Here is a 72,089-nt window from a genome sequence, read left to right as displayed (position 1 = left end):
TTAAGATGTAAGAAGTGGCTCATTGTTCTAAATTATGACCCTGGTAGAGAATGAGGTTTAAAGTATGACAGATTTTGAATGGCCACAGCTTCATAATGCTTTGGAAAGAGTGCATGCAGACAGCTCTCCGTTTCCTCTGAGCTGTACACTGTCACAATATGGAAATGAATTTTGACTTTATGACCACAAAGAAAGGCAAGAACTCTTTGGAGTAATTAAAATATTACACATGAAAATTGTATTTTACTGACATGTTTAGAGGTTCTGAATGTTGTCAAGTAATATAATAATAATCAAAATCCTTAAATACAACTTGCATAAACCATGACTACTATAAAAAGCTTTTGAGAAGCTGTCATTTAGTTTTAATACAGAAATTTATGAAATATCTTAAAATATATGTTAAAATCATTTTTGTCATATATTTCTTTTTCCTTACTTCTTTAAGAATCATTTCTTGTCTGGGACTCACTTTTGTATTTAAATCTGTGTCTTCAAATAAATTAGATCAAATATCTATGACAAAGAATTAATTATAATTTAAAATAAAAAATGCAAGAAAAAATGCATTTAAAATACATTCTTACATGCTATTTAATTTTTTTCAATAACCAATACAAAATCATAAATATTATTTTAAATATTTTAAGATTAGACACTTTCATAAAATTCAATCTTCATAACTGATTTATGGCTATGAGGTGCATGCTACTTCATTTTTTATTTGATATGAATCTCATTAAGAAGTAATTGTCAGTGCACCATGTTTCTAGATTCTGTGGCTTATCTAATACAGTAACCATTTGAAGAAATTGGTAAAATGAAGAACAATGCTTTTTTAACATATATCACTTTTTTCTGAATTTAAATTAGACTCATCCTATTGAAATAGAAGCCCAGAAAGATTTTAAAGATGTGATAGTTATAATTGGTGGCATTAATTGGGAATGACCATGAAGAGACTCTCAATGAGGGATTGTGGACATGTACTTGGTGCATGAGCAAGTCTGTGGATGACAGTCTTCATTATTATAACTTATGTGGGGTGGGAAAACCCAGCCATGTGTTAGTGACATGATTCCCTTGTTTTGAGTAGCTAAAAGAAGTGAACATGAACTGAAAGTCAGGAAGTATGCAAGCATTCATTCTGTTTTTGCTCTTTATTTGTGGCTGTAATGACCCATTTATTGTAAGTTCAATAACTTTCCGACAAAATAGACTTCATGCCATAAAAATATTATCAATTTTCTACAATGTCCTGGAATGAAAGATTGCACAAACCTGTAAAGACCTTTAATCTTGGCATTCAGAAGATACCAGTAAAAGGGTGGCTAGGAGTTTGAAGGCAATGTGACCTACTTAGTGACTTCTGGGATAAGCAGCTCTAGATAGTAAGACCTTATCTCAAGATGAAAAAGTAAAGAAATAAAGAAAAAGGAAAGGAAAAAGTAAAGAAATAAAGGAAAAAATCATAAAAAGGAAGAGAAAATAAATGAGAAAAGAAAGATTGTTTTTTATGGTTAATTTAAGTAAGAATACAAATATATATAATATATCCATTGACTTATGGGGGTGTAGTTATTTAAACAAACACCAGAGACAATGACACAACTTTTAAAATTACCTCCATGTGTAACAACATAATCAACTGAGTTATTAATTCCTTGAGGAGAACATAACTACTTATGTAATATTTATGTATATGCTGTATTCTATCTCACTGAAGTTTCTACCAATGTACATAAAATCAGCCTTGAATCATAACTATTTTGTTAGTTTGACATAAATCTTCCTCGCATTCCTATCATGCTACAACATGGTATTTGAGCTAAATTAAATCAGTCTAAATAGGGCCAGTCAGTCATATAAACTTCTGAATAAACCATTCATCTCTCCTTTGAAATAAAAATTAATACTTTTACTTTTGCTGGATGTTTGTTTTCATTGAAACAATTTTAACTTTTTTCTAGTGTTGCTATCTTTGTAATGCCATATTAAAATGCTCTTGGTTCCTTCCTTGGTATCCCTGCTCAGATGATTCAGATGAGACATTGTATATATAATAGAAAATAGGAAGAGCTCATTCCATGGGAAGTAGGACACTATCCTGAGAGTGGAACATAGGAAGAGAGACCTTTGTGTCATCATACATCTTGAAATATCTAACAAATTCTTTTCTGAAGCAGGAATCCTGAAGGATCGTCCTCTCACCTTTAAGCAAGTTCAACAGTCATTTTTCTGTCGGTCCTACTTGTCCAGTTCATTAAGCAGTCCAGGCAAGACCAATTTCTTGTCCAAATGGCTAACCAACTGCATAAGGAGCCTCTTTGATGCTAACCTTCCTCTTGAAGTAATTGGTGCTGCCAGGAGCAGATGTTTCTCATTGTGATGAAAAGTTCTAAATTCTTAAGCACTTTAAATGCCATATTCTGTAATTTTGAAAGGTTTGAAGAATCCCTATCCATCTGAAATACATATCTGCCCATCTAGAAAATCTAACTAACATGACTACAAGCTTGACTATTACAGGATGACTCTCTATTAACCTATATTTCTTAAATATAGATTTCAATTTTAAATGAGGTTCATAAACACAATACCTTAATCAAGAGCAGGAATACATATACATAGTATAATAAAATTGACCTTAAATTTGTATCAACAAACCAAGATCCATACCAATGCAAAGTATCCATCTCTATATAATATCCCCTTTTAAGATTAGAAAAAAAGAATATTCTTGTCTAACATATTCCCTGTTTTATTCAAGTAAATTTAAGGGTAGTAGGACCTCCAGATATAGGGAACAAAGCCTTTGTTCTTCCTTTGTGAATTTTCAAAATGCTGATGATAAAATTAAAGCATCTTTAATGCCTTTAGGCCTACTGTTATTGGTTAGCTACAGGGTAGCTTGTGGTGTAGTACCCAGGAATAGAGTCCTCTTATTTGTACAGTAAACAAATTGAATTCTACAATCAGTGCAACAAAAAGTACAATAGTAAAGAGAACTATTTTTATTTTATATTTGCTATATCAAAATACTCATGTGAATATGTTTTTAATTGTCTTATATTAAAATTGATTTATGTTTCTATTTTATGGGTATGATGTTTCCTCTCTATGTACTTCTGTGTTACATATGTCTGCAGTGTCCTTAGAAGCCAGAGGAAAATGATGGAGATCCTTGAATTGGGGATAGAGAAAGTGAGCTATCACTGTGTACTGTGAATCAAACCTGGGTTCTTTAGTAGGAGCAGCTAGTGATCTTAATTGCTGAATCACATCTCCAGCCCTTTTTCATGGTGTTTTAAAAATAAAGACATTATCAGAAAAATCAATATAAACCTACAATTATAACTCACATATTCACTTGCTGAAAATATTTTACACTTCACTGTTTTAGTACTCAGAAAAAAAGTTAGAAACCTAGATTCCCCCAACTTTAACTAATTGATTTTCTTACATTTAAAAAATAATCAAGGCCGGGCGGTGGTGGCGCACGCCTTTAATCCCAGCACTCAGGAGGCAGAGGCAGGCGGATCTCTGTGAGTTCGAGACCAGCCTGGTCTACAGAGCTAGTTCCAGGACAGGCTCCAAAGCCACAGAGAAACCCTGTCTCGAAAAACCAAAAACAAAAAAACAAAAAAAAAAATCAAGAAATTCTTCAGTAAATGAAACATTTAGTGTATGCCAAGTTTAGCAGAATGTAGATAGTATTATATCACATTATGGATGACAGACAATAAATAAGAAAATTACTGGAAAGCAGTTAAAAGAGGAATCTCGGAATTCATATATATATATATATATATATATATATGTGTGTGTGTGTGTGTGTGTGTGTGTGTGTGTGTGTGTGAATTATATATATAATATATATATATATAAATTCTATACCAAGATGACTTACATAACATGCTTCAAACTCACTCCAAATCATAATAATAAAATTCTAAATAATCACGTCAAAAAATAAAGTTCTGTTAAATACCACAATTACTATTTTGTAAAATATATGCATAGAATAATTCTAGCAAATGTTAAATATTTATATTGCTGTTTATAGAAAAGTAAAGAATATAATAATTTAATTATAAGCTTATTGATATAAGTGAAGGCTTTATTTACCTGAAGATAAAATGTAACTTTCACATAACTTTGTTTATATCTATACCTATCTATTTGTCTACCTATATATATATATTATTTATAATACATCACATACTGTATACATATATACATTTATAAAACGTGCACCTATATAATAGAAATATATCTTTTTATTTAAAAATACAGAATAATATCATTAGCACTTGGATCTTAATACTAAATTAGCAAGTACTGAATATGTAGGGTGTCTTCTTATATCTCAGACTAATATGAATGGCAAAAGCGAGACATTGATGTTGTTCTAGTATTTATTATGTCTAAGAAATCTGTTGAAAGTTAACTGATTCATTATTTTGTATTTATTTTTATAAGACTTGAATAAAATCTACTATAAGTAAAAGACATAATTTTTATTGTAGACATATTTGGGAATACTTTAATTACAAGCAGTTATTTTTAATGTGATGTCTGTATAAATATAGTTAGAACCAATTACTGGAGTCTATTATTGTGAATGATAAATTTATAGTTATCAGAAGCCCATATCAAGAGTGTCTTCTTTGTAGTCATGAAAAATGAAAATTTAATAAGAACTAAATCCTCCTTCACTTTTAAACATTAAATCAAAAGAATTATGTGAGTGATTACAAGAGTCAGATTTCAGAGAGCATGTTTACATCAAAATAATTTATCTATGATTTCAAAAGGCACTAAAGAACTACAGCTGGTGGTATTTAGAGATAGAACAGATATGCTATGAGTCCTTGTTACATTTACATGGTTTTTCTAGAGAAATCATAGGGTTTATGATATTAGGTATAGTGTTGGTTGGGAGTTAGAAAATGTGTGTAGGTTTCTTTGTTCACGTGGTTTGATTTTGAGATAGAAATAAAGAGTGAGGCTATAGATGTGAGCAGTTTATACCTGTCAAAAAGCACTGCAGAAGCCAAGACAGAGAAAGCATAAGTTTGAAGTGAGTTGGACTACAAAATATCTTAACAACTACACAACAAATTACAAAATAAAATATAGAAAGAGAAGAAAGAAATTAATGCATGAATTATCTTTGTTATAGAATTAAATTTCTTTTTGGAGTTTATAAACTTTTAAAAGAAAATGATGATGCAAGAATAGTCAATATAGCAATAACTATGCTTTATATTTTGTTTTGGTATTTTCCAGAAGAGCAATAACTGGTCAAGTTTTTGTGTGTGTTTATGTATATGAGTGTGAGTGAATGTTAAGCCAATCCCAGCTCTAGACCAGCTACTCAGTGGAGAGGATCAACAACTCTGGTCCATAATGTGTTCACAGAGGCTGTTTGTTTGTTTCCGGGCTGCCCAGACCTGATATAATCACATAGAAACTATATTAATTATAATAGTGTTTGTCCAATAGTTTAAGAGTATTTTCAGTTATCTCGTACATCTTAAATTAAGCTGGGTCTATTATTTTCTATTTTACCACGAGGCTCGTGGTTTACCAGTACTTCCAGCATCTTTTTCTTTGGAAGCTACAAGGTGTCTCTACTCTTTCTCTACATTTCTGTTTGGATTTCCCACCAGGCTTTACTTTGTTAATCTATTGGCTGAAAGTAACTTCTTTATTAACCAAAGGCAATAAAACATATTCACAGCATACATCACCTCCCACATCAATAATGTACTGCGTAGTATATTTATACTGATTTGTGGTATTTGATAAGTATATATTTCAATAGGTGAATCTTTAATTATATGATCATTTTATTATATGATCATTGTTGGGACCAATTGAGTCCTGGCCTTCAGCTGTTCTTCCCTGCCTACAGCCTTCTAAATGAAGTGACTTAAAAGCTATGCTTTGCCTAGAGGATCAGAGGATGGGATTTTCACCTGTTGGCCATTGACTGCAGGGTATTTAAGCCTCCATGGTGCTATTAAAGAAAGGCTTTGGGTACCAGTGTTTGAAGGTCTGGGTGTCGATCTGTCTCTGCGTGTGTATTCTCAACCTCCAGCCCCTTGCCCAAAGCTCGGAAACTGTGTTCTAGCACCTAGATCGCAGACGGTGGGCGCATTGCAGAAAGACCATAACCTCATCATGGGTGTAGACCATCTGTATATATACAGAAAATATAATATAGTCAGTGAAAATCTCAGTTCTCATCTTCATTAAGTGGGTAAGAAAGTTTATTCCAGAGCCATTTAAGTGACAAAGGCACAGGAGCACAGACATAGTTTATCTCAAATTCCATGTTTCAGATTGAAAATTAGTTCCTGGAGGTTATCATCCACAGAACAAAGAAATCCATAAATCAAGGCATGTTTGTAATGCATTGGCGAGTCCACTTGAGCGGAAGCTGCAGTAAAATATGGAAAGCTTTTTATAGGCTTCGAATACTATTGGGTGACAGTGTAGCTTTTGGTTTGATGGAAGTTAATAGTCTAAAAAGTAACAGATTTCAAAAGACTTTTAGTATATTCATTGTTGTGCTGAGGTGAGTAAGGAATAGCTGTTGTCAGGGATGTGTTGGGGGCAGGGCTAAAACCATTCTAAGATAGCTAGTGATTGGACCTGCCCCATTTCAAACTCCACACAGTACTGCAGTTTTATTTAGTACATCAGATTTTGAAGACATCTTAATGCTTCCAAATATAAAATTCCTATTACATCTCAAGTCTCTTTTTATTTTTTCTCTTTTACTCCTAGTTTTATTTGGGCATACTGTGATGTGGGAGTGATTTCTTATTAATAAAGAAACTGCCTAGACCCATATGATAGGCCAACCCTTAGGTAGGCGGAGAAAACAGAACAGAAGGCTGGGAAAAAGGAGCTGAATCAGGGAGTCGCCATGATTCTCCCACTCCAGGCAGACGCAGGTTAAGTTCATTCCTGGTAAGCCAGCTCGTGGGCTACACAGATTAATAGAAATGGGTTAGATCGATATGTAAGAGCTAGCCAATAAGAAACTGAAACTAATGGGTCAGGCAGTGTTTAAAAGAATACAGTTTCCATGTAATTATTTCGGGGCATAAGCTAGCCATGTGGGCGACCGGGTGCCTGGGACGCAGCCCCACTGCTCATACTACAACAGTACTGAAAACATCATTATCAACTTTTTTTCAACATTTATGAAATTTAAAAAGGAATTTTTATATAACATTCATATATGACCATTCTTTGTATCTCATAGATTATATTATTAAATATATAAATCTCTGTGAATTTCCTGTCAGTGATCAATATGAAACCATTATTATTATTTAAATAACATGAGTAGAAAATACTTTGAGCTAATCATTAGGGGTGTGACCTTTGTTTCTCCTTTCTTTATATTTTCTCTTATATAGGATAAACACATAAGATTTAGATATATGGTAGAATAAGAGAAAGGTTAACCAAGATATACTTATAACCAGAAATCAGAGAGTGAGTAATACTTATGAACAGCACTTTTTAATTAATTCAATCCATGACACCAGTCCATAGAAAACGTTATGTTTATGAGGATGCACAACACAATCTTAAAAATCTATATAATCACTCACAGACATGTCTAGAGACATGATACTTTGGTAATTTGAATGCTGTTAAGTTGATAATCAAAATACCTCATTTCTGATTTTCAGATGCAAAGAAAGTAAAAATGACAATTATTCCTAGAGATTTTATTCCCAGTTTAAAGAGTTCCATAAGGACTTCCTTCAATTTTCTGTGAATGATGCATTGATATATTGATTGTGTTACTGAAATAATTATCTTCTAATAACTCCACATTTGCCATTGCATCTCATGTTTAAATTCTTCAATAAGAAGTACTTTAACTTCATAACTCTGAAAATTGATGCCCCACTATTTGAAAACAAATTTGCATATTCTTAATTTTACCATTCTCCCTAGGTTTGAATCCTAAGCCTTGGCTTTTTCTGTTTATATGCACCTACTTAGCAATTTTCAATTCCCATGAATTAAATAATGCCTATAAGCTGAACATACTGAAGTTTATTGGCTATAATAAAGATTTTCTCAAATTCCAAAGGATTAGAATGTATCTCAATCGAACTCTCTAATTGGTATCTGAAAGTAAGGAGTAAAATTTAAGTAGAGTTCATCTCCAAATCCTATGTCAGTACTTTTTCCATTATAGATTTCAGAGCTTAAGTAAGGTCAATCCAAACTCCCAGTTGCTCAATGCCAAATAATTTGAACCATTGTTCAGTCAAGATGCAATATGAAAATACATCAAAGCAATTCAAGCTGCAACACATTGCTTTTCTGTGTGTGTTGGACATCATTTTTCAGTTTCCCTTTCAAGGTCAACAATGTCATTGTACTTGCTGTTTTCAAATGAGCCCCGAAAAAAATAATATCTGGCACTATTTCTCTAATGTCATCTTCTTTGTAAAGAACGCCACTGTTCACTATCCTATATACACAGAGATTTATTGACCTTGGAATATTGTAAGCTTCTCTCAGCTGGGTACCTTTACATCTATTTTATATAATACTCTCTGAATAATAACTAATTGTACGAGATTTTAACATTAGCTCAAATGTCAACATCTAACTGAGTCCTTGGTTACTGACTTATCTATTCAAAATGCTTCCTCTCTGTTTTCCATCCCCATTTTGCTTTTGCTTTATGAGTTATTTTTCCTAAAGTCATATTCACCTTCCGGTATTCTATAGAATTTAGTTCTCCATTAGACATATTACTTGTTTTAATGATTATTAAACTAGAGTCTCACTAGGTAGTTGATGCTGACATTGAAATCTCTATCTTCTTTCACAGCCTCCAAAGTGTGAGGATTTCAGTAATATTCTTATGTGCTTTTATTCCTCCTTTTAAAATGTCAACTCTTCCAGACATGAAATAAATATAACCAGGTGTCTTTACTACTAAAAAAATTGTTGATGAAATTGATGGAGTTTATATTAAAGGGAAAAGTGGAAAGGGAATTTGATGATAGTCATCTTCACTATAGAATTTCTTATTTCTTACTGCTAAATTTACATTTCTTCTCTAATGTTATGTACAGTTCATCAAGACAAGACAGGTTAAAGTTATTACTATATCTGAGGAGTCTTTTGAAAGTAGTGCATTTATGATTATGTATCTGCTAGTAAATTTTACTCTGCTAATAATTTTAAAGTGCACAATTATGCATATGAATAGTGATGATTTTGATATCCTTATATAAATATTTCTCAAGTGAGTAATTTTCATTCAGCAATAATAAATTGTGGTTTTAGGGGTGTGCTTTCATAAAACATTTATAAAACATTCTGGAGAGTCTAACATCATTCAAAACATGGTATTATCAATTGAATAGTTATTACAATTTTACTATTTTCAATTACTTCTAGTACTATATATGCTTCATTCAAGAATTAAATTTCATTTCTATATTTTGATAACACATTTCTCTTTGTTTATATTATTTTGATTTTGAGTCTTTACATCTTAGTGTATGACAGAGTTTACTTTCATGGAAAATCTCCTTGGTTCTTCAAGACAGGTTTCCTCTGTACATTTGGAGCTTGTTGTGAAATTTGCTCTGTAGGACAGTAGGACAGGCTGGCCTCTAACTCACAGAAATCCACCTGTCTCTGCTCCTGAGTGCTGGGATTAAGGAAGGTGCCACCACTGCCTGGCTGATTACTTATTTTGTCATTCCTATACACCATTACACACAAAGATAATTGTATACACCAAAGCAGAAATAAATGAAAATGCATTTTAAAATCTATTTAATTAATTAATGAGTACTTCAAATGAAAATATTACTATATGATTTTATAGTATTTTTATATCAGTGATATCTAGATAAAATTTATTTTCTAAAATCCTCAGTTATTTGAATAATTATTTCCATTCATTTACAATAACAGAAATAAAAATGTTTCTGGAGACTTCTTTATATTAATGTCTAAACATACTGAAAATATAATCAAAGAAACCATCCTTATTTACAATAATTTAAATGATTAAACAAATACCACCATAAAATACGTAGGGATAAGCCTGGTGGTGGTGGCTCACACCTTTAATCCCAGCACTTGGGAGGCAGAGGCAGGTGGATCTCTTAGAGTTCGAGGCCAGCCTGGTCTACAAAAGCTAGTTCCAGGAGAGGAACCAAAAAGCTACGGAGAAACCCTGTCTCGAAAAATCAAAAAAAAAAAAAAATATGTAGGGATAAACCATCAAAATAGGTGAAAGAGCTGTACAATTGAAGTTTTACAATAGTGGAAAGACAAATGTAACAACACATATAAAAAAAGAAGGTCATTTCAAATTCCATACTCACATTTTAGAAACAATAATACTAAGAGTGGCTGTATCACAGAAAGAAATATACTGATTAAGAGCTTGTTGTATGTTCTCTGAAACTACTACAAGAAATTATAATAATATATTTAAGAAAAGTTTAGGCCGGGCGGTGGTGGCGCACGCCTTTAATCCCAGCACTCGGGAGGCAGAGGCAGGCGGATCTCTGTGAGTTCGAGGCCAGCCTGGTCTACAAGAGCTAGTTCCAGGACAGGAACCAAAAGCTACAGAGAAACCCTGTCTCGAAAAAAAATCAAAAAAAAAAAAAAGTTTAGGACATTTTGAAAATGACAGTAATATTCAGATTCATGCACACACAAATAAATGCAACAAAAACAGAACAGAGACTTTTGGATGATAGAAGACCTAGAGTAGTATTATTAAGATACATCAATTAGTGTGATCTCAATAAAATACATGATATACTTAAAGAATGATAACCTTACAGACCCCTCACTTTGTATCTTTGTAAAAAATTGAAAGTAATGATCATGAGAATGGCACATTGTGGTCAACTGCTTGATTAGCTGGTGCTCCATTACCCTCCAGCCTTTCTGTGCATGCAGCATCAGACCCATTAACTCAGTCAGTGTTCAATTATAGATATCATTTTCTTTTCTCTCAGTTGACTTTCTGTATCTTCCAGCATCTTGATTTTTTTCAACTTCCCTTTTACTTCTTGCTGGATTTCCACAGCACTATGCTTCTTTCCTTATTCTGAGGACAGTTTCTTCTTAGTTTTTCTGACTTGTCAAGTTGTTTGAATTGCACACATATTCTGGCATGTTATTTAGAGGCTTTAAGAAGGGTTTAGAAAATTATCCGTATTAGCTTCTGGTAACTTCCACATCTTTCCTACAAAAATTCTTGTCTCTTTACAAATTTAATAGTAAAACTCAAAATAAAAACTTTAGCAGTGAACTTTATGACTAAACATAATTGATTTTCCTGAAAATATCACCAGTTAACAGATTTGGCTTTCCCTTAATGAAAAAGATAGCAGAAATAATTGCTTTTCTGTTTATTTACACATCATTCTTAGATAAAACTGATTAAAATTTATTATGAATTTTTGTGTGTTCATCAAACTAACCTTAAAATATATTAAATAGAGATGAATGGACGATAAGAAGATGGATCACTGAGTAAACATGCTTTCTGTACAAGTTTGAGATTTTAATTAAAATTTGCATAACCCACATAAAAGAGCCAGTCATATAGTACAGGTATTTGTAATCATAACTACAGAGAGATCTAAGACACAAATTCAAGGGCAAGCACATTAAAAAAAAAACCACAAAAATCAACCAAGAAAACAAAGTACAAATATGTCACAAAATGGGAGAATAAAAGACCGACTCCCAAATTTGTTTCACTTTTATATATCTCTACCCACTCATTTATATACATAAATTTGGGCATCTACACATATGTAACACTTGAAAATATATACAAACACATATCCATGCAAACACAAAATAATGTACATTGATATGAATCTTTCTAAATATACAAGCTGTGATAACAATCTATCTTCTGTGTACCTAGCATCTATCCTTAACATAGTCATCAACCAGTGGAATATATTTTAAGTTGTGTTACATATTTGATAACATAAATATCAAGAAATACTGTTCATAATAAACCTCTGGATATATTTTCAACTTCACACAGATAGATATAGATGATAGATATATAATAGGTAGTTAAATAGAAAGATGATAGATAGATAGATGATAGATAGATAGATAGATAGATAGATAGATAGATAGATAGATAAATGGATATATGGACAGACAGATGGACAGACATGCAGACAGGCAGACAGATAGATAGAGATATGGTAGACAGAACAATCAATCATCTACCAAGTATAAAAAAAATTAAGCTATACATCACTGTTTCTGTTTAAATTCATGTTCATGATGCAAATTTATCTATTATAATGGTGAGTTCAATAGGAAATGGATGGTGAGACATTGTAAAAAGATAAACACTGAAATTGCTTTGAATATTATTTGTTTTATGCAACTAATCTATAAAAACATTTTATATATATTTCTCTGGGATGTTGCTTTATGCATTGCCAGAAATTTTCTTTTCTAAAGTTATTCACCTCCTTGTTATTTTGAAGCCCTTGGCACTCTAAAGTCACTCTAATCACAGAACTATCCAATTTACTTGCAATAACACTAAATTTATCTGCTAACTATGAGAATGATAAAGAACTTAACTAACTTAACTGAAACCTTTAATAAAAGTCATAAACATAAAGACTTTTGAAGCTATATTTCATAATGTGGGATTCCCCTTTGTATGCTGTGAATACCATTGGTTAATAAAGAAACTGTTTTTGCCTGATAGGGTAGAACCAAGAGCTATGCAGGAAAAACTAAACTGAATTCTGGGGGAAAGAAGAGCAGATTACAGAGAAGCCATGAAGCAGCTGCCAGAGACAGTCACATCGGAAACTTACCTGTAGGCCACAAGCCTCATGGTAAAATATAAAATACAGGAAATGGTTTTATTATAGATGTAAGAGCTAGCTAGCAATACACTTAAGTGATTGGCCAAGCAGTGATTTAAATAATATAGTTTCTGTGTGATCATTTTTGAAGTCTGGGTGGCTGGGAAAATGAACAAACAGCCTCATACCACTTCACATATGCAAAAATTTACAAATGAGTCATCATTAAGTGATTCTACAATCTATCTAAGAACCTTTAACATTGGGGTAATGTCTGATTTTGACTTAATTTTTGCATAAAGATTTACCTTATAATGCAGAATCATATAACTTGTATGATATGTCTTAGTATTCTCTGTATTTCCATCTTCAAATGTTTAAATTCCAGGACTTACATCCTCCACACCTGCCATGTAAGAACAGTTTTAAAAAGTGATATCCAATGAAAATAACAATGAAATACAGCAATTAGTAGATGGAAACTACAATAAAATACCAAATGTTTACTATATATAAAGAAACTGTTTTTGCCTGATAGGGTAGAACCAAGAGCTATGCAGGGAAAACTAAACTGAATTCTGAATAGCTTTAGTGGTATTCTAAAGTTGCTTCTAAGATGAAACAACCGTTTGAGAACTTGATACTAAGGATTCTCTCAAGTAAAATTAAAACTCAATTTTAAAATATACTTCACCTAACCATATATCCACAAAAATTACTCTATTCTGTCAATAATTGTTTCCCCGGGCTTCATTCAGCATTAATATCTATGCTTTTTTAACCAATGTTTCTTAAGCTTATCTTATTGGACAACTAACACTTGACATTTTGAATCTTTGGTGGTACATAAACAGAAGTAAAAATCATATTAAGAACTCCTATATAAAAAGTTATATGAACAATTATTACCCCAAGTAAATAAATACAAAGCTTGCAGTTGCCTTTGTAGCTGCAACTTTTATATGACAAAAGTTTGAAATTTAATAAAAATCAGAAACACTTTTAAGATTCAGACATATAAAAATAGTGTGTGTACATACAAGACACAAGCATATGCACATAGAAATATATTTGTTTTTATATCCACTGTATGTTTATGAATTTTGATTCTATGATTACATGACTGGATGAGTGAGCAGTGTGATAATGACTTGATGGAACTGCCTATGCAAATTGTTACTTTCCCTCTCCTCTCTGCAGTCTTTAGGAGCAAATGTGATGAAGTAGTTCACACAAACATTAATAAAATAGAAAGGATGTGTACATTAATTTTAGGTCTTCAATTTTATTACCAAAGCAAAAGTATCTAGCAGGACAAATAGACTATGGAACTCAAATGAAATATAACTTACAAGTTCCTTTAGCAATTTATTTTTGAAATATGGATAACTTTAAAGACAAATATTTTTTATCTAAGAGCAAAATTATTAAATGGATACAATATATATCACAGAGCCTTCTGTGTCCAAGTACATTTAGTGTTAGTGACTTCTCAATTTTCTAGCCTAATGGTAATTATAGTTTTAAATACCTTTACTTAAAGACACATAATTCATAAGAATTCATCCTAATATACAGATAAACTTAAGATTTTTGGAGAGTTTCATAGACTGTGTAAAAGAAAGCAATAGATTTTCCATGAATATGCAAAAGATACATGTTTTTCCATTTACAAATTAAATTTATTTTAGCCTTGTGTATAAAAATAAGAATTCATAGTACCAGGAGCTGATACTGGAGTTATTGTGGATCTTCTTAGGTGTCTTAGCAAGGTGAAAGAGCAGGGGAAACAGCTGGAAAACAGCAGGTGCACAGCTGTGGATGTGAGAATCTGATTCACAATGATGACATAATTACTGCTCAAGATGGCAACAATGGCATGTAATTTAAAGTGAATACACAATAGAGATGCAATAAATCAAAATAAGAAATGGATTCTGAATTCCAAGTGTAAAGCAGTCACAAGGTTTTTCATATATAAGTGTATGTTTGTGTGTGTGTATGATTGTGTAGGTATATGTGCATGTATACATACATATTTACTGTCTTAAAACTAAAATCGAAACTGTCTTACTATGATGTAGTTTGAATGAGACTGTCTTTGAAAATCTCAAATATTTGACTCTTAGTCCCCAGTTTATGATGATATTTAGGTCTAAAAGCAAAAGCCCAAATAAATTTCTTCTTCTAGAAATTGCCCAGTGTAAAAGGGGTCTAAATCTAAAATTTTTAACATATGCATTAAACCCAAACACTTTACAGAGTGTGTCAAACCTGTCCCAACATCTATAAGCAGTTACAAATATCATTAGGTCAATTTTAGTAAGAGCACAATGACAGACATTGTTGTTATCAAATACCACCAGTTCCAGTCTCTGAGCAACAGTCAAAACCCCAATCTTCTCAATTCTTAAGGGTTAATATTTTAGTTAAAATGAGTTCTGTGTCCCAAAGATTAAAACAAATGTTTAGTCTGTATCTTAGCTCCAAAGCAAACAGGATTTAAACTGCAGAAGCAGTTTAGCATTTGTGCTTTAGGGCAGGTGGGATTCCTGGATGAGGTGAGCTGTATTCAGCTACCTGAAGCACACCTTAGCAGTTATCTCAACCCTTTGTTTGGACTCTCTGGAGGCAAAATGACACCCTGTAGAGTGGCTTAGCAGGTCCTGTTAGCAGGCACTCCTCTCCTTGGGGGCAGGGAAGGCCAGACCAAGGATCTCTCCGCAGTCGCCTCTGGAACTCCTCTGTGGGGTGTCTGCAGCCAGGACCATTAGGTCCAGCTTTGTTTTTTGTTTTTGTGTATTATCACAGCAAAAGAATAGTAGTTACCATACAAAAAAATGCTGACAGCTATTTCTAAATATGTATTAAAATTCAGTATTATAAATGTAACAATGTGTGAAAAATTTCTACTTTCTACTTTGAAAGACAATACAATCATTTTTAAAGAATGAAGCTTATAAAACCACACGTGACCACTTAGTACCAGATCTTCAAAAGAAATAATTATCTACAAAATAGAGCTTTATATATAGTTAACTAATATATAAACCACACACAAGCTTAAACACACACACACACACACACACACACATTTTCCAGTTGCCTTGTCTTAATACCAACATATAACTAAAAATTTAAATGACTGGTATAATTCTTTTGCAGTCCATAGGGGTGAATTCCACAGATAGGCTTAAAATCATATGAAATGCTATTTGGGAGAATATTTCTCAATAATTATTTTCTCCATGATTAGGAAAATGACGTTTATGTGTAATCTTGATGTTTATCCATATAGATTAAATAGACTTTATCCATGAGACAAAAGGATGTTTCAACATACACAAATAATAAATGAGATAAACCACAGAAAAACACTTAAAGACAACAATCACACAATCATCTTGACAAATGCTAAAAAACCGTTGGACAAAATATAGCATTCCTTCATTATAAAAGTCCTAGAAAAAAATAGGACTATAGTGAACATAAATCAAGACAATAAAAACTATGTATATGAAATTCCCAGCCAAAATAATCCTAAATGGAGAAAAGCTTGAGGTATTCCAACTAAAATAAGATATGGCTTTCTGTTTTTTCCACCGCCTTTTCAAAATTGTGCTGGAAGCACCAGCTGGAGCAATGAGGCGAGAGGAGGAAATTGAAGAAAATAGGGAAAAAAAAGTCAAACTATCCTTATTTCCAGTTGATATGATATATGTTATACACTAGATATCCCAAACTTTCTATGAAAAGATAAAAATATGATAACCATATTTCCGGTTTGCAGATGTTAAGACATTTTATTATCTTATGATTTGAGGAAATTCATTTTCCTCAAATACATATCATTTCATTTTTCCAAGAAAATTAAAGTGGTACTTCACAAGTAACATATATGTAATGCATTGCACTTAACAGTGAGTATATTTCAGTCCATGAAATTGATTTTGTATATTTGGTTTATGCACATAAGGCAGAGAAAACAAATATCTCAATAATCAATCATTTTGTGTCAAGGTAATACTCTTATTTAAATATGTCATCAAAAACAAAGTTGAAAGAAAAATTACATAATGAAGTTAAGAAACACATAGGTATGAATCTGGCTCTTATGTGTTAATCTTGTCTTATTGGAAGAGAAAACTAAAGAATGATAAAACAGCCCAGAATCATCATTCTACTATATTAACTAATTTATTTAAAACATAATTTTATTGAAATGTTTTGTTTTGGTCACATGTTTTAATTGTTACTTTTGCATCTTAAATATATAAAAGTTAATTGATAATTAACACTAATTAGTTACCTGGTGCTTACATTTTACAAAATTCCTCTTATCTCTTTCCTAGCTTTGTCTGATAAAGCTCAGTAGGAGAACAGAAGCATTCAGTGGAGCCTGCCAAAAACAGCAGCTTTTAGACTACTCAGAATTGTAAAAGGCTCTCAATAGGAAAATATAAATGTAGAACATGTTCTGGCAGTCTCCAGCAGCCTAATTAAATGTCCTTTTTCCTATTTGATATCTTAGATCACAGAATTGCTCTGAATAAAATTTTCTCTATACATATCATCTATGTTTGAGAAGGAATAATGAATGAATATGTATAGTATATTAGAAAACATTTAACAAGCTTCAAAAGGCAGAATGAACCATGCAGGTCAGCCATACACACTAAAGTAACTTTTAACAAAGTTTGAAGATATTTAATTAAGTTTAAATATTGAGCTCAAATAAAAATGATATGTATTATTGGAAGTTTACTTTGCATTGATTGGATGTTCATTCGTGTTAAGTTAATGAAAGAATTTTAAACTTTACCCACTTTTGTGTGTAGCTAAACCAAAAATGAAAAGTGTTTTTGTTACTAATCAAGTTGTAAACTCTGATACTAAAGTTCAAAGCATATTTATTAACTTCTTTAAGACCAATAATTGTTGACAAATATTTATGTTCCAGTCCTGAAGCCATTCAGTCCCAAAGAAACACACAGAGGCCTACATTACTTTTAAACTGGTAGGCTTATTAGCTCAGACTTTTTATTTACTATTATAACTTACATTACCCCATAATTTTTGACTGTGTTAACCACGTGGCTTGGTACTTTTTATCAGTGTGGCATTCTCATCTTGCTTCTTCTGTGTCTGTGTGAGAACTGCAGATTGAGCCTTTCCTCTCCCAGAATTCTCCTGTTCTGGTGACTCTGCCTATACTTCCTGCCTTGCTAGTGGCCAATCAGCATTTCATTAAACAATACAACTGACAAATATTTACAGGGTATAAGACCATTGTCCCACAGCAAATAATGATTATTTTATATCATATCAAAGAATGTTGTTTTCAAGGAGAGACTGATAATGATTATTTAATTTAACACTAAAAACACAAAGTTAAAATTTCTAGATAAAAAGATACCACAGTAGAAGATCTAAAAATTTGGGAGACTGGCCATTCTTTCTTCACCCAAGGTCTGAGGCACAGACTGGCTATTTTTTAAAAAATAAAATATCCCATACCTTTAATCACAGAATAACATGTCAACATTTTATACTGCATAGTGAGCACACATGACATTATTAATTTATTCTCTTCAGTTTTAAAAGCCTTGTCTGGATGTTCTAACATTATAAAAAATAAGGACTAGCAAAAGGAAGTTACAACATAGAGAGAAAGTCCTTGACAATCAGCAAACCTCCTCCTGCTCTTCTTCCTATTCCTCCTTCTTTACTACCTCCCCTTCCCTCTCATTTTCTTTTCTTTCTCCCCCTTCTCTGCAAACCTCCATTCCTTCCTTCCCATTTCCTCTCATCATGCTTGAAATTTTCAGGAAAATCTTGTGTTTAATCTGTCCTGATACCAGGTAGTGAAAAGAAAAACAATTTTGCTTCTCAGATTAATATTTTTTTTCAATTTCACATGGTTGTATAGTAACTCAAATGAACAAAGCTTCAGCAATAGGAACCTCTCAGATATAAAATGACACATTGATCTTGGTTTTCATGCTAAGACAACCTTAACAACTGTGTTCATATTCTTAGGCATTATTTTCTCCTGTTTTTGTGTCTGCTATGTCATAATGGCTTATCTTGAATGAAGACTATTCCCTCCCTATGCATCACAACTTTTGTTAAAGTTGTTGTGGTTTGAATGTGATATCCTTTATAATCTTGTGCATAGGCCTTGTTTAAAAAGATGTCATAGTCAATGTTCTACTGTTGTGAATAGATACCATGACTACAGAAACTCTTATAAAAAAGAAAGCATTTAATTAGATCTTGCTGACAGATTTGGGTCTTAGTCCATTATTACCATGGTGGGAGCATGGCAGCAGGCAGGCATGGTGCTGGAGAATTAGCTGAGAGTTCTACATCAAAAAGAGCATGTTGGCAGAAGAGAGAATGACACTGGGCCCGGCTTGGGGTTCTGAGACTTGTAAACCCACCCCCAGTGACACACTTTCTCAAAAAAAAAAAAAAAAAAAAACAAAAAAAACTCTACCTTCTTTTCCATCTAAGACAGGGCCACACTCTGATGACTAAATAAAATATATGAGCCTATTGGCAAGTCCAGAGCATTCTTATTTGAACTACCCCAAGAAGTTTAGGTGATGCTTCCTTGCCAGAAGACATATATCACTGAGTCTGACTTTTGAGACTGAAAATCCTGTTTACTTGCAGTTCCTTCTATGTTTGTGATTGTGTTTGAAATGTGAACTTCAAATTTCTGCTCCTCTTTCCTTGACTAAAGGACTGCTGTCATAATAGACTTCCTATGAACTGTAACCCAAAGGAAATAGTTTCTTCTATGAGTTGTTCTGTCTCATGGTATTTCTTCATAACAAAATAACTAAGACAGAATTTAGAAACTAAAGTATGGTGTATCTGGAAAGACTCTGAGATGCTGTTCTCTGAAAAAAAATGTGGAACATTTTGCAACTTTGAACTAAAACATTATTAAAAATTCAGTTATCAGAAAATAAATCACATACTTAAAAAGAATGGGGAACTTTATAATTATTCATGGGAAGGGCCCAGATGAATGTCTCAAGAAGTCATTTCTTCAGATATCTAACAATTTCTTAAGGTTATTGTAAGTTATATAACTATATGTCTGCTTGGGAGTGGTCTCTGGGTCTCATGGCCATCAAAAGAAATTTCTGTTACAGTTAGTCATGTTTTTGAAGTCCTAGGTGTAAACATTTTCAGGTAGATGTTATGTCTATAGCAATAAAGAGAACATATCCAGGTGGCAGTGGTACATGCCTTTAATCCTAGCACTTGGGAGGCAAAGGTAGGTAGATCTCTGTCAGTTTGAGGCCAGGCTGGTTTGTAAGAGCTAGTTCCAGGACAGGCACCAAAGCTACAGTGAAAACCAGTCTCAAATATAAACATTTGCAGATGGCAATAAAAATATTCATTTCTTTATTTTAGTAAACCATGATTAAAATCTTACCCATGACAAAGGAGTTATGGTAATAATTCTTTCATGCAATTTCATGCTAGGGTTCCAAATCCTAAGATAAGAGAAAGGGATGTTAACAAGCAGGCAGAAGTCAAGACAGTTAAGTAAAACTCGAATTTACTTTACTTCTGTACAATTCACTACTTTAGAGGCAGGTGTCTCTATTAGGGTATTATAATAAAGAGTAATAATTTTCTTTTATTTCCTGCATAAACATGGGACAGACTATAAATTCATATCATGCCAAGAAATTTGTCAGAGCTAGTAGGAGCTTACAAGTATACCTTTAATATTTTTTTTTAAATCCTTTATTTTAATTGGCTCTTACTTTGATGTAAAAAGCCCATGTAAACTTAAATCCAAATAACAGATGAGCTTTGCAATATTTGATTTGCTTATTTCTTTGTTTTCTAGGTAGCAAACCAGTGATTGGAAAATTTCCTACTTGGAGCGCCTTACCTTCTGAGAGAGATGTACTTTGTTGTTGGATTGTTGAGTTGTTGTTTTCCTTTTTTCTTTGTTCTATCAAAGATAGTCAGCTTGACAAGGACCTATGATTTTTGAGTCTTCCCAAACACTTGCAACAATTATCCAATATGCCAGTTGTGTTAATAAGCAATAACCACTGGGATACCTCATAGTCACCATGTATATCAATAGTAAAACACAGGCTACTATAGTATGAAAAGAAAGCATGGAGCCATTGTACTATGCAAACTCCTGTAAAGTCTCTATCATAAGCAAAGTTCGTGTGACAATCAGAGAGTAAAACGTCCCCAATAATCAGGTTTATAGACAAGGCAATGGTAACATGCACCTTTAATTCCAGTAGCTGCAACGGTTGCCATAGAGACAGGCAGTGCATGCTTTTAATCCTAGTAGTGCATGTCTTTAATCCCGGTTTAGGAAGGATTGTATGATGGGAAGAGATAGCTCTCAGGTTTAGTCTTATTCTGAGGATTCCTGGAGGCAGAATCACCATATTGGACTTACGTAGCAGTTAAGAGCCAGTGGCTAGTTGTTTTGCTTTTCTGATCTTTAGGTTGAACCTTAATATCTGTCTCTGACATTTTTATTTATTTATTTGTTTATTTATTTATTTATTAAAGATTTCTGTCTCTTCCCCTCCACCACCTCCCATTTCCCTCCCCCTCTCCCAATCAAGTCCTCCTCCCTCGTCAGCCCAAAGAGCAATCAGGGTTCCCTGACCTGTGGGAAGTTCAAGGACTACCCACCTCCATCCAGGTCTAGTAAGGTGAGCATCCAAACTGCCCAGGCTCCCACAAAGCTAGTACGTGCAGTAGGATCAAAAACCCATTGTCATTGTTCTTGAGTTCTCAGTAGTCCTCATTGTCCGCTATGTTCAGCGAGTCCAGTTTTATCCCAGGCTTTTTCAGACCCAGGCCAGCTGGCCTTGGTGAGTTCCCGATAGAACATCCCATTGTCTCAGTGTGTTGGTGCACCCCTCGCGGTCCTGAGTTCCTTGCTCGTGCTCTCTCTCCTTCTGCTCCTGATTTGGACCTTGAGATTTCTGTCCAGTGCTCCAATGTGGGTCTCTGTCTCCTTTCATCGCCTGATGAAGGTTAATATTCAGGAGGATGCCTATATGTTTTTCTTTGGGTTCTCCTTCTTATTTAGCTTCTCTAGGATCACGAATTATAGGCTCAATATCCTTTATTTATGGCTAGAAACCAAATATGAATGAGTACATCCCATGTTCCTCTTTTTGGGTCTGGCTTACCTCACTCAGGATAGTGTTTTCTATTTCCATCCATTTGTATGCAAAATTCAAGAAGTTCTTGTTTTTTACTGCTGAGTAGTATTCTAATATGTATATATTCCATACTTTCTTCATCCATTCTTCCACTGAAGGGCATCTAGGTTGTTTCCGGGTTCTGGCTATTACAAACAATGCTGCTATGATCATAGTTGACACTGTCACTAAGACAAAAAAGCAACCCACTGACTGGGAGAAGATCTTCACCAACCCCGCAACTCATCTCCAAAATATATAAAGAACTCAAGAAACTTCTAGACCATAAAAGGCTAATCAACCGAACTATAAAATGGGGCACTGAGCTGAACAGAAAATTCTCAACAGAAGTTCAAATGGCCAAAAGACACTTAAGGTCATGCCCAACTTCCTTAGCCATCAGGGAATTGCAAATCAAGACAACTTTAAGATACCATCTTACACCTGTCAGAATGGCTAAAATCAAAAACACCAATGATAGCCTTTGCTGGAGAGGTTGTGGAGAAAGGAGTACACTCATCCATTGCTGGTGGGAATGCAAACATGTGCAACCACTTTGGAAAGGAGTGTGGCGGTTTCTCAGGAAATTCGGGATCAACCTACCCCTGGACCCAGCAATACCACTCTTGGGAATATACCCAAGAGATGCCCTATCATACAACAAAAGTATATGCTCTCTCTTTTTCTTAATCATACTTCAGAAGTTTAATGAATAGTGCTGGCATAACTGGATTCTGTAGTTGTACCAAAGAATTCCACAATAACCCAGAATGGAGTATAACAAAGGTTTGACATAGGAAAAAAATGTGTTTATTGTATATAGCTTGACTATCTGGATCAGCATAATGGACCTCACCAAGAATTTGCTATTGAGAGGCCTCAAATTCTCTGGCTCTATATTGATGTTCCAGGGTCATAGCCTCTTCTCTCCAATAGGAATTCCACTGTAACTAGGTCCATCTTGTAATACAGCTGAGACAATTTGAAGCCACTCACGCAGAGTAACTTTATTTCTTGAAGCCCATGTCTTTGCCAGTGCTCTAACATATGGTGAGTGTGTGCTATAAGATACTACTGTTTGTTAATATCTTGTAGAGTAGATCTTTTAATTGTATAGATTCCCATTTATATTCTGCATATCCTTCTGGATATGAGCATTTGCTGACTTTTCAGACTTAGTAACATGATAAGTAGCTAAAATTCTTGGTAAGTCATCTCTGAATTTGAGAGGTACTGGTGGTGCTAAGTCATTTCTATTTTCCTTTGCTTACAACTCCTCTTCTTGCTTGAGAGATCTTACAAGTTCCTCAAACAATTCAAATCTTTTAATCACGGTACTTTGTAAAGTTCGAATCTCTTGACCTGTGAATATTTCTAATGATTTTATTAAATCAAATAATTTCTGGTTCTCATTCTGTCCATGTGATTCTAATATTTTGAATTTTTCCATTAAGGAAATCTTCTCATCCTTGGAAATTATTTGGATGGCATACAAATTTCCTTACTTGAATAATGTTCTATCTGCTGGTTTATCATAAATTTTTAACAATTTTGTTTGTCAGTTTCAATAGTATAAATCTTTTCAGATAATCTCTCAGTTTCATTTTGTAAGGTTTCATAACCCATTAATACGAATTGAATTTTACCTGTCATATTAAGGTCATCATTTTCAATGGTATGAATACTTTTTGCTCACTTCTCATTACCAGTCTGTAAAGAGCATATCATTTCTAGAAGTTTCTCGTTCATGACTGCATTAAACCACTTTTTTTAAGGAAATTCGGAATCAACCTATCCCTGGATCTAGCAATACCACTCTTGGGAATATTCCCAAGAGAGGCCCTATCATACAACAAAAGTATATGCTCAACTATGTTCATGGCAGCATTGTTTGTAATAGCCAGAACCTGGAAACAACCTAGATGTCCTTCAACGGAAGAATGGATGAATAAAGTATGGAATATATACATATTAGAGTATTACTCAGCAGTAAAAAACAAGAACTTCTTGAATTTTGCATACAAATGGATGGAAATAGAAAACACTATCCTGAGTGAGGTAAGCCAGACCCAAAAAAGAGGACCATGGGATGTACTCACTCATATTTGGTTTCTAGCCATAAATAAAGGACAATGAGCTTATAATGCATGTTCCTAGGGAAGCTAAGTAAGAAGGTGAACCCAAAGACAAACACATAGGCATCCTCATGAATATTAACCTTCATCAGGCGATGAAAGGAGACAGAGACAGAGGAGCACGGGACAGAAATCTCAAGGTCCAAATCAGGAGCAGAAGGAGACGGAGCACGAGCAAGGACCTCAGGACCGCGAGGGGTGCACCCACACACTGAGACAATGGGGATGTTCTATCGGGAACTCACCAAGGCCAGCTGGCCTGGGTCTGAAAAAGCATGGGATAAATCTGGACTAGCTGAACATAGAGGACAATGAGGAATACTGAGAACTCAGGAACAATTGCAGTGGATTTTTGATCCTACTGCACGTACTGGCTTTGGGGGAGCCTAGGCAGTTTGGATGCTCACCTTAGGAGACCTGGATAGAGGTGGGCGGTCCTTGGACTTCCCACAGGTCAGGGAACCCTGATTGCTCTTCGAGCAGATGAGGGAGGGTGACTTGATCGGGGGAGGGGGAGGGAAATGGGAGGCGGTTGCAGGGAGGAGGCAGAAATCCTTAATAAATAAATAAATTAAAAAATAAAATAAAATAAAAAAAATGAAGAACAAAACTAATAGCTGTGATGGCCACAAAAATGTTTGTACCAGGTAGGTCATCTAGTTCCTGCAGAAATCCATCCTGTGTATAATCAAAAAAGTTGTTGAACTTCTGGGTGGTGATATTGTCTGCAATTACCCTGGGGTTGTTTCACAACTTTCAAATTCGTTTATTTATTAATCAAATTAATTTACTTCAATAATTTTCAGAAAATTGTTGTCGGTGTAATAATCTTGATTGACCAGCATGCGTTGGAGTAGCGGCAGTAAGGCAGGTCCTAGAATTACTAACAAATTTTGTTAAATTCTTAAGAGCAGCACACCTGCCTACAGAGGACGTTGAGTTGGGCAGAAGGTCAAGGAACACAGAGCTTGCAGGTATGTGCTGCAATGTTACTGATTGGTCAATGACACTCACGTGCAGAGTTAGAGTTTCCAGGGTCAGAGTTCAGCCTGATCAGAGCAGGCCTTGCAGCAGCTGGACCTCAGAAGCAGATACTGGCTTGTGTAGCTGCAGTGTGCCACATGGGCCAGGGGCCAGAAAATCCTTGGCAGAGTTTCGGCAGGAAGTCACGTAGTAGAACCGCACAATTATACTGAGGCACACGGAAACAGGCCAACAGGAAACCGCTAACTCAAGCCATAGGCCAACCGAGCCAAGCAGTGCACAGATGCATTGGAGGGGCATACCAGCTGCATGGTGTGGGAGGCGGCTGTAGCAGGTGTGGGCATGGATGACAGTGTTGTGTGCTCAGGCGCATACATGTGCCAAGTTGTAGTTTAACCAAAGAATTCCACGATAGCCAAGAATACAGTATAACAAAGTTTTGTTTATTTGGGGATACACTCACAGTAAGGGCAGCAATCCATAGTCTTTTCCAAGTGCTTAGAACTATAACCAAATAGACAAGATTTCTGGAGAAAATCAGAGCATAAAAGAAAGGAGAGGAAGATTGCAGAAGAGAGCAGGGAGGAGAACATGAGGCACAGGATGGTTGATTTGGGGGAATAGCAGAGAGAGAGAATAGGAAATATCTTGATAGAGGGAGGCAATATAGTGTTGAGGAGAAACCTGGCACTTGGAAAATTCCCAGGTATTCACAAGGATAACCCCTTCTAAGACTCTAAACAAGAGTAAACAGGGTGCCTGAACTAGTCTTCCTGTGTAATCAGAAATTATGACTACTTTAATTGTAATCATAAGACCTTCATCCAGTAACTGGTGGAAACACGTGCACAGATCAACAGCGAAGCACTGGGCCTAGATCCCAGAGTTCATTTAAGGAGAGGGAGGAACAATAATATGAGCAAATGGTTGAGAATCATGGTGGGGAAAACCACAGAAACAATTTGCCAGAGCTAGTGGAAACTCACTGACTCTATACTAAAAGCAGGAGAACCTGATTAAACTATGCTATCTGATGACTTGGGCGGTTTCTGGGACCACTGGCAGTGAGAGCAGGATTTATCCCTAGTGTATAAACTAGCTTTTTGTTGCCCATTCCCTATGGAAGGACAAGTAGCCCAGCCTATATAGAGGGCAGAGAGCCTTTGTCCTGCCTCAAAGTGAAGTGATAGACCTTGTTGACTCCCCAAGTAAAGTCTTACTATCTCTGAGGAGTGGAAGGGGTTGGGATGGGGTGAGGTAAGCAAGAGGAGGGGAGCACAGGGGAACTGGGATTGGTATGTAAAATAAAGATGATTATTTTTACAAAATAAAGAAAAAGAAAATGATGTGATGGTAAGCATATGATTTTTTTCTGGCAGAATATGGATTTTTATTATGACATTGTAATGGTGTGCAAAGTTTAGTATTTTAATTTTTGTCATATTATATCAATATATGATGTCTTTATTAGATCTATAGATTTATACAACATCAAAATTAGACCATTAAACACACTTTAATTCTGGAAGGGAAAAATTTGTACATTTACTGATAGTTTAAATTATATTTTCTTGACTGGTATATAAATAGAAAGGCAAACCTTTGATTAAAATGAAGCTTTCTTCATGAAAGACAATTACAGCACAGACAGAATTTCAGTTTATCAGTAAAATGGGGATATGTGCTGAAAGTAAGTCAATAAGCTTTGTGATATCAACCTATTTGCAAACAAAACTCCAAATCAGAAAAAAACTGCATGGAAATAGCTTTATTAAACTTAATCTAGATTGAAAGGAGAGAATGCTTCAGGATGTAATGAAAATTGAAGTATTTCTTTAATTATCTGCATGAATTACTCAGCCATCAGTATTAAAATATGCCATGATGTGTTTTGGTTAACAATGAAGTGTGTAAGCAAGACAATATGGCTAGCTTTCTACTGAAAGCCTCAGCAAAACATAAAACAATATCAAAATTTGATGCAGCAATTATAGAGCAGATAAATGTATTTCATTCTTTGTGACTATTAGGAGAATATATAATAGTCTCGTAACATTTCTATAATTATTCAAAATACCCCAAGCAATATTGAAAATCTGATGGGAATATAAGTTCATGTTCTTGAAACTTAATATGTAATTAATTTCAATATAATTTATCTTATCAGAGATGAATTAATGCAAGTTTACCATTAATATCCTTCATTTGATTGTTTAAATGATATAAAATCATGGACTATAAAAATTATAGCATAGTCTACAAGGAACTCCCAATAAATATAGTAAAGGACTATAATGCTATAAACTTTAATTTCGTTATCATAGCATGTTTTCATTGGTGTGATTTAAAATTATATAGAAATGTTAGCAATTTAAAATTACTTTATGAAATTTTTAGTAAGTAAATTTCAAGGAGCTACTATAATGGGGAAAGACAACAAGTCTTGAAGTATGTTCAAGGGTCCATGGAACATTTAATGCATAATTAAATGACTCCCCATGGCATGCTGTTATGTTACACTGTTATAACTTTTGCACCTGTAGCCGTAAATTCATGAGTACGTTTCTTAGAACAGATAAATTTGAGAAAATATTTCAGAGTATTCCTTTTATCTAACTCTCTTCATTGTTCTATATTATAGTAACTTCCATTAATCTAGTGCACAGTAAAATCTAAGAGCTCTTGGTCAATAATTATTTTTAATTATTTATTTTTGATCCTGGCTGCAAATTCCCCTCCTTCCTTGTTCCGGCACAAAATAAAGGCAAAGCAGATATCAAAGAATATTTACCAGTTTATTGTTAAACTTACTGAACCAAAGTTCCAGCGTAGCACAGGTAGCGAGGAACAAAAAGGCCGAGCCGCCTCTCCGCGCACTCTTTATTGGCCGGGATTTGCCTAAGGCAAACCCCGCCCTCTAAAGGGAGCTGATTTAACCCCTTCATCTCCCCCTTTTGTCTAAATAAGACACAACTAAACCAAATATAACTATAACAATAATAACAAATGATAAATATAACAAACAATATTGGGAGCAAAAGTTTTGCTAAAGAGTAACTACAATTAAATAATCTTCAACTCCATCAAAGATCCGAGAAGGGAGTAAATATTACTTAACAAAAAAGAGATAACCAAAATGTGCAACAAATGACAGAGACAACTGACTGCCTGGGCAATCACCCAAAATCTCATTTGCAATGTTGAGTCAACCAACTTTGGCTAAGGCCTAACATAACTGACATACCATTCTCAAATGCAAGGAACTTTCTTAGGATTATCCTACCCTGTCTTGGCAAGATAAGACAATCCTGTTTATATCTTAGTCAGTAGTTGAGGTATGGGTTTTTCTTAACCCAAAGGCCAGTTCTGCCAGGAAGACAAGCTCCCAGTGGAGTGTCTTTGGTGCTCAACGTTCTCTCGGGAGTAGAGTGGTGTTGCCAGGAGTAAATTGTGTCTCGATGGCACAGAATTCTAGGTTAGATTAAAGGCCATTTTCTACAGCTCTTCAAAGAAGCTGAAGATTATACTATCTATACTGAAAATAATCTCTATGTATCTAAAAGACCTGATTAACCTAAAAATAATATGACAAACATGTAATTCTCAATACCTATCTAATTTGAAAACTAAGGGAATAAACAATTGTGCAATGTATGAAGACAATGATCTTCACTTGTAAACAATGTCATTACTTATCAAATGTAAACAATGTTATTACATAAATAGGACCAGAGGTAGAAATGTACATTGTGATATGATAGATGTATCCATACAATATAAGCATACTCTTATACCAAAATAGAGGTAGGAACACTCACATTCAATATTCAATATATCAATATACAAGAAACAGTACCAACATAATTTTCTAAAAACAGTAAGTCACAAATACCAATCATCCCATCAACCCAGTTAATCCCCCTCTTTTTTTTTTATATATATATATATCCCTAATTCCATACAATATCTCCCCATCCCCTCACCCCTAAACCAACCACTAAAAGATGTCCCTAACCCTGTGGGCAAACTCTGTTGGGAGAGGGGACGTCGTCCTCTTAGATTGCTTCTAGCTGACATGGGGGCGACGTTCTTCTTAGGGGCCCCTGTGAAAGCAAACGATGGTAAAATTCCCAAATTAACCTTTGACTTAAGAAAACTATAACTAGTCTCTGTGTGTTTCGAGAAGGTCCGGCCAGAGCGTTGTCAAAAATGTGCATCATATGAAATTGTCTCTTGCAATTGGTACCAAAAAACAGATCCAAAATTAGTGCTTAAAAAAAAAAAAAAAATTCATGACGTCATAAAAACCAGATTGAGTTGATGTTGTGGGGCCCCATCTTCATCCTGGAAACTTCAAAAATTACTGTAGGAAAATATGTTGCTTGTTATGGGAAATTTAAACATTAACAACAAGGACTTATACTGACATATAAAGAAAGACACAGATGTGAGGGAAGGCAAAGAAAGTTTATCAAGTATAAAATTATTCTTATTCTGTCCCATTTCATGGCTCCTGACCTGAGACAGAAACTTTGAAATATCTCTTATCAACAGGCTTGGAATTGAAGAAGGACTGAGCCATAGTCCAACTCCAAAACCAGCTCTACACATTTATAAAGAAGTGTTCAATAAAACATATAAATATACATAAATATATATAAAACCAATACTTACGATACGTATAGAATTTTATTGTTGATGTTTAATGGGTCGTATCTATTTTCCATCCATCAGTAATTAAATATTCAGGGTCCCTCAAATTCTTTGGAGATGAATATTTTCCTGTGGAGATAAGAAAAGAACCCTGCCCCCATCCTATTAGTAAACCTTACCATCTGTATGTCGGTCATCCTTGTGAATGAATTGTTATTTATCTTTTCCAAGTGACTTCTCTTCCTCAAACCGAACCTTTATTAATTTTGACGGTATCCATAATTTTTCCTCACCTGTGGAGATAAGAGCAAAACCCCTTCCCCAACGCAGCACATCTCCTGGCTTCCATTGTGAGGTCAGTACATCCTTGAAATAAACTGGTTGATTTAGTTCAGCAGACTTTTCCATTATCCAATGTCTTTCTGCAGCCGTCGTTCCCTTCTCGTTAGCGTTGAGAAAATTCAAGGTTAACAAAGCATTATGTAACCTATTTCTAGGGGTGTTTTCCACCCCTTTCTGTTTGTTCAACATATCCTTTATAGTTCGATTTGATCTTTCTATGACTGCTTGACCTGTAGGATTGTATGGTATACCTGTAACATGCTTGATATTGTAATGATCAAAAAACCGTTTCATCTTCCTAGAGACATAAGCAGGACCATTATCTGTCTTTATTTGTGTAGGTATACCCATGATAGCCATGACTTCTAATAAATGAGTGATTACTGAATCAGCTTTTTCTGAACTTAAAGCAGTTGCCCACTGAAAGCCTGAATAAGTGTCGATGGTGTGATGAACATATTTCAATTTGCCAAATTCTGCAAAGTGGAACACATCCATCTGCCAGATTTCATTTCTATGAGTGCCCTTTGGATTAACTCCTGCTGGCAGTGGCGTTTGGTTATAGAAAGAGCAGGTAGGGCATTTCTTCACAATCTCCTTAGCTTGTTGCCATGTAATAGAAAACTCTTTCTTCAAACCTTTGCTATTAACATGATGTTTTTTATGAAATTCAGAGGCTTGAAGCACACTACCAATCAATAATTGATCAATTTCTGCATTACCTTGTGCTAGAGGACCTGGCAGACCCGTATGGGATCGGATGTGTGTTATGTACATAGGGCAAAGCCTGTTCCTGATCAAATCTTGAACCTGGATAAACAATGAGGTTAGTTCTGTATCATCAGGTATAAATTCAGCAGTTTCAATATGTAAAATAACTCTTTCTGCATATTGTGAATCAGTAACTATATTAATAGGTTCTTTAAAATCTCTTAGTACCATAAGAATGGCATATAATTCTGCCTTCTGGACAGAATCATAAGGACTTTGTTCCACCTTACCCAAGTCTTCTGATTTGTAACCTGCCTTCCCTGATTTATTGGCATCAGTATAGAATGTACGGGCTCCAGTTATTGGAGCATCACGGACTATTCGAGGAAGGATCCAAGAAGTTCTCTTTATGAAGTTGAGCCGCTTGCTTTTTGGATAGTTGTTATTAATGTCTCCCAAAAAATTAGCACAAGCTCTTTGCCATGGTTCATTATCTTCCCATAATTTCTTTAGTTCATCAGCAGTGAAAGGCACTATAATTTCTGCTGGGTCTATGCCTGCTAGTTGACGAAGTCTCAGCTTGCCTTTTATAATTAACTCAGAGACTTTTTCCACATAAGTTTTCAGTTTCTTACTTGGTTTATGTGGTAAAAAGATCCATTCCAAGATAATATCATCTCTCTGCATTAAAATTCCTGTAGGAGAAATTTTCGATGGTAATATGACGAGAATACAATCGAGCTCTGGATTCACTCTGTCCACATGTGCCTGTTGTAATTTCTCCTCAATCATTGTCAGTTCCTTTTCTGCTTCAGCTGTTAATTCTCTGGGACTGTTTAAATCTTTATCACCATCCAAGGTCTTGTTCAAATGAATTATTAGATCAGGTGTTATCCCAATAGTTGGTCGTAAACTGGAAATGTCTCCTAACAGTCTTTGAAAGTCATTAAGAGTCCGTAAGCGATCCCTCCGAATTTGTGCCTTCTGTGTCTTAATTTTTTGCAAACCTATTCTATAACCTAAATAATTAACAGAATCTCCCTTCTGAATCTTTTCAGGAGCAATTTGCAATCCCCATTTAGGTAACAGTATCTGTATTTCTTCAAACAGCCTGTTCAAGGTATCTATGTTTGAATCAGATAACAATATGTCGTCCATGTAATGGTATACAATAGATTTGGGAAATTTCTTGCGTATTATTTGCAATGGTTGGTTCACAAAATATTGGCACAGGGAGGGGCTATTTAACATACCCTGGGGGAGGACGGTCCAGTGGTACCTCCTCGAAGGTTGAGAATTGTTATAAGTAGGCACTGTGAAGGCAAATTTTTCTCTATCTTCTTTTTGCAAAGGTATAGTGAAAAAACAATCCTTCAAATCAATAACTATGAGAGGCCATCCTTTTGGTAATAAAGAGGGCAACGGAATTCCAGATTGCAGAGGGCCCATAGGTTGAATAACCTTGTTGATGGCCCTGAGATCTGTCACCATTCTCCATTTACCTGATTTTTTCTTAACCACAAATACAGGAGAATTCCAAGGGCTGGTAGATTCTTCTATATGTCCAGCTTCTAGTTGCTCTTGTACCAGCTGTTCTAAAGCCTGTAGCTTTTCCTCAGCTAAAGGCCATTGCTTTGTCCATATTGGTTTCTCAGTCAACCATTTTAGAGACAAGGCTGTTGGTATTTCTGAAGGGACATCAAGTGCTTGTTCCTGCACAGCCCTAATGGCCGGTTTTGTCCTTTTGTAATAACTTTTAATATTCCTTTCAGAAATATGGGCTCTAGAAGTAGCAGGAATGTTAATTTGAGTATTCCATTGTTGTAATAGGTCACGACCCCATAAATTCATTGCAATATTGGCTACATAAGGCCTTAATTTTCCTATTTGTCCCTCAGGCCCTATACATTCAACCCATCTCGTGCTCTGCCTTACTCGAGATAGGGTTCCAATTCCCAGGAGCTGAACATTTACATTCTGAAGAGGCCAATATGGATGCCAAGATTCTGGGGTAATGATACTTACATCAGCACCTGTGTCCAGTAGGCCAGTAATAAAAATGCCATTTACACACACTCTCAGCTTAGGTCTTTGATCATTTATAGAAGTTTGCCAAAACACACGTAACTCATCTTTCTGATTACTATTGCTTGTAACAGTAGGCATGTGGCTTTCTAATTGTCCTGACGAGGCATGTTCTCTGCAGAAACTGGGAATGTCTGAACCATGTTTGCCATGGGGGCCTGAGAGGCCCCCCCTCTCACGTTTCCCGTCTGTATCAGGTTGCCTTGTCTATCTCTTGTAGACCTGCATTCATTCGTCCAATGTCTGCCCTTCCCACATCTTCTACATAAACCTGAAGGCTGATTCCTTCTATTCCTGTTATTTCTAGAAGACGCATTATTATTATTTCTGAAAACCCGTTGTTTACAATTCCTTTTCATATGACCCATTTTGCCACAATTAAAACATTTGGTATTCTGGTGTCTCCTTTTACAATTGGAAATTGCTTCTTCTACCCATGCTTCAGTGCCATAGTCAAATGTGTCAACATCTAGTGTATGCAAGACCCATTCTTCCAAGGACGCTGATCTGAACATTAAAGGCCTCAAGATCCTTTTGCATTCCACATTAGCATTTTCATAGGCCAAAGACTCAATTATTATACGTCTTGCTTCTGGGTCAGGTATCCCCATTTGTACAGCTTTAGTTAATCTTTGTAAAAAGTCACTAAAGGGTTCTCTCTGACCCTGTTTAACTGTGACAAATGATTCCATTCTCTGTCCTGGGTCTTGTACTCTGTCCCAAGCCCTTAAGGCTGCTGTAGTACACATAGAAAGTATGTTTTCATCCAAATTAGCTTGTTCCTGAGGGTCTGAAAAGAGCCCTTCACCTAGAATTTTATCTAGGGAAACGTCAATTCCCTTCGCCTTTTCCTGCTGTTCTAAAAGTCTAGCCTCTTGCCTGAATAAGCATTTCCATTTTAAGTGCGGTCCACTCTCAAGGACCGCGGAGCTCAGCTGGAGCCAGTCCAAGGGGGTTGCTTTGCTTGTTGTGGCCCAAGATTTTAGCATCTCTTTAACAAAAGGGGAGTGCATCCCAAAAGACATGATGGCCTGTTTAATTTCTTTGAGATCATTCATACGGACAGGCTCCCATGTATCTTCCTTGATGACCCTAGGGTTTCTGGAACCAACCACCTTTTCTGTTGTTATTACAGGAAAGGCATGTAGAGCTGTAGGTAGAGCTTTGTGAAAATTGTCCCGGAGGGATTTATCCACAGATGTAGTTAAAATTTGCCTTTCTACCCTTTGCTCTTCTTCTTCAGAATTTAGAAATTCCTCAATCTTTTCAATTCTATTCACCATTGCTTTTTGTAATGTCTGAATCTCCTGCCCAGAATTATGTTCTAAAGCCTTCATTGAGGATTCTAGAGTATGAAATTTGTCCAGTAGAGATAACTTGTCATCTTTGGACATAATTTTTATGGCATAAACCGTGCCTTCTTGTATTGACAATCTTTCCGCCAATCTGTCATATGCTTTAGACAAAATTCGATTGTCACATTCAGCAGTTTTGATTCTCTCAGTTAACGTTTCAGTTCCTACAGAAAGGGACTGCTGAAACTTACGATCCAATTCAGCTGTTCCTTCTTCCATAGTAATGAATTTCTCCTTAACATCAACCTGTACTTTTTTTAGATTTTGCTCAGTTAACCGAGTCATGTTAAACAAAGATTTGTTTTCTTCCTGGAGAACTTCAAACTGATTCTTGAGAAGATTGTTGTCATTCTCAATTGTTTTTAAACGTTCAACCTCTGCCTTAAGAGATTTGATCATTTTCCTATTATCAAACCAAATAGTGCTAAGGAAAAATAAGAATCCCAGGAATATCCATATATGCGGTGTGGTAGACACCTCTTGTAAGATCTCCCAAACGGTGCATTCAAAAGAACTATTGAAATAGGCTGCGGTCACGTTGTCAGACATTATTTAGAAAAGAAAAAGTTCTCTTACCTGTAATAACTGGTTCCTGCCAGTGGTGGCGAAAGAGCCCAGTTGAATCCACGTGTCCTAAATCTGAAATAAAAGGACTCAAAAACAAAATTGAAACAGACACCAAGCTGATAAGTATTTTTTGCCGGGGCTCTCAGGCCGCTGTCACGTGACCTGAGCGCTGGCGGCGGTGGGGGTGGTGGGAGGGGGAGCAGACACAGGCAGCGCGCGCGCCGCGGGCGGTTGCGCACGGGAAATCTGGCCGGGGCGGCTCGGAACAGAGCTTTAGGCGCTGTTAAAAAGGCTCTGTGGATATCAAACTCACTGCTTGATACTCTAACAAGCGGCAGGGAAAATCGAGTCGCTCAGAGTCTCAGCTGTTTCAGCGCGCGCCCAGAGAGACTGCTGAGAATCTCAACTTCTTCCGCGCGCGCCCAGAGAGACCGCCGTAGCGACCCCGGGGTGCAAGAGACTCCGTTCGGGGCCGGTTCTCGGCAAAGCCCCACGGAGGAGGCGCCAGATGTTCCGGCACAAAATAAAGGCAAAGCAGATATCAAAGAATATTTACCAGTTTATTGTTAAACTTACTGAACCAAAGTTCCAGCATAGCACAGGTAGCGAGGAACAAAAAGGCCGAGCCGCCTCTCCGCGCACTCTTTATTGGCCGGGATTTGCCTAAGGCAAACCCCGCCCTCTAAAGGGAGCTGATTTAACCCCTTCACTTCCTCTCTTCTCAAGCCCTCCCCCACAGTACTCTTCTGTTCGTGTTCCTCCCCCCATACACACCTTCAGTTGTTTTCAGGAAAGGACAGGGTTCCCATAGATACCAAGAAAACATGACCTGACAATTGGCAGTATGTTGTAGGAGGCCTCTTGTTAGTTCCTGGCTGCTCATCCCCTAAACAACCACACCGAAACTGTATTAATTAAATCACTGCTTGGCCCATTAGCTCTAACTTTTTATTGGCTAACTTTTTCATCTTAATTTAAGCCATTTCTATTAAATTGTGTATCTCCACGTGGCTTTGGCTTACTGGCAAAGTTTTGGCATGTCTGTCTCTGGTGTCAGCTCCATGGCTTCTCCTGACCCTGCCTTCTTTCTCTTAGCATTCAGGTTAGTTTTCCCTGCCTAGTTCTATTCTGCTAAGCCACTGGCCGAAACAGCTTCTTTATTTATTAACCAGTGAAAACAACACATATACAGAAAAACTTCCCACGCCAGCAGTAAGACTAAACACCTCCCCATATATTGAGGCTAGGCAAAGTGACCCAGTATAATGAACGGGGTCCCATAAGCCAGTACAAGAGGTAGAGACTGCATCCCCATTGTTAGGAGTACCACAAGAGGAACAAAACACAAAACTGTAACATATATGCAGAGTGCCTAGGTCAGTTCTATGCAGGCCAGGTTGTTGATTCAAGATTCTGTGAGACCATATGGGCAGCGGCTAGCTGATACTGTGGGTTGTCTTACAGTGTTTTTGACCTATGGATTCTTCAATTCTTTCATCTATTATTCTGCAGGATTCCTCAAGCTCCACCAAATGTTTGGCTGTGGGTCTGTATCTGTTTCGCGAATCTACCTTCTGACATTAGTAGGCAACATTTTCCTCACAGGTATTCTTTTTTTTTCTTAATTTTCTTTTTTTTTTTGTTTTAAAATGTGCATAATTTTATTACAGAAAACAAAATGAGACATCCTTAAAAATCAATTTCCTAGTAATACAAAATACTATGAAGTATGCAGTGCTGTCATACATACAAGAAATGAAGAGACCATTACGTACCTCGGGCCATTCCACACTAACAGCTGGGGAACCTCATTGAATGTCATAGCTCCTCTAAAACCCACAGCTTGCCTTGTTCTCCGTAGCTTTTGGTTCCTGTCCTGGACCTAGCTCTTGTAGACCAGTTTTATTGGTTGTGGATTTTGTAATGACCTTGATCTTTTGCAGAGAGAAGTTTCTTTGATGTGAGGTGAGGGCTATATTTCTACATGTATCTATAAGTTCAAATATTTCTAGTAATTAGGGATATTTCTTGTTTAGAAAAAATGGTAGTTTTGAATTATTCTCCAAGATCCATTAATTCATTAGTCCTACATAATTGTATAGATTTCCAGAACCAAACATATCTTCCCTAAGTTGAATTAGTTTTCAGTTAAACCATTGATTTTTTTTCAGCATATTAATAATTTAACTTTATCCTAATGTCAAGTAAACTGAAGCAAAGATTATAACATTGGTAAGCTAACTTATTTACCCATATTTATTTTAACTTTATTCCTGAATTCTCTTTGACTTGATAACTCTCTTTCGTTTATCAAAGTTATGTTCTACAGAAAAAATATACCCTAGGTGGTTAGTAGCTTATTATGGAGGCAGTGGAATAAAGGTATATATAGTCTTGTGATGAAGAGTCATATAATTCTGAACATAAACATTTTAATTGATTTTATTAATCTTGCCAAATTGTGAGTCTATAACTAAAATTCAGTGATTAAGACTTTCATTTGCCTTATACAAGTAATAAAGTCACAAACTTCACAGATGCTGTTAAATTAAAAACCTTAGTACCAGGACTGAGCTACTTACTGTTGTTAGCTAGTGATACTGCAAATGCTCACAAGTATTGCCGGTTATTTTCAGTTCTTTTGGTAAAATTTCAGCATCATATAGTAAGATACTATTACTCAATACGTCATACATTTGAGACTATAACACTGAAAAATCACCCTGGTACTGACCTGAATGTTTCTTTCCTTTTTGTTGTTTTCATAGAGTTTGCGGGTCCTATGAATGCTACAAGAAGATAAATGTATTCATAAAACAAACTCAGTTGTGAATTCTCTGAGATATAGTAATGGCTTTCCTAGACAGACATGCTCACTAGTGGATCAGTGGCAAAACCACCAAAAGAACAAGCACCCATTTTCTTGTTGAAATTAAGGATTAGGGATTATTCCACAAAATGAAACCCATTCTTGGCACGATTATTACAGTAATAATCCATTATTTTTTTGGTTTTGAAAGACAGGGTTTCTCTGTAGCTTTTGGGCCTGTCCTGGAACTAGACCTTGTAGACCAGATTGGCCACAAACTCACGGAGATCTGTCTGCCTCTGCCTTCTGAGTACTAGGATTAAAGGCGTGCCCCACTGCCACCTGGCTAATTGCAATCTATTGCTATATAAGTCATAGACGCTTTCAGAAAACCGACCACTATTATTCTGCTTTATAAACACAGTAAACTGGTTCTTAATGACTTATAATTATACCCATATGCTCCTCATCAGAAAAGATCCTAGTTAGAGTAAATGGTGCCTAAGAAATACACATCTAAAAAAGAAGTTGAGAAAGTGTACAAATATAGGCAATATACAGCTACAAGGAAACAGTCTTCAGGATACAATACAGCAACTGTTTTGTTGTGCATATGACCCATGTACAGGCTCAAGAAAGATTCTATTCCAACATGAAGAAAAGAGATAGATATGATGACCCACTCGAGACAAATCTAATAGAAGCCTATAGCTGCAATATTTTTAAAAAGACAAATACTCACAAATGTGTGAAAATTGCTTAAAGAATTCAGAATAGAAACACATCATAGTCTGGAAGGAGTATAATTTAACAAATTTCTAGTGAAAAAAATTGGTATTGTGTATGTATTAAGTGTATTATCATAGTATACAAAATGAATGAGAACTAAAAACTTGTCTGAGAAGAACAATTTACAGTTAAATGTTCAACAACAGTTGACAGGCTATGAAGTAGTTGACACAAAATGAATAATAGACTTATATTTATTCATCTAAGAATAAAAGTATTATAAAAATGTGGAAAATATTTTGTGAAATTTCAAGTTGGGTTAGGAAAAATATTCTTAAATCAATTATCAAAATGAGAATCTAATGAGGAACTGTTTGCAAATGTATTTCATTAAAACTAAGACTTCTGGTATTTGGAAATGCTTTTCATAGACAATTAAATGACAAGGCACCTACTGGAGAAATATTTGAAAGTTATATATATGACAATAATGTACATTAGCAAAATATTTTAAATTCACAAATTCAGTAGTAAAAAAATATTTCTTTGAAGAACATTTAAAAATTGAAAATAGAGTCCCAGAAAAAGTGTTTTATAAAATTTGACAAAATATATACATTAAAATACATATAAAAGATGAACAATTTCATTGCTTCTGAACTGAATAACATGTCTTTATATACTTATTGGAATATCTGCTATTAAGAGAATTTCATCATATATAGATGAACAAATTAAAAAGCTAAATTTTTCCATATACATTGTGAAAACATAAAATGAACAACTTTAAAAAGTTTTTTGAATATTTTTGATATTAAGTTATTTACCACTTAGCAATAGATATTGAACACTAAAATATTTGTACAATAGAAACATAGAGATAGAAACCCATGTGTACATTAAAATCTATATATATTAAACTTCATAGAGGCTTTTTCTAAAAACAAATATTTGAATATATCAAAGATACTACCAAAACTGCTAAAGGTTTTGAAGGATGCAACTAAAATGAATCTAAAAGTAAGTATGCTTAGTGAAATCACTCAGAAAGAGTACATAATACATGATTTTAAGAATGCAAATATCTTAAGTTCACACTAATAGGAAAGAGAAATCATTAAGTTGAGCAGATGACTGACAGAAGACAGACCTTTTCTGTGCTTGAGCATCTTCTCAAAAGGTGACCAAAAACAGCTTAAGAAATAAGTCCATCATTCGTGGACATTTGGCAACCAGAAGATGCCATGAAAATAGAATGTTCACCTCTTTTTTAAAAAAAAGGACACACACACGCACACACAGACACAGACACACACACACACACACACACACACACACACACACACATAGAAAGAGAGAGAGAAAAAAAACAGAGACATAGAAAAGTGACACAAACTTTTAACACTGAAGCTTACCTCCTGTGATACATTTTCTCCAGTAGAACTTCTTTAACCTCTACAAAAAAAATACTACCGGGCTGGGCATTGGTGGCACATACCTATAATCCCAGCATTTGGGGAGGCAGATCACTGTGAGTTTGAGGCCAGTTTGGTCTACAGAGCGAGTTCCAGGACAGGCTCCAAAGCTGTAGAGAAACCACGTCACTAAATAATACATAAATAAATAAATTATTTAATAAAACAAAAAATGAGAAAGAACAGTACCAGTTGGGAACTGAGTGTTCAGATATCAAAACTATGGTAGACATTTTCATTTAAATCCCTATGAAGTCTCTATGAAGGCATTTGAAAACTTAAGAAAAGCCATCATGACCTTGGCAACTTTTATAAAGGAAAATATTTAACTGTGGCTTACCAGCAATTTCAGAGGTTTAGTCTGAAAATTAGACATTATTTTGTTTACTTGTTTTCTATTTCTTCTTGGAGCAGAAGTGCTTTTGTACCCAAATTCCAGATCTCATGTCATATAATCTCTCAATGTGACACAATATAGTTATAAATGTTAATATATCTTTAATTTATGGTGACTAAAACTTTAGAAATAATCAGCTCAATAACAACAAAAATAATTCTATTCTCTCCAGATCCAAAGCTGTTGCAAAATATGAATATTGACACGAACAGATGTTAGCATTTCATTCTCAATCTCTTCCTAAGTCAAATCTATGTTCCTGACTCTCTGAAATTCCAAAAATAATTAGTGAAAAAACAAATGCTTGGAGAGACACCCAATTTTGATAAAATTATGATCCTTTTTTTCTCTTCAAATAAATGTGACTCAGACTGGATGTGAACAACAACTAGCAATCAGCACACATTCTTCATTCCCATAACTTATCATGACGTCAACTCTTTTTGTAACCGAATTTTAAAAATAGTAATGGAAAGTGGCAAATATTCTTTTTTATTCATTTTGCAGGTTTTAATGTAGAAAGTCAAATTAAAACATTAATACTAATATCTAATGTTTGCAATTCACTTATAAAAACAGCTGACCATGTTTAGTGTTTCACAACAAATCTCTAAGAGTTAAGTCATGTTATGTTCTGACCTCAACAAATACACATGGTAGAACATCCCCATTGTCTCAATGTGTGGGTGCACCCCTCGCGGTCCTGAGTTCCTTGATCATGCTCTCTCTCCATCTGCTCTTGAGTTGGACCTTGCGAGCTGGTCCGGGTCTGAAAAAGCATGGGATAAAGCTGGACTCGCTGAACATAGCAGACAGTGAGGACTACTGAGAACTCAAGAACAATGGCAATGGGTTTTTGATCCTACTGCACGTACTGGCTTTGTGGGAGCCTAGGCAGTTTGGATGCTCACCTTACTAGACCTGGATGGAGGTGAGTGTTCCTTGGACTTCCCACAGGTCAGGGAACCCTGATTGCTCTTTGGGCTGACGAGGGAGTAGGACTTGATCGGGGGAGGCGGAGGGAATTGGGAGGCGGTGGTGGGGAGGAGGCAGAAATCTTTAATAAAAAAAAAAAAGCTACCAGCCTTGTTGAGAACTGGAAGAGATTTCCATTATAAAGTCATTAGGATAGCACTGCTTTAAACTCAAAGAAAATAATAAAGTAATGCATCAAAGAAAAAAAAATACACACGGGAAAATAACACTGAGTGGATTCACTGGGGTTTGTATATAGCATATGGATATATAACAGCAAATACAAAAACAGAGGTTATAAACCCATGGATACTGAGGTAGGTAGAGGGAGTGAGAGGCATAGAGGGATGGGAATAATGCAAATACAGGATAGTTGTGCATAAAAATCTCAAAAGAGTAAAACAACTAAATTAAAAAGTAATTGTTTTCCCAACTGACTGTGTTTTGTGTATCTTCATATGTTGTATTATAAAATTATTCTGGTATTTTATATATTAGGTTGGCATATTTTAAACTATTTGTAGTCACTGTGGGAAGATATAATTGTGTAAATTGAATTTTAAGTATTACAACAATATCAGGGTAACTTGTTTAAAACATACATCAATAAAGATTTTACCAATAAAGTCTTGTATTTTCTAATTATGAACCAAAATTTGAAAACCTTGTTGTCATTGTTTCACAAATTTTATAATTTTTTATTATTCTTTATAATTATTTCTCCATTCTATTGTAATTAAAAATTATAAATCATTAGAATTTGTGTTTGTAAGTGTGTGTATTTGTAGGGGTGGGTGTACTTGTTTACATATTTTCATGCCTTCATGTGCAAACACTTTCCACACTTTTCACTTTGTAGAGTTCATCTCTGGTCACCGTCTGTGGATTCTGGGAATCAAAATCAGTAAGTTAGGCTTGCACAGCAAGCTCCTGAGTCATTTCTTTGCCACCTATTTCCATTTTAAATACTTTTCTGTATGCCTCTAAAATATACTCTCCACATAATATATCATTTTTGCACAGAACATTAATACTCTGTCTTTAATATTTCTAATATTTATTGTATTACAATATTGTGATGAGTGTGTTTAGTGACTGCTTTATTTTCAAAATCTTTTCAATATAAGACTTTGTAAAAGACGATACTATGCATACAGACTTCATTCTGTTTTCAAAATGCGTGCTTTTCTCCCTTCACTCTCTCAGTATTTCCTGATTGTACTAGTTATGAAAACGTCTGAGTAGCAGGTAGATTTTTATTACCCTCCTTTTCTCAAACAAAAAAAAAGACTGTATTTTGACCCATTAAGTTTTTAGAGAATTCATGTAAATTACAAGCATTTTGGTTCAGAATAAAAGAATAACAAAGAGGTAACATTCTCTTGCAGGTCATCCCCACCATTCTCTCTTCAAAGCTCTTGGCCTCACAGAAAATACAAACTTGCCTTACTTCAGTTTGAGTTGACTCTGTATGTACATTTCTTTACGGGGAATTAACCCTCATGTCTAAAGATGCCTGTGCCATTTTAGGTTTTCCCATGACACTATATATTTCTACCTCACCTGATTTCTTCAAGCCTATTTATAATAGAAATGTGTGCCACTTCGCACTATGAGTGGACATGTTCCCAGTTTTCTTTAGCTGATCTTTACAGCATGTATTACCATTTCTATCTCTCATTTATGATATTAGAATAATAAACAAGTAAATAACGGAATGAAAAAATATAGGTCAAAAGGAAGGAAAAATATAATGAAAGAGAGAGTAAAATTATAGAGTAGACAGAAAGGGTAAGCCATGTGGTTCTAACCTATCTGCAGTTCTGAACCCTCCCAGGATCCAAGTATTCATGAGATTACAAGGAAAAAGTCAGGGTTTACATAGATTGTATCATTTCTTCCAAATAACCTTATTTGTCACCATATTCTCACTCCAGAGTCATCTGACATAAAGTATCTAAAATAAAAGAACAAAATGAAAAATGTATGAGATTATGAGAACATTTGAAGAAAATGCAGATCAGAAAAAGGAATGTAATATGACTTAACTCCTTGAGAAAAACAATAGATATTAGAGTTAATTAGTTGGTTTCACGAAAGACTTTTGAATACTGTTGTATCAACCTTTAAAAATCACTGCATAGTATTGTCCAAGCTATGGTTTATGACATGTAAAGGTTGTTTTCAAACAGACTTAATGAAAATGGAAATTGTATCAATAATATCATCATGATTATTTCTAATATTAGGTTAATAATGATTATTCAGGAAGATAAATCTTCAAATAAGAGCTAAATACTTTTAAAACTTCCTAGTGTTACCAAAATGAGAACCAATTATCAACAGTTTATAAATAATATATATATATATATATATATATATATATATATATGCATACACACCACACACACACACACACACACACAATGTTTTTAAAGCCTAAACTAAATCTCACACAAAGAACTTTTAATTGGGGACTAATGCTGAAAATTTTAAAAAATTAGCAAAATTGCATTTTCTTTTATCTTAATGATTTCCATAGGCTTATGCACATCATTATAGTTTTAAGTACCTAAACTTTCTGAAACCAATTTGTACTCTTTTAGTAATATGCATACTGAGTTAGAACAATGTGCACTGAATGTTCTATGAATTAGAAATCAGCGCTGCAAAAACTGTGCTAAAAAAATAAGCAACCATAGAAACAGCTGGAAAAAATATGCTTATCCAGGCTTATGAAGTACAGCTTAAAATGAAAGAAATGAGGAAAACACTATTCATAATTTCTTTTAGACACAAAAGAATCATAAAAGAGCCTCCCAGAGGGACGGTGCACACAGTTCTCCCTGATGCTAAAGAATAGGTTCCAAAAAGAATCTCTAAGAACATAATAATGCGACTTGTCGCAACTGGACTGTTTCTACGTCTTATAATTTGGAGGAAAAGTAAAGTCCGGATTCTGAAGTGCAGAAGAAAATTAAAGTTATTATTATACAAAAGACTACATAGTGGCAGCTGCACAACCCCTTATGTGCCTCCTCAACTGTAATTTCCAGTATTAGTCCTGATCTTATTGACTGCCTTATTAGCTGCTGTAAATAGCAAAACAAAGTGTGTTTGTGGGAGAAAGTTGTAGGCATCAGAGTAGGGGATAACACACTCTGCATTGTAGAGTTGAACATTTTTTTTCTGCCCTGAATCGTGCGTACAATTTCCTCAGACATGAAAAGGCATGTCAAAAATTTGTTGATTTCACAAGTTTGTTACATTCAAAATAAAAAATGAAGTGTTTTTTGACTGCACAAGGAACATCTGTTCTTATAATTTCATAAAAAGCACAATATGATTATTTCTTTCTCACCTAGCAATAATATATTAAATTTGCCTTTGCTCAAATGTTTTCTCTGACACTTCAGTATAACAAATGAATTGTTTGTATTCATTCATTGTGGTTTCTCTATATACCTCTATTCAGCGTATGATCTTCTCCTGCTAATATTTTAGATTGTAAATATATTTAAGCTATTTATCTCATGTTATTTGAATCAGTATTCTTATTCTTTGTATGCTATTCACTTTGGATAAATTCTTTGTTCTTATTTAATTCTTTTTGTTGTGATCATTAATTAACAGGGATTTTTGAATGTCATCTGCTTAAAGATGGTATATCCAGAATTTTTGGATAATTCTTATTCTTACCTTTATGTGTAAGTAATTTCAGCATCAAGTACACCTGAAACAATGTGGCCATGATGCCCTTCTTTTAACAAAAGGTATCTGACATGGGCTTGGCAAAGGATATCAGCCTGAAAATGACAAATACTTTGTTTCAGGAAGTATAATTCTTCAAATGCGTATGTCACTACAATTGATATTTAAAATTGAGAATTTTGAAATGAAAGAATTTCAGATGCTTACAAATCTATTTTAAAAATTCACAAAGGAGCCGGGCGGTGGTGGCGCACGCCTTTAATCCCAGCACTCGGGAGGCAGAGGCAGGCGGGTCTCTGTGAGTTCGAGGCCAGCCTGGTCTACAAGAGCTAGTTCCAGGTCAGGAACCAAAAAAGCTAGGGAGAAACCCTGTCTCGAAAATTCAAAAAAAAAAAAAAAAAAAACAAATCACAAAGGAGAAATTAAAAGGAGAAGTAGAAGATGGATAAATGATGCAAATACAGGACTTTATGTGAAGTTTTCAGTGATTAAAAATGAGTATCTCGATATAAGTAACCATTACAAGAAAATCACTTCTAGAAATTTGCTGTTATATCAATGATAACCAATCTACAATCCATAGAACCTTAGAGGTTAGGTATAGAGTAAGAGACTGTGGGGTGTGGTTGGGCAGATAGATATTGAAAAGTGCAGCAGATAGCTAGCGAAGGATGGATGCTGGCGTAGGGTTATGTTTGAATTAGAGGGTTAAATGGAGAGAAAGAGGGACTACGGGGAAAGGGAAGAAAATATGTGAGACTGCAGTTAAAATTAAGGTTTATTTGGTGAGTGGTATGAAAACCTAATACACAAGAAGCTTTTTAAACTATATACATATATGAAGACAATCAAAATAAAATTGCCAAATAGTGGGAAACATATCCCCAACTGAACATCTCTTGTCACCAAATGAAACTTCCTATATAGAGAATGGGTTAAGTCTAATTGAGTAGTCATCCATAGAAGACCCATGAGAAAACTCCAATACTGGAGGACACTCACTAAGTAGGTTGAATTTGTTGTAAGCCAAGTCTCAACAATAAATCTGTGTTTTCTTGGACAAGCAAGAGCCGCTTCCTGCTTGTATAAAGACTTTTATTTCTGGGAAAAAAAAATCTAGTTTATTCACAGAAAATTTTATAAGTGCATATTATATATCTTGTTCATAGCTAGCCTCCGCTCCTTCCATATAACTTTCCCATGGATCCTTTACAAGACTTTTCTCTCCTCACTTATGTCCTTTTCTTACTGTTCATAACAAACCGAATCCAATTACTGTTGATGATATGCACATGAATTTAGGGCATCAAATATGGCATGGGCAAATTCCTAGTAGTTACTTCCTTAAAGAAATATGGCTCTTTCTCCTGGAGCCATGAACAGCTAATAGTACCACACCTAGAAATGTGGCCCTGTCTTTCAGTGTCTCCTGTGGAATTTGTGGTTCTTTGTGACTCTATATCCAAAACCTGTTGTATGAAGGCTGATTTTCATACATTGGTGAATGAATGAACTAGAAAGAAAAGCTATAAAGATAAATAGGCAGCCGGGCGGTGGTGGAGCACGCCTTTAATCCCAGCACTCTGGAGGCAGAGGCAGGCGGATCTCTGTGAGTTCGAGGCCAGCCTGGTCTACAAAAGCTAGTTCCAGGAGAGGAACCAAAAAGCTACGGAGAAACCCTGTCTCGAAAAATCAAAAAAAAAAAAAAAAAAGATAAATAGGCATAGGTAAAGCTAGAGTTAAAGGACATTGAATCTCTTATAGGTAAAATAAGCATAAAGCAATCATAATGTGTTAGAATGAAATTATATTTGCAACAAAAATATATCAATGGTCAAAGACAATATTATACTATTTCTTGCATTTTTAAAAGAAATGGGTTTAGAGATGGGTGGGGAGGGCATGCCTTTAATCCCAGCACTTTGGGGGCAGAGACAGGTGGATCTCTGAGTTCGAGCCAGCTGAGTCTACAAGAGCTAATTCCAGGACAAGCTCCAAAGATACAGAGAAAGCCTGTCTTGAAAAAATGAAACAAACAAACAAACAAACAAAAACAACAAAAAAGAAGTTGGTTTGATAGCCATTAAACAAATAATGAAAAGAATGAGGCTAATTACCTGATACCTGCCATTTTTACTTCACTCCTTCTTTTCATTATTTCAAACTAATAGAGATCTGCCTGTTTCTGCCCACCCCCCCCACCAGTGCTGTGATTAAAGGCTTGTGCCACCTACGCCTGGCTGACGTGTTACTCTTATGGGTTTCAGATAGAATCAGTGCTTTCTCAGAGTCACTGCTTTCTCAAATGTCTCAGGACAGCTACAGAAGATGTATCTGGGATTGTCTGTTATAGTTGACTTTAGCAAGTACATGAGAAAGTCCATGACACAGTCCCGTGCTGAGTAGCTACTTTCTTCAGGATGTATTTGCATCGAAAACATACTCTCTACAGAGCACATTATTTCTTGTACAGAAATTTAATAGTGTGTGTTAAATATTTCCAAATACTCATTGTATTATAAAGTTTTGATGGGTGTGTTAAATGACTGCTTCATTTTACCAGTCTTTTCAGTATAGGGCTTAGTAAACGATGATGCATAAGGGTTCATCTAATTTTCAACATGCATGTTCTTTTTCCTTTACTCTCTTAACCCTTCATCTGGGATTAAAAAAATACACTTTAAAACCATAAGATACATACAACACTATTTCAAAATATAATGTGATGACAGTACAAATTAATAAGTAAACAAAGAGATTCCACAGTATCACTGAGAGAACAACTATGGTGATTTTAAAATATCAAACATAAAGTCATTAAAGAAACATGAAGAAAAATGAGTTTAAAGAAAAGAGCTACAGGGTATGCTTTGAAATACTATGCTAGGTGGATTAGACTACATCTTTGTTTTCTTCAATAGTTATGAGAAGGAAAGCACCTGGGAGAGGAAAGGACCGTGATTGGTTATAATGAACAACAGGTGCTTTGAGACAAGCCGCGGTGCAGCTCACCTCAACAGAGCAAACTGAAAGGAGCAGCAGAAGGTCTAATCATATGTTTTCACCAACTAAGAGAGCTTAGTTTGTTAATTTGTTCCCATATAAAGGGCCATTAGAAAATAAGTTTTAAAATTAAAACTGTCATAAATATATTTACTTCTTATAAAAAAGTGTTTTGTACAGAAATCAATAGAATTCATACCTTGGACATGATTGTTTGTTAAACATAAAATTTAATCTTAATATTTTTTCTACACTGTGAAGGTTTTAGGTAGTTTCCATGAAGAACTTATCAATATAAAGGAGAGATTAAGACTGTCAGCTAACATATACAGTGATAAGAAAATTAAATGACTAATTCAATGTGAATGAAATTGAACGTAAGTTGAAATTTAATTTTCTTTCATTCAAAATTTTGTGTTTCTTAAAAGACATATGACCAGATTGTTTATAAGAAAAATAATTGGAATATATAGACATAAATGTTCTGTTTTGTCTTCCATCACTGTCAAAATTCCAGCTTTAAGCAGATACCAAGTCAAAGCAGATATGGATTTCAGTGGTTTAATTTCATATCCATAGAGCCTTGGGACTTTTATTTCTGAACATGAAAAGATACAGCAAGAGACTGATAACCTCTTTGTGTCCAGATACTATGAACGTCCTCCAAACTACTGTCCTCAACAAAGTTGTGCCTTCAATGACAAAATTTTCCATCAGGAACCCATCTTGTAAAATTTGTACTACCTCCAAACAGAGCTAGTAACTGAGGAAAAATCCTTCATATTATATATCTTTGGGAGATAGACTTGGTGAAAATCAGCTAAGATGTTGTATTAGTCAAAGTCTTTTTAGAGTAGCAGAATTTATATAATGAATATCTCTCTATCTACCTCTCATGTGTGTGTGTGTGTGTGTGTGTACATTAGAGAGACTTTTGGAATATATGTATACATGATTTATTGGAATGACTTAAAGGCTGTAGTTCAGGTAATCTAACATTAGCTGGTTTTGAATGGAAAATCCAAGAATCCAAGTTGCTTAGTCCATAAGTTTTGGTGTTTCAGCTTGCATTTATTATATGCTGGTACCCCAAAGAAGAAGGTTCCAATTCCATTAAAGAAATGCATTCCTAGCAAGGTAGGGGCAATCATGTAAAGAGGAAAATCTTCCTGTATCATAAAAGCTAATTGCTATTAATAATAAAAACCCAGAGTCAGATACATGGGTTAATGCTGAAGGATCAGAAAAACAGAACAGTCAACCACTGGAGAGTTCTTACCTCTAACAATGCTCAGAACAAAGGGGCAAACCTGTCCTCTGACTTCTTCCTCAGATTGACTTTTCAGACTACATGCCTCAGACTGACTGCTCCTCAGACTGAATGCTTGAGACAGCCACCTTAAACTACACTAAGCCCTTGTCTCTTCCTACTTTATATTGCTCTCGCTCCCCAGTCATATCATTCCTGTCTCCATCTCTGCAGTGCTGGGATTACAGTCATGTGATACCCAAGTGCTAGGATAACCTTTGTGTGAGCTCTGTTTTTCTTTTAGAATGGATCAATTTAGTGTAGACCAGAATGGTCTTGAACTAACAGAGATCCATCTGCCTCTGCCTCTGCCTCCTGAGTTTTAGGATTAAAGGTGGGTGCCACCACTTTCTGGCCTCTCCTGGATTAGCTCTGCACTCTGATCTTGAGACAAGAGAACTTTGTTAAATCACAAGCAAAATATCATCACCACAGCTCCCTTCTTCTATGTTCTTATATAGACGTCAAGCGTAAGGCTTAGACCAGATTTATGGAATATGTTTTCAAACATCAAGATGTCCTTTTACTTCAAAGATCCAAACTAGAGGTGCATTTACCCACTTTAAACCAAGCAAAAATATCTCTCACAGGTGTTCTCTCCATTTCTGGATTGTCATTCATTCCAGTTATAATCAAGTTGATTTTTAAAAGAAATAGCCATCTCAAGCACTGTGGGTGCAATTTCCATGGGCAACCTAGAATTTAAGTCAGAAAAGTTGAATAATCATACAAAAAGAAATTGAAACAGTTTTCCTATAAGGTATCATGATATGTGGCTGAAATTGTTTTCCAGAGCTTTATATTCCACTTCAGATGCAAATTTAGAATAATTAAGCATCTTTAAGTTATCAGGAGAATAATATAATTAATTAGTGTACTTTATGCACTACAGGTGTTTCATGGAATTACAGGATGTATAAAACAATTTTAAAGACATAAGTATCGTTTAACTATCTCTTAATTTTTAAAGTTAAACACTCAGTCATTAAAGGCACTGAATAATGATGATCAAACCCAAGTATTGCTTTTCTATTTGTAGTTGAAAGCGTATTTAATAAAATTATCTCAAGAAAAAATATTCATAAGTAGAGCTTCTTATGACTGAAGAATATTATCTATATACTGATGAATTACGTTGTTTTGAAATTTCAGATACTTTTTGGAACTATTATTAAATTTTAAAATATATTTAAATGGTGTATTTACATTGATAGGTTTTATATTAGCAAGTCATTTATTCAGTGAAATTACAAACCTAAATGAGTTTATTGATAAAAGAAAACACACTATTTTGTTAATAATATGTACTTAGTCCGTTGTTCTGATGAGAGTCTCTGTCTCTATCTCCATCCATCGCCGGACGAAGATTCTATGGTAATATTCGAGATAATCATCAGTTTGATAGTGGGGCAAGGACAGTTCAGGCACCCTCTCCTCTGCTGCCCAAGGACTTAGCTGGGGACATCCCATGGACACCTGAGATCCCCCCTAGAGCCAAGTCTCTTGCCACCCCTAAAATGGCTCCCTTAATGTAGAAACCTTCTTCCCTGCTCCTATATCTGCCCTTCCTCCATCTCCACCCTCCCACTCCCCCAAGCTCTCCCCAGTCTCCCAAGGTCCAGTTGAAGGGCAGAAAGAGGGAGAAGACTAGCAAGGAAGTCAGGTTGGTGCACCCACTGAAACAGTGTGCCTGTTCTAATGGGAGCTCACCACATCCAGCTGGACCGGGACTGAATGAGCATGCGATCAAACCTAACTGTCTGAATGAGGCTGACAATGGGGGCTGACTGAGAAGCTATTGATAAAGGCACTGAGACTTGTTTCTACTGCATGTATTGGCTTTGAGGGACCCTAGTCTATTTGGATGCAAAGCTTCCTAGGCCTGAATATGGGGGGAGGGGGCTTGGACTTCCCACAGGGCAGGGTTCCCTGCCCTCTCTCAAGGAGGGAGCAGGAGGGAGGAGAGTGTGGGGGGAGCAGGAGGGGATTGGGAGGAGGGGAGGAAGTGTAAATTTTGAATGGAAAAATTAAAAAAAAATGTACTTATGTTTGCTTTTTCCTCAGCAAAGAGAATCAACAAATACAGAGGACACATGATAAAGAAATCCCACATTATAATATGATACAAGCTAGGAAGATGACTTAGAAAAAAAAATTGTGACAGGGTAACTTCTGAGACCAGAAAGGGCTCATACATACAAATCTTTAATAACGCTTCTGACAAATATAATATGATCCCAAGGAACATAATGAAAATGGTATTGGAAAAAGAAAATGGAGATACTGCAAAATAAGAAAAAAATGCTGCCAACTCTAAGAACAATGAAATCGCATTGATGTGACCAGGGACTTAGATTTTAAGAAGTAGCATCAGAAGCAGTGAAGATACTAATCCAAAAACTTACAGGATGTATATGTCAAAACTTGGGATTTGAAGCTCTAGAGCATCACAACTCCCTAAAAGAAAGTTTGAACTGCCAATTTTCAGGAACAATTCAATATCTGATTAACAGCAAATAAGTGAGCAAGAGATAAAAGCTACCAAGAATATGATGAATGAAATATGATTTTCCATGTTACAAAGGATATTTTTGAATAGTAATGATCACTATTGATGAAGGGATGCTGAAACTTTGAAAGCAAATAGGCCAAGAAGTAGGCACATTTCCTTCTTGTATTACAACCAGTACCTGTGTAAACAGAATTCAGTTAGAATGGTCATCTAGAGCATCCACAACACAGAATTGATCTTTTTTATATTGCGACTGCATTGTTTATTTCATTGCCAAAATGATCTATATTTCACAATGATATTAATGTGTAAAATTTTGTTACACATTAATTTTACTAGCTGTGCATACATCAATAGATAGGTTGTGATTTCCTTAAGGATCAATTCTCTCTTTCTACCAAATTATGATTGTATATGACACACACATGTAATTACAACAGTGGTAAACATTGTGCCCAAGCATTATCATTATGGGGAACAAGCTTACTTTTTACAATTCTACAATATGTCAGTGAGTTAGAATCTACTGGAAGGTGAGAGTTGTATGTTGATATGTAAATGTGACAGTCAACACATTATGAAATATATAAATGCTTAAAATATTCTGGTACTTAAAATGTCATTTTCTTATAACAAATATTGAAAATTGTAGTGTTATTTGTTTCAGTCTAAGATTAAATATAAACACTGGACATATTGCTTATAGCAACAGCAAATCAAAGCTTTAAAAACAAAGTATCAACAGTGCAATTTAGAAAAATAAAGCACTTTTTTTCCTAAGGCTTTACAGGAACATAAAATTCTCTACCTCCATCAATGATATTTTATATGTCACCAATAAAATCAAATATTTTCTAAGCATTGTTAAGTATTGTGTTTATGGGGCAGAGCTTGAAATCTTGACAGATTTGTGACCATGTGATGCAGAGAATCATTGGGTAATTTTACCATCTATAAAAAAGCAGGTAGTGATTGAACTGCAAACCAGGCTTTAGAGATTTTCACAGTTGTACCCATAGCTTTACAATACATCAAAACATTGTACTGTTGCCACTGAAGGATATTTTCATTGGCCATATAAACAATATATGAAATAAGCCAGAAATATTATTACTCATAAAGAAATTTTTGAACATAAAATTTAACTTCTTGTTGAGGAAATCATGAAGTTGTCCATAAGGTGGAACGTCCTGTAAAACAGGTTGATTGATTGTATATTTTGACACTCTTTTTAGAATAGCTTTGTGGGCCGAATATTATCATCTCAGCTGCCATTTTTTTCTGTAGTGAATGTGCAGTTATCTTTATTGTAAATGATGCTATTATTATTGCTACTGTTATGTTTCATTCTCTGGCTCACATACCAGAAAGATTTCTTTCTGTTGCTTTTTTTTGGACCAGCCTTGACCTGACATACATGACTATCTTATGTAGAGTTCAAGTTTATAGCCATATAAACCTGTTGCTTCATGTATAGGGAATTTATAATAAAATACAAATTTATATAAATTAGTCTGTATAGAATGAAATTATATGGAAACAATACATAATATTTATATAAAATTTATAACCTTATCATCATAAATTAAAGTAACAATATAGGTATTATGGAGTAGAGAATAAAGTGTAATAACAAATTATTTTTAAATAAGTAAATTATTAATATGTATTTATATTAAAGAAGACAATATTATTTAAAACAATTTTAAATTGCATTATTTGTTCGTAATGTGCTTATTTGTACCTATATATGTGCATGCACAGTCTGTATTGTTTGTATGTGTCTGGGTGTATGTGTTTGTGTGTGTGTGTGTGTGTGTGTGTGTGTGCCCAAGCACATAAGTGCAACTGTTTTATGAAGTCACATGACAAATATTAAAGTATTTATTCTATCATTCACCATGATAGTCTTAGGGTTGGAACTCAAATCTCAGACATTTTGGCAAGCACCTTTACTGGTTCACCCATCTTGCATGCCACAAATAATCTTCAGGCAAAGGAAGTTGCAAGCTATTTTACTTTCTAAACATTTTAAAATATACTACAAATATGAGAATGGCTAATTACTACAACACTACTAAAATTTGATCCATATTCCACATCTGGGTTATTGTGGTGGATTCTCCAGTGTGCTGACTCCTCATTATAGCCTATTCTCAATATAACAGTCTCTCTCTCTCTCTCTCTCTCTCTCACACACACACACCTTCATAGAGTGCTACTCTTTTCATTAGGCAATTATAGCTTAATGGTGTCCTGTATCATTCCCAAAGTGCTATATGTGTTATTTCCTCCTAAATTTGCTCTGTGCAAAGCAAATGGAAGTCTTTCTCTTTTCATTTCACTCCAGCCGTTCCAGTGTTTCTTCTCTTCTCTCAACTCCTGCAATTTCAGCTGACTTCTCATAAGTGTGGATACAGTTCATTCAGATAAACTTACAAAATATTTGCACTGATCTCTTCTTTAGCTTGCCGAGTTACTAGAAAAATTAACCTTAATCACTGAAGCTATTCTCACAATGTTGCTTAAAATATACATCCAGAAAGCCCACCTTTTATCATTAATACCAACTCTGCTTTCTTCCTGAAACATGTCATCATAGAAAAGTCGTAAAATTTCACCTTGCTATTTTTTCCAAAGAAACATATTCCTAGAATATATATACCCAACCACACAACATAATCAAAGCTGGAATAAGAAGGAAAGAAATATATAAAGAATAAAGAGAAGTAAAAACCCTAGAAATAAAATTTCGCTAAAGGGAAAATGGTATAATTTAAGGTAAAAACGTGGCTAGAAACAAGTGAAGCTAAGTCTGGAATTCTTATATAAGAATAAATCTTCATGTATTTTTTGGGGACTAAGACTAAGAAAAATACATGTACATTTTGTCACCCAACATGGGGCCGGATTTTCCCTAGGGCCTGAGAAAGCTTAAAAAACAAAGAAACAAAATAAAACAACAACAACAACAATAGCATAAAATGGCAGGGACACAGGGACAGTGCTCCTTTAAGAAGTTCTGCCATACAGCAGAGCATGTAAAGAGCCTTTTTTTTATGCTAAGCAGAAACAGAAAATTAAGTAAAAATGCCTGCCACAGGGTAGGGCACTGACATTCCTGATGTGGGGGCTGAATGAAGTTCTTGGTCACCTACCTAAGTCCAGCCCATAAGATTTAGCATTGGCTCTCAGGGTCCTGAGAAGTGGGTGGAGCCACCCATTTAAGGCTCAATCAGTCAGAAAAAGATATACATATGCAGTAAAAAGCAGATCAAGGCAGGAAAAAATCTTTTAAAACAGAATATAGTGTGTAGTGTGTTTAACAATGTGCATAGTCTTAAGAAAGAAAAGAGAAAGGATAAAGATATTTATATTAAAATAGTTTTAAAAATAGAGTCTATAAGGAGAGAAATAAAGTAATATAAAAAAGAATAAACCACGCTGTGATGGGAAACACACAGGGAGTTTGACTTGTATGGTGCTACATTGATCTTGAACTTTTTGATTGGTGATAAGCAAGTGAAAGCTGCTGACAGGCAAAGAATTGAAGGAGGAGCTGCTGAAATGAACCAGCCTATTTATTTTAAGAAAGCCTTAACTTAAAAATGGAAGTCAAAATGTGCTTGTCAAAGGAAAATCAAAAATGCTTTGTGAGAGTAGTAATGCTTTTGTTTCCATAGGAAATGAGGGACTGTGGATTCTTTCCAGGTTAATATGGATAAGGTTTGGTCAGGGCTGACCTTCTGAATCTAAAGAGATAATATATATCAACAAAGATTACAGGTGGTCATCTCAGGACTGAGCCATTATCTCAGCCTTCTCAGGAACCTCTAAAGATGCCTTCACCCACAGACAACAGAAAACATTTCCAAGAAACAGGGTGGATAGTTGTTGATTATTTGTTAGGTTATGAATGCCTGTTATCATTTAGAGGAAATATAGAAATGTAGAATAAAAATACAACTTTGAATCTCAGATATTTTGCATTGGCCTGGATTTTTATATATTGATACAAATATAAAGATATTTTGTTACTATATATATATATATATATATATATATATATATATATATATATATACATACACACACACACTGTTATTTTAGTCTTGTTGAGGGTATTCTGCTTATGCAGCTCATTAAAAAATTCAGTGTATAATAAAAATGAAATTAGTAGTTAATCTATAACACTCCAACTTGTAGTCACATTAGGTTTGTTTTCAAGGTTAAAGAGGTATGTTTTAAACTGAATTTTCAAACACTTTAAGAACTTATAGAATATGGAATTTAAGATGTTTAATAGCATATGACTCTTCATGACAATAAGAATCAGGTTACAAGATTAACCCACGGCAGAAGATACTCCTTTTTTTAAAAATTCTATCCACTTGATCCCATCATGAAATATACAAATTATTGTTGCTGATACTATGTAACAAAATTTGGTATTTTATAAGAGTGATGATCACCTTCTTCCAATATCATTAATAAATTTTAAATATTGTTTAATTATCACTAAATAACACTCAATATATGGATATTTATGTAAACACTAGAAAACTAAAATGTCAAATTTTCAAATCATTCCACAACATAATAATGTTGGTCTGTTAATTCTACATTTACTAGTTCACTAATACTACATTTTACTAATGATGAAACAAGAATATTGATAATATTAACTCAAGGGCACATACATTTTAACTTTATTCCCACACAAGAAGGCCAGACTCTAAAATTCCTGCTTGAAAGAAAGTATATATTTTTAAAAAATTAATCAATGCAAGCAATCTTTACCATCAGAGATGCTATAAGAGGAAAGAAAAATGACCATTGAAAACAATTATTACTAAGGTTTATAAGCTGGTATATATTCTTTAAGAACACTTTCCTGGAAGTGTAAAATTAAAATTGAAAATTTAATTTAAAAATTGATAGTGAAGCTAAACAACGATGACCTAGATGAAATAGAAAATTTGATTAAGAACGAAGCTTAGACTGCTGCATAAAATCAACTAGTATACAGAGAGAGAGAGAGAGAGAGAGAGAGAGAGAGAGAGAGAGAGAGAGAGAGAGAGAGAGAGGGAGGGAGGGAGGGAGGGAGGGAAGGAGGGAGAGAAAGGGAGAGAGGGAGATAAAAAGAAAAAGAAAGAGAAAGAAAAGAAAGGGGATAACTATTGAATTATTTGTGACATCACTTCAAATTCTCTAGGACTAATAATTCCCTTCTTCTTTCTTTGCTCTTCTATGTGTCCTTCGATAGTATAAGTACCACAAAATATTAATGCATATTCTTGGATTATTTAGCTTTATAAACTTTAGAAGACTCAAAATACAAGTACTAGTATTTGCTAGGAAAATGCCTTGTTCATTTGTGGACCTGCCTCACTTCCCTATTCAAAACACAAGTAGTACCTTTCTATTCCACATACAGTAAAAGATAATTGGGTACTTGGAAATAACAGAAGCAAAGATGAGAACCATGTGCATTCCATTGCCAGTCTGTCGCATTAATACAAGTGCAATCATCTTGCTTTATTTTAAATATGCTGTGTGAGAAAATAAAAGAGCCATACAGCACTCCTGGTATGCACCACTGTTCTTTTTACTGCCAGGTTATTCACTAATGTAAAAGTCACAGATGTTGACCAAAATTAAAGTAATAGTTCACTTTCAGGAAAGCAGTGGTTTACAGATTGCTTAGATAATGTAAAAACTATGAACATGGCCATATGCTTTATGTCCAGTCTTTAGTAATGCTACTGTCTTTACTTGAGTTTAAGCTTCATGCTAATAATCAGCTGTTCACATTTTCTTGTTAAAGTATTTGGCATTAAATAAGATTGTGCTTTATGTTTTCAACCTTGAATGTCCTTATACTATTTTAATTAATTTCAGATACAGCTAAAGTTACAGGAGTTTCTCTACAACCCTCATATCCTGGCAGCTATCTTTCTGATGAACATATATATAATCTTGTGAAAATGAATACTTCCTCTAATTTAATTTTTTCATTGAAAACAATAATTAACAGAAACAATTGTCACTGTAGAGCTCCCCACTTTTCTTGCATTCTATAACGATAGCTGCCAAGAGAAGTGAAGGTAAGAGTCTGTTTATTGGACAAATATCCTTGCGGAAAGTTTTCCAACAAAAAAAAAATTAATTAAAGACATATAAGTTAAAATGACCATAAAAATAAAGTTAACTCATAGTCTAACATTAGATTGTCACAATGTTTAGCAAAGAAGTGTAATAAAAGAAATTGTCAGATTATTTTCAACTTGCTAGAAATATTTTATAAAGCTAAATATTCTTTGGAAAAATTGTTTGACAATAACAAAAAAATTGAAAGAAAACAACGACCTACTTGAGCAATCACTTCTAAGTATATTAGAGTTCATTGATATGACATACTGTTTCATAATCTGTAAGAACCATGAATATTGTGGGTGAAACACATGCCGAATTAAAATTCAATCTCAACCTGGACAGTAATGGCACACACCTTTAATCCCAGCACTCGGGAGGCAGACACAGGCAGACCTCTGTGAGTTAAAGGCCAGCCTGGATTATAAGAGCTAGTTTCAGGACAGGCTCGAAAGCTACAGAGAATCCCTGTCTTGAAAAAAAGAAAGAAAGAAAGAGAGAGAGGGAGTGGGGAGAGAGATGGGGGGAGGGAGGGAGATTAAATATCATAAGAAGTTAATATTAACTGCAAAATATGTAGAACTGTCTCTTGACTAATTGACTTCATTAGAGAATGCATTGGCTTGACCCAACATTTTCAGTGAAGCTAATCAACTATATACATCCACACATACATGGTCCACAGTGGTAGCTAAAGTGTCATTTTCCACTTCAGAATTCTAGGAGGCCATAATTTAGTTCTTTACTAAATTATGTTGTTTATTATAATCTCATATACTACCAACTCCAACACATAATGTTATTTTTTCTCAACGGGACACACTTTATGGTTGCATAATAATTCACAAGTAGAAGGAAATATCTTGACTAATGACTCAGAGGCCTCGAAGATAAAAACGTTTGGTGATGTCAGAATGGGAAGATTTTATTCCCTATTTAAAGCTCAACAATATATAGATTTGTGGAAGACTGAACAATGATATGAATTTGACAGTCTTTTTCAATCTGAATTAATCCAATCCTCTGCTCTAAGGTGATGCTGTGTAGTGAACATCTCTATAACAAGTGACATCACTGCTTGCCTCAGTAGAACTGACTTCTGCTGACCAAAAGGAACATGATTGTAATCAAACTTAAATAGTCTCTACTGCGGGGATGAAGGCATGACTGTTACATAATGCAGGAGATCCATTGGCAATCAGGAGAATCTTTGGTAACAAAGCACTTGCACCAAATGCAGTTTCTCTTGTGGAATTAGCATTTTCCCAACATTTAGTAGAAACATATCCAGGGAACAAGTATGTACTCCATGCCTAATAACGTGCTGCAAATGCTGTGCCACATTTATCAACATCAGTGGAATTTTCCTCGAGTGATGGTTAGAATCTTTCATCCCATTGCCCTTAGCATCTCTGTTCTTTAAAGGTCCACACAGTTGCCTGCTCCAGGGATCTTTTCTGTACATCACATAAATAAGCAACTTTTTTGACTCAATAAAACTGCTTTAATATACCACATGCCAACACAATTAATAAATTAAGCAAAATTCTAGCAATTTTTATATGTAAATTTGTTAATATTTGACATATAGAATATGGAAACAAAAATCAAGAAGAAGCATTTTTTTCATAAAGTTTTACATTTATATAAGGTGTGTCTTGGAGAGACGGCAGTCAAAGGAATACTTCTGGAAGTTGGTTCTTTCATTCTACCTACCATATGGGTTTTTGGAATAAACTTAAGTGTGAAGGCTTGGGCACAAGTGCTTAACTGCTGAAACATATAATTTCAGTGAATAAACTCTTTATTGAAGTATCCTAATACTTAACAATTAATTTATTTTCCTTATTTAAATATTGTAAAACAAGCATAATTAAAGAATATAACAAAAATAATGATTTTGTTATTAGCTTAACCAGGTAGTAAATTGGGGCATCAAATAAAGTTCCTGTTCTTTCTTTTGCCAGTTAGCCTGGGTTACAATTACTTCCTTTCTAAAATCATCCTGTGTTGTGATGACAGATATAAGTTGCTCAAACTCTACAAATGCATAGAAGCCAGGCAATGACAAAATGCTACTTTGGGTGAGAATAACTTAGAAATTCATGGCACTTTGCCAACCAAGAAGCAGATGTTTAACTATAACTGTGAAAAGAACATGAATAGAGAAAAAAATAGTATCGTGTTGTGAAAGCTTAGTTTAGAAAGGATAAAATTGGAGTCCTTACAAAAACACAGTGATGGAAAAGAAAGGTGTAGTGAAATCAGTCACCACTTGTGTGATGTGTTCAAGGAGCAACAGATCCCTCTCCCAATCAAAGACAATGACGTTGACATGTTCAAAGTTAAGCAGTCAGATGCTTGTTAAAGAATTTGCAATGTCAACAACAATAATCCTCGAAATAGTTGAGAGGAAAAATGATTCGACATGCTCAATCACTTTACTAACTGAAATAATTGGGCACTTTTCAAATTATACCATCTACAAATATATATAGTTTACAAAAACAGTCTTTTCTTTGAAAACTCATCTTTCACCAGTGATATCGTAATAATGTGAAAATAATTAGCTTTCCTTTTTGCAAAATGTTTGAATACTGAAGTTGCACTATATTTAATTTGCAAATCATTTTATAGGTAACTATCAACTTTTCTCTCACCTGGTTGAACTACATGGATATCGCGTGCCTCTGTTCATTCAAAATATGAATTAAATGATGATTCATCAAAGTGCTCAATTTATGTTTGCAAATATGCATTTAAAATATCCAAAACAGAAGTCTTATAGATGTGGTAAGTTTTGCATTGATATGTGACAGTTCTTTTTGTTTTGTTTTGTTTCAATTATTGATTGTTTTGAGCTATACATTTATCTCTGCTCCCCTCCCTTCCTCTACCCTTCCCTCAAACCTCTCCCATGGTCCCATGCTTTCAATTTACTCAGGGTATCTTGTCTTTTACTACTTCCCATGTATATTAGATCCATGAATATGTCTGTCTTTGTGGCCTCATTATTTCTAGATTCTCTGGGATTATGATTTGTAGGCTGCTTTTCTTTACTTTATGTCTAAAAGCCACTTATGAGTGATTACATATAATATTTGTCTTTCTGGGTCTGGATTACCTCACTCAATATGATATTTTCTAGATCCATCCACTTGCCTGCATATTTCAAGATGTCATTAGTTTTTTCTGCTGTATAGTACTCCATTTCATAAATGTACCCCATTTTTGTTATCCATTCCTTGGCAGAGGGGCATTTTGGTTGTTTCCAGGTTCTGGTTATTACAAAAAATGCTGTTATGAATATAGTTGAACACATGTCCTTGTGGTACAATTGAGCATCCTTTGGGCATATACCCAAAAGTGGTATTGCTGGATCTTAAGGAAGGTTTCCTAATTTTATGAGAAATCACCATACTGATATCCAAAGGGGCTATACCAGTTTGCACTCCCACCAGAAATGCAGGAATGTTCTCTTTACCCCACATCCTCTCCAGCATAAGCTGTCATAAGTATTTTTGATTTTGAACATTCTTAGAGGTATAAGATGGAATCTCAGATTTGTTTTGAGTTGCATTTCTCTGATGACTAAGGATCTTGTGCATTTCTTTAAGTGTCTTCCAGTCATTTTAGATTCCTCTGTTGAGAGTTCTCTGTTTAGGTCTGTACACCATTTTTTTAAATTGGATTATTTTTTTCTTTTGATGACCAATTGAGTTCTTTGTATATTTTCGAGATCAGTCCTTTGTCTGATGTGTGGTTGGTGAAGATTTTTTTCTCATTCTGTAAGCTGCCATTTTATCTTGTTGACTTGTTTTTCAGTTTTAGGAGGTCTCATTTATTAATTTATTCTCTTAGTGTCTATGCTACTGGGGTTATATTTAGGAAGTGGTCTCCTGTGCCGATGTGTTCAAGTGTACTTCCTACTTTTTCTTTTATGAGGTTCAGTGTGGCTGGCTTTGTGTTGAGGTCTTTGATCTATTTGGACTTGAGTTTTATGCATCGTGATAGATATGAATGTATTTCCATTCTTCTACATGTTGATACACAGTTATAAGTTATGCTAGCACCATTTGTCAAATATGCTTCTTTTTTCCATTTTCTATTTTTGTTCTTGTTTTTGTCAAAAATCAAGTGTTCATAGGTGTGTGGATTAGTATCCAGGTCTTCTATTCATTTCCATTTGTCCTCCTGCCTGTTTTATGCCAATACCAGACAGTTTCAATACTGTAACTCTGTAGTAGAGTTTGAAGTCAGGGATTGTGATGCCTCCAGAAGTTCCCTTATTGTACAGGATTGCTTTGGCTCCCCCGGGTTTTATTTATATGATAGTTCTTAATCTTTGTAATAGCTTCTTCACTGGTTGAGTGCGGCATAAAATAAAGATTAAAATGAATTTTAATCTTGAAATTTCCGTTAAGATTCAAAAGTATAATTTTATATGATAACTTAAGACTGATCACTGAAGAATTCAGTACTTCAATGATGAGAAATGTGATCTTAAACTGTAGCTTGAACAACTTGTTTTGTATTTGTTGTAAAATCAGCCCCTCGTTATTGTTGAAATAAATAATGCTCTCCATCTATGGTTAAGCTTAAGTGGTTCTAAAAATTTAACAGTGAATTTATAAAAGAATCACAAACTCATTTTCACATATAAGCATTTTTTGGGTTTTTAATTAACATGTTAAAATGGTAGCAGATTTCTTTATATGATGTTGGCAATTTTATTGTTTGTGTAGGTGAAAACTTCAGTGATATTTCCTACTTTTTCAAAAATGTAATTAACCATAAGAAATTGAAAGAAAATATATTTGAAACAATGTGTCTAGTGTTGAGCTAGGCTGTTTATAACAGGTGTATTTCAAGGAGATTCTAGATGCACCTACTTCATCACCATTGCATTATCAGGGCTCATTCAGCTCAGAGAGCTTATATTACATACACAAGGACATGCACAAAATTAATTTAAGAACCTACTGATGCTCTCCATTATAATTCAATTTTCATGGTTCCTTCTATGCGATAATTTACAAGGCAATGTGGAAACTTACATGTCTCTAAAATACACATATCTTTCATAGTAGCTTTGGTTTTAGGATCTAAAATGTAAAAAATACTCAATTTTTACTAGTTTCCACAAACCTAAGAGTACTGTGTTCAAAATTATGAGTGAGTAGAAAAATCTCATTAATTATATAATTATTATGAAGAATATTACTAAAAAACAATATTTGTAGGGTATATAGTGTTTCATAATCCATAAATGATAAACTGTTACCTATTAATAAATATAAACCACAATAGTAAGAAAACTGTACTATTGGGGAAGAGCGATGGCTCAAGAGTTAATATGTGCTCTGCTCAGAAAAATGCACTTTAGTTACTAGCACCAACTTAACAAACTGGGTACCTGACAGAGACCAATGGCCCAGAGACATAAAAAAATCTCGGGATTTATAGCTTGCAGTCAATCAGAAAAAAACAAAACTCAAGCTACAGGTTAAAGGACTCACCCTGACTCAGAAAATAGTCAAAGAGTGATAGAGGGAAACACCTGTTGCATTTTTGGACATATCGATCATACACAGGCACCTATTCCTGTATAAAATGAGTGCCCCCATGCATTCACCCACGCAGACATCACACGCATAAAACAGTAGAATTAGTTCAAAAATAGTAGTCATTTAAGTGAACAAATATCGCCAGGCTTCTTGACAGTGTGTGGTTTCAAAGACGGAAAAAAATGTAGAGAATTAAGAGTTTGAAGAGAAATAGTGGACAGTGTGAATTTATATCTGTGTGGTGCACATACCTGATGTTATTTCATTGATGAAGTGATGATGCACATTAATTAACTTTCCCCTTATTATCAAATTCTCTATTTTTTTAACTTTGTTTTTTTTTATTGAGAAAAAAACAATTTCCGCCTCCTCCCAGCCTCCCTCTCCCCCCCCCCCCCCACTCCTCTCCCTCTCCCCCCACTCCTCGCCCGCTCCCTCTCAAGTCTGAAGAGCAGTCAGGGTTCCCTGCCCTGTGGAAAGTCCAAAGTCCTCCCCCCTCCATCCTGGTCTAGGAAGGTGAACATCTAAACTGGCTAGGCTCCCACACAGCCAGAACATGAAGTAGGATCAAAACCCAATGCCATTGTCCTTGGCTTCTCAGCAGCCCTCATTGTCCGCCATATTCAGAGAGTCCAGTTTTATCCCCTGCTTTTTCAGTCTCAGTCCAGCTGGCCTTGGTGAGCTCCCAAAAATCAGCCCCACTGTCTCCGTGGGTGGGTGCACCCCTCTTGGTCCTGACTTCCTTGCTCATCTTCTCTCTCCTTCTGTTCCTCATTGGGACATTGGGAGCTCAGTCCAGTACTCTAGTGTGGGTCTCTGTCTCTATCTCCATCCATCGCCAGATGAAGGTTCTATGGTGATATGCAAAATATTCATCAGTATGGCTATAGGATAGGATCATTTCAGCTTCCCTATCTTCAGCTGCCCCAGGAAGTAACTGGGGACCTCGCCTTGGGCACCTGGAAGCCCCTCTAGGTCCAAGTCTCTTCCCAACCCTAAGATGGCTCTCTTAATTAAGATAAGTGCTTCCCTGCTCCCCTATCCAACCTTCCTTTATCCCAACCATCCCGTTGCCCCAAGTTCTCCCCATCCTACCCTTCTCACTTTTCTCTCCCCATCTCCCCTTACCCCTCTCCCCCCCACCCTTAAGATCCCGATTTTTTGCCTGGCAATCTTGTCTACTTCCCCTACCCAGGAGGATAGCTATATGTTTTTCTTTGGGTTCACCTTCTTATTTAGCTTCTTTAGGATATCCAATTATAGTCTCACTGACCTTTATTTAAGAAGATCTTTACCAACCCCGCAACAGACAAAGGTCTGATCTCCAAAATATATAAAGAACTCAAGAAACTAGACTTTAAAATGCTAATTAACCCAATTAAAAAATAGGGCACTGATCTGAACAGAGAATTCTCAACAGAAGAAGTTTAAATGGCCAAAAGACACTTAAGGTCATGCTCAACCTCCTTAGCGATCAGGGAAATGCAAATCAAAACAACTTTGAGATATCATCTTATACCTGTCAGATTGGCTAAAATCAAAAACACCAATGATAACCTCTGCTGGAGAGGTTGTGGAAGAAGGGGTTCCCTCATCCATTGCTGGTGGGAATGCAAACTTGTGCAACCACTTTGGAAATCAGTGTTTCGGTTTCTCCGGAAATTCGGGATCAACCTACCCCTGGACCCAGCAATACCACTCTTGGGAATATACCCAAGAGATGCCCGATTATATGACAAGGGCATTTGTTCAACTATGTTCATAGCAGCATTATTTGTAATAGCTAATTTGAAACAACCTACATGTCCTTCAATGGAAGAATGGATGAAGCAAGTGTGGAATATATACACATTAGAGTACTACTCAGCGGTAAAAAACAATGACTTCTCAAATTTTGCATGCAAATGGATGGAAATAGAAAATACTATCCTGAGTGAGGTAACCCAGACCCAAAAAGATGAACATGGGATGTACTCACTCATAATTGGTTTCAAATTCTCTATTTATCTGTTACCTAACATTACTGTTGTTTATATTCCGACACTAAAATTTATCAGTTTGTTATAGTCAGTCCTTTTGTAATTTATATGCCATCATCAGCCCCATCAGTTCACTGTTGTCAAAGCCCTATATGCCACCTACTAGTTCCTTCTCCATTTAACTTATTGAAAGTAAAAGAGAAATTTCTGGGTATAATGTAGAAACAACCAGCATTTTATTGTCTGCATTGAAATTATGCAAGCCAATTACCTTTACTGGATAACGAGATTAATTTAAAGATCTAGAATTCTGAATTCAGATTCTGTCTCCTCTTTGTTCAGGTTTTTTAAATTCATATTTTAAATTTTATTTTATTTACCAAACACAGTTTCCCCTCCCTCCTCTCCTCTGGTTCCCTCTCTCCTCCTGCCTCCATTTCATCCACCTTTCTTCTGTCTCCATTCAGATGGAGTAAGCCCCTCACCATGGGAATCAACAAAAAATGACAAGCTGAAGCAGCACCAAGCTCCTCCTCCAGGCTGAAGGAGGCATCCCAACATAGGGAATAGGATCCAAAGAGTCAAACAATGCATCAGGGACAGGTCCTGGTTCCACTGTCAGGGACCCCACAGAAGACAAAGCTACACAACAGTCACAAAGATGTAGAGGGCCCAAGACAGTTCCATGAGGGCTTGCCAATTGTCCATCCAGAGTCTGTAAGCTTCCACAAGTTCAGGTCAGCTGATTCTGTGGCTTCTATTCCTGGTCATGATCACATAATCCCTCCACTCTCTCCTCAACTGAACTGCAGAGCTCAGCCCAGTACTTGGTTGTGGATGGCTGCATCTGCTTCCATTTTGAACAGGGCTGCAATGCAAGTACCAAACAGAGAATAAGTGCTAGATTACATCTTCTTTATAAATAATTTCCATGTGATGATTCATTTATATTTCAGAGAAAGAGCTAGTCCATACTATAGCCCATTGATTGTGGCATGTGCCAGTTAGAAGTATGTTTTATGAATAATATATTTGGTCAGCTTTCTACTTAAAGTGGATACATAAATTGTAGATATCATAGAACTGGGAAGTCTCACTGAAAGAGCAGAAGTATATTTTTCTTTTTTAATATTCTTAACGCATAGTGTGGGCTACATTTTATTTTTAATATGCTCCCGTTAGATAAGAGGGTATTTAAAGGTGAGACGTATCAACGCAATGTAATGAAGGTGAGACCAAATTCTATATGTTTTTCTTTGGGTTCACCCCAATTCTAATTAGGGTGTAATGAAGAGCAGAAAGAGGGAGAACATGAGCAAGGAAGTCAAGACTGCGAGGGGTGCGTCCACCCACGGAGACTGTGGGAATGATCTAATGGGAACTCACCAAGGCCAGCTGGACTGGGACTAAATGAGCATGTGATCCAACCGGACTCTCTGAACGTGGCTGAAAAGGAGGGCTGACTGGGAAGCCAAGGACAATGGCACTGGGTTTTGATTCTACTGCATGGACTGGCTTTGTGGGATCCTAGCCTGTTTGGATGCTCACCTTCCTAGACCTGGTTGGAAGGGGGAGGACCTTGGACTTACCACAGGGCAGGGAACCCTGACTGCTCTTAGGACTGGAAAAGGAGGCGAGGGGGAGTGTGGCGGAGTGGGAGGAAAATGAAAGGAGGGGAGGAGGTGGAAATTTTTAATAAATAAATTTTAAAAAAGAATCAAAAAAATTAGGGTCTGTCAGTTTATGTCTGTCTTCCTCTCTCTCTTCTCTATCTCTGATATGTTCATGTTGATGGCGTTCTTCTCTGTGTTACCTGTGATAAAAGGAACATAGAGGGGCTGAAGGCATAAGTCATTCATCTCATTCATGAAGGTCCAACCTTAAAGACCTGATCATCAACCAAATGCCATAGTTGCTAATCTCACCGTGACCTTAGAAAGCCAGAGTTCAACATTGTTTCTAATTCCCCGAATAAAAACACATTTCATAATTAACCATGTTAATTCGCAAGATTTCAGAAAAACCTGCATATGACATCAAAATTTAAAAGTAGTTAACATGTAAATAAACTAAGAAGTTTATGTGTGCATACATTTTACACATTTTCAGTGATGCTGAGAGTTGTTGAAGCACTTCAAAATATTTTTGCTGCACATCTTATGACAGAAATAATATATGAAATTTGTCACTGTGACAATTCTGTAAGGAAGTACATGCAGTATTCTCATAATTCTACAAAGAAAAAAAGTGTAAAGGGAATAAAGAAGATGAAGAAAGTCTTAAAAAGATTCACACATTGTTTTACGCCTGTGTATCATGCCTTTACTCACATGAAGAATTTAAATCAGAGAAGAATGGAAATTAATAATTTAAATTGATAATATACATATACCAGGAACCCGTTTTTTAAAACCTGCTAGTTATAGATAAAATGAATATTGGACAGAGAAGTAATGATGGAGATCAGTTCACCCATTTTATTTTGTTATAATATGTATTTTGTTTCATATTATATTTTAATAAATGGTAAAAAGGTTGTTTTTCTTTTTCAAATTTTGAAAACATAATTTATGATGTAGAAATTTTATATAAGGTTTAAAATTATTGATTTTAATAAACTTTTTTATTACTGATTTCTTTCTTCAAGTAGACAAATGTATTTTAGAATTTATAATTGAAACATGTTAATGTGAAAAGCATTTTGCAATATGAGCCATATTTCTTAGAAATCTTCTGGAGTTTTTTTTTATAGTTAAAACAGATATCAAATCTTTCCTTCATGCAACTCTAAGTGCTAGAACTACAATAGCAAGTCACATACCCAGATTGAATTTGTTTCATTTTTCATAGTAAAATAACGCTGAAAACAAAAGTTTCTTTTTAATTATACCATTCTTAAGCAGATAACCATGATAACTGTGACTTTTATCAGAATTTATTTCTTTATTTTTTATACCTAATGGAGAACAAATTTCGTATTACTCAAGAAAGACACTAACTACCTAGTGTTGCAGAAAGAGAATATAACCATTTACATTTAAATGAGATTTGAAATGTTAATGAACAGATTCACTGTTCTAATTACCTCTACAAATACTTTCAGGTGAACTTTGTGAGGAAATCCTGCCTTTGTCCTAATCTAGAAAGCCCTAAATAATTATTGAGAGGACATAATGACCATAGCATACACATTAGATTCTGCTTAGTTTTCATGTAAAATTACAGCAAATATATTTTTATTGTTAATAATAAATATATATTATTATATTTAGTGATTATAAATCAAATAATACTTTTATCATAAAAAGTAATTTTACAACATTGATGAATTATAAGACATGTACATTCCTCTCGCTGCATTTAAATATGCAAGAAACATCAAACAGAATGAACTGGTTATATTTAGGAATATACATGTATATAAGATACATAGATGCATGCAATAATACCTAATAAAAGGAAGGCATGAGTATGAAAGACAGTCGGAAGGAGTATATGGGAGATTTTAGAGTGAGAAAAGGGAAGGGATAAATATTCTATCTCCTAAAAACAAAGGTATTAGGTAAAAATATTTTAAAAAATGATGTGTCACAGTATATGTGGAAACTTCATAAGTGTTTCCATACAACACAAACACTTTTTTCTTTCTTATATTACTTTTTACTGCATAAACGTTTTTGTAAATACTAACTAATACCAAAATTAAGAATAAAATAATGAGGTATTTCTCAGTTCATCAAGGTCTGGAATCAACAATTAGATCTTCATTTCAGCGTGGCTGATTTCAATGAGGTTAAAGTAAGATGAGTGAGTAAACAGAATGCGGAATGCGTGTGTGTGTGTGCATGTGCATGTGTGTGTGTGTGCATGTGTGTGTGTGTGCGTGTGTGTGTTTTTTCTTTGAGAGTTTTCATAGGTCTAAACCAATAAAAATAAAAAAAACTAAATTAGACAAGGCGTAATACTAAGAATTTCTTTCTATATTACTTAAGAGACAGGTATCCACTTAAGCTTGAATTTTGTGCATGGGTATAGATATGGATCTATTTGTATTCTACATGTTGACGTCCAGTTATGCCAGCACCATTTATTGAAGATTCTTTCTTTTTTCCATTGTATAATTTTCTTTGTCAAAAGTCTGGTATTCATAGGTGTGTGAATTAATATCAGGCTCTTCAATACATTACGATTGGTCCACATGTCTGTTTTTATGCCAATACTAAGCTGTTTTTATTACTATAGCTCGACAGTAGGCCTTGAAAGTCAGCTGTGGCAAGAACTTTATTGAGCAGGATTGTTTTAGTTATTGTGGGTGGGTTTTTTTTTTCCATATGAAATTGAGCATTGTTCTTTCGAGGTTCATGAAGAATTTTGCTGGGATTTTGATGGTGATTGTGTTAAATCTATAGGTTGCTTTTGGTAATATTGACTTTTTATTATGTTAATGCTGTATATCTAAGAACGTGGGAAATCTTTTCATTTTCTTATACTTTCTTTAATTTTTTTTCAAAACTTAAAATTCTTGTCATAACGGTTTTTCATTTGTTTGTTTAGAGTTACCAAATGCTATTTTAGGTTATTTGTGCCTATTGTAAAGGGTGATGTTTATCTGGTTTCTTTCTCAGTCCATTTACCATTTGTATATAGTAAAGCTACTTTTTTTTGAGTTAGGTATCCTTGAATAGATTGGCACAGGAGACCACTTCTTAAATATAATGCCCATAGCACAGACACTAAGAGCAATAATAAATAAAAGGAGCCGTCTGAAACTGAAAAGTTTCTGCAAGGGAAAGGATACAGTAAATAAGACAAAACGCCAGCTTAGAGAATGGGAAAAGATCTTCACCTTGACAGGGGACTGATCTCAAAAATATATAAAGAATTCAAGACATCAAAATGCCAAATAATCCAATTTTAAAAATGTGGCACAGATCTAAACAGAAAATATTCAAGAAAAGAATCTCAAATGGCTGAAAGACATTTAAAGAATTGTTCAACTTTCTTTGTTATCAGGGAAATGTGAACCAAAATGATTCTCAAATAGCATGTCACACTTGTCAGAATGGCTAAGATCAAAATCACAAGCAACATGTTCTCTGGAGAAAATGTGGAATAAGGGGAACACTTGTATAGTCACTTTGGAAATCTATATAGCAATTTCTCTGAAAATTGGTAATCAATCCAATTTAAGAACCAGTGATACCACTCTTGGACATATACCCAAAGGATGCTCATACCAAGTCCTCATTATACCACAAGGACAATTAATTAACTGTCTTCATAGTGTTATGCCCAGATGTGTGAAGTCACCAAAAACAAACAAGGAGACTGAGTCCTATATATAATAGCAAAGAGATTTTATTCTATGCAAGTTGGCAAACTCGAACTCTCTCCGCATATCCAACATATTGGAGTGATCGGAGAGCCCTGAGCTCAGTTAGAGTTGGGTTTTTATAGTAGTAAATGTGGGGGTAAGAGAGTCTAAGGTTCAGGACTCCTGATTGGCTGACATTTGTCTAGGGTTGTCCTGGTGAATGCATGCTGCCAGGTGACCCTATCTTCAATGGTTGGAAAGTTAGGTGTTTCCTTTGGATGGTCTGTTCCTGGGTGTTGCCTGGGTAGTCTTAGTTTGTGTTTCTCCCTACAACCAGGTATTGCCTCAGGGTACAGTGCTGAGACTCAGACCTCTATCGAGCTGGGTCTTACACTGACAGGTGATAATGGTTGGACTGTTAAGAACTTCCTCTGGATGGTCTGTTCCTATTAAGCTTATCATGGTTGAGTTCTACAACAGCAGCATTATTCATAATAGCCAGAACCTGGAAGCAACCTAGTTGTTTGTCAACTAAAGAATGGGTAAAAAAAAAATGTGATATATATTGGAGTAATACTCAACTGTAAAAACCAACATCATGAAATTTGCAGGCACATGTATGAAAAAAAAAGGTCAACCTGAGTAGGTAACTCAGACCCAGAAAGACAAATGCAGTATGTACTCACTCATCAGTGGATTCTAGATGTAAAGCAAAGGGTAGCAAGTCTACAATCCACAACCCAGAGAAGCTAGGTAACAAGACCCTAAGAGAGACAGACATGGTTCACCCTGAGAAAGGGAAATAGATGAAAACTCCTGAATAAACTGGGGCTGAGGGGCAGATAGAAGGAGATGGGTAATAAAAAAAATGAGAGAATAGGGTGGTCAACCTGAGACAGGTATGGTGAGGGAAAGCAATAAAAGAGATACCTAAATAGAGAGAGTAATTATGGGGTTATGTAGAAGCCTAGTACTAAGAAAATTCCCAGGAATCCACAAGAATGACCCCAGCCAATACTCCTAGTAATAGTGGAAAGTGTCCCTTAGCTGGCATTTTCCTATAATCAGTTTGGTGACTACCCTAATTGTCATCATAGAACCTAGAACCTTCATCCAGTAACTGATAGAAGCAGATGCTGAAACCCATAGCCAAGCCTCAGGCCAAGCTCCAGGAGTCCAGTCAAAGAGAGGGAGGATGGATTATATGATCAATGGGGGATGAATG

The 72,089-nt window shown here is 35.1% G+C and overlaps 1 long non-coding RNA gene across 1 annotated transcript; it reads left to right on the top strand.

Moving 5' to 3' along the window:
- Positions 1 to 25,068: 25,068 nt before the first annotated feature.
- On the top strand, positions 25,069 to 60,788 carry LOC142852778 (uncharacterized). The gene is made up of 6 exons (XR_012910993.1): positions 25,069 to 25,208; positions 36,444 to 36,536; positions 36,875 to 36,896; positions 42,176 to 42,220; positions 48,292 to 48,407; positions 60,642 to 60,788. It is a non-coding gene; the product is annotated as an uncharacterized LOC142852778 (long non-coding RNA).
- The last annotated feature ends 11,301 nt before the right edge of the window (positions 60,789 to 72,089 follow it).

This window comes from Microtus pennsylvanicus, chromosome 6, assembly GCF_037038515.1.
Source record: "Microtus pennsylvanicus isolate mMicPen1 chromosome 6, mMicPen1.hap1, whole genome shotgun sequence".
In the NCBI taxonomy this organism is placed as follows: domain Eukaryota; kingdom Metazoa; phylum Chordata; class Mammalia; order Rodentia; family Cricetidae; genus Microtus; species Microtus pennsylvanicus.
This window is presented reverse-complemented; position numbering and strand designations above follow the sequence as displayed.